At 38.5% G+C, this 72,089-nt stretch overlaps 1 protein-coding gene across 1 annotated transcript; it reads right to left on the bottom strand.

Annotated features, from left to right (window-relative positions):
- Positions 1-30,604: 30,604 nt before the first annotated feature.
- On the bottom strand, positions 30,605-58,068 carry LOC122805851 (kelch-like protein 10). Its single transcript, XM_044076106.1, has 4 exons — positions 57,658-58,068; positions 43,079-43,693; positions 32,365-32,514; positions 30,605-30,937 (listed from the first exon to the last, which is right to left on the bottom strand). Exons 1-4 carry the CDS (start codon positions 58,066-58,068, stop codon positions 30,605-30,607), a joined length of 1,509 nt encoding a protein of 502 aa, XP_043932041.1.
- Positions 58,069-72,089: the final 14,021 nt, after the last annotated feature.

The following is a 72,089-nucleotide window of genomic DNA, read 5'->3' as shown; positions in this document are numbered from 1 at the left end:
TGAGTTAAAATGTATTTATTTATTTATTTTTACATTTGTTAACTGGCAAATTCTGACTGGACCAGGTCCATTTTCAGCGGAGGCCCAGGGAGAAAAGCTCTGGTATCAAGTTATACAAATACAGTACATCCAGCATAATACACAAAACAGGTTACATCATGTATGCTGAGCATAGTAATATAACAAGAATTAATAAAACACACCAGATAAAAGAAGATATAAAACATAGATAAAAGACAATGTCAGTTACAGTACATCCTGCATAATGCACAAAGCAGGTTTTATCATATATGCTGAGAATAGTGATATAACAAGAAATTAATAAAACACTCCAAGTAACAAAAGATATAGAACATGGGTAAAAAGACAATGTCAGTTATACTTTGGTAAGAGAAGAAAATATAGCAAGTAAGATTCTACAGTTAAAAGTACCCTTTCAGATGACCAAGCCTACAGGGGATCAAAGATCCAGCATGTGATCAGAGGAGTTTGGGGAGTTAATAGTAGTATGGGTAGGGTTATGTGATACAAGGGCATAACCAGGTACTAAGAAGGTGCGATTTGAGGGAGTTTCTGAATATGGATGTGGAGGGAGCAGTGGACACGGATAGGGGAAGAGAGTTCCAATTTCTGGCAATGGTGTGGGAGTAGAGTGCTTTCCCTGCATTATTGCTAGCCTTGGTGATAGAGAGGAGAGATTTTTCGCTGGATCTTAGGTACCGGTTTGCAGTATAGACAGTAAGTAGGTTGGATAATGAGGGGTTTTTTTCAGGATATTTGAGAATATTGTAGGCTGTGCCCAGCTGGTGATAGTTAAGTAGCTGTGGTAGCTCAAGTCATTTTAGTTCTTTTAGTGCAGCACAGGGATGGGTTCTATAGGTTGAGTTAGTAGCAAACTTGGCTATTTTATTGTAGCATGATTCTAGTTTGTCTAGGTCACATTGTCTGATTTGGGTAAAGATTGGAGCTGCGTATAATATAGTTGAGAGGAGGTGGCTTTGTGCAAGAGTGACTCTTGCTTTTTGTGAGAGAAAGGACTTATGCCTGTATAGGGAGCCTAGTTTTTTATATACTAGTTTTATGGTATGTGAGATGTGAACATCAGAGTAAAGATTATTGTCTATTTCAATGCCCAGAAGTTTGGTGCGGTTAGAAGGGGAGATGGTGGTGCCGTCCTTAGATGTTATGGTAAAGGAGAGGTTTTTTTTTTTATCTATTGGGGTAAATAGTAAATGACAACTTTTTCCCATAACAGGTGCACCATAGCTTTCTATTCCATTGTTTATTCTACTCATCCATTTAACTTTTTAATACCTTTACCAACTGCTAAAGTAGATACATTGCTAACAAGCTCAAAACCAATGCCATATGAGCAGTTATATTTTCATGAATAAGAAAAGAAAAATTAAAGAAAAATAATCTGAGAAAAATAATAAGTCTCAGTGGATAGTCTACCGCTATGATATGTGGGCACTATGTAACGTCCTGAAACAAGATTATTAGAGATCTCACACAGGAACTACATCTATACGTTTTTGTTTGCTCTCATATTGCACTTCCAATCTCTTACAGCAATAATGGCACAATTAAAAAATGTTGCAATACACAAAGTGCATCTTGTCACAAATTGTCACAAACATGCAGAGTAGTAGATAGACTGGCAGGAGATGAGCAGTTTGGATTCAGATCAGGATGCAACACAACTCACACAATGTTTGCAGTGAGGCAGATAATTGAGTAGATGCTAGAGACGAGGAAACTTGGAGAATTGGAGAAAGCATATGACAGGTTCCCAAGAAAGCTGATTTGGGCAGTCCTAAGGAGGTCTGAAATCCCAGAAACATTGGTAGAATTAGTGCAATCTATGTACAAGTAATCAATGACTCAAGTACGAACTGTTTCTGGTCTCACAAACGGGTTCCCAGTGGGAGAGTGTGCATCAGGGTTCAGCTCTGAGCCCACTGCTGTTCATAACAGTGATGGACTATGTTAGCAAACAGGTTGCTGTATGAGAATGATATGGAATTACAAGGAGACTCTGAAAAAGAACTCCAGCAAAGGATAGGGGAATGGAACGCAAAACTGAACACACATGGGATATAAATGGCTGTAATGGTGGCAAATTGGGGAAATCAGAAGAAGCTAAGAACTGAGACAGAAGGGAAAATAGTGGAACAGGTTAACAACTTCAAAATATCTTGGAGGGGTGGATGAGGAAAAGGGAAGTCTCAACGAAGAGGTCAAAGCTAGAATCAGAGGGGCTGTAGCCAACTGGCATAGAGTATCAGGTGTAGTTTATGACAGAAGAATGCCAAAGAAGCTGAAAAGTAAGGTGTACAAAACAGTGGCGCAACCAGTACTACTGTATGGTACAAAAACCTGGGCAGTAAAGGCAGAGCAGTTGAGGAAGATGTGATGGAGAAGAAGTGCCTGAGATGGGTGGTAAGATGCACACTTTGTGACAGACGAAATGCAGACATAAGAGCAAGAGCTGAAGTAGCTCCAACTGCAGAGAAGGTAAGACAGTGGCATTGAATAAAGAGAGATAGTGACAATTGACATGACACCCTGACCGCATGTAGAAAAATGGGGGGAATGGGTAGATGATGATGACCTTCCCTAGATTTTTTAGTAGTAGGAGCATAGACAAGGAGTCTAAAAATCCCCACCCAGGATTGCATATCACAAATAAGAATCCATCTTGGAATAGCAATTAATTTAGCTAACAAATACATTTTGGATTTAAATGGAACAGCTATAACAGAGCATAACTCTCTTCCAAAGCTCCAAACATGTTTATGCCCCAAAATAACCTCAGTCTGTTTTTTTTTTTTTTTTTTTTTTTGTAAGTCAGTTATGTAATTTTATCAAGTAAAAAATACTAACAGTCCCTGCCTGCATACAAAAAATGTAAAATCTGTAATGTGCGATGTTCATTAATCAAGCTGTTCACATTTAAACTGCTAATAACAAGTCTATCATTTTCCTTTCTTAACAGAATGTTTTGCCCCTTGTCTCAGTTTCCTTTTATGTACCCTGTTACCAACATTGGTGTTACTTCCATCCATTTCTTCATGTCCTGACCTTTGTATATCATCGCTGCCATCACCCTCCTTTCCCTTCCTCTATGGATTCTACTGTTGTTTGTAAAGTTATTTGAGAATCACTATCAGGCACCTCTTCTAGATCCAATACTTGAAGCATATTAGAAGTAGAAAGTAAGAAGACCCTTTACTTGCACAGCCTTGATATGTGGTTATATAACCTTTTCTCCCAGGAGACTCCTTACCCCTGACATATTGTTTTTATGTTTAGCATCCTGCATAATTGCTTAGTATCCTTCACATCATTGTAACTTGAGACAGTCAAATCAAACATGCCCAACAGTTGTACAACCCCTACAAGAAGGAACACAATTAGAAGCAGAATGGCCTAGAGCACCACACTGAGTACAATGTCGCTTATCACCATTTTGAATCAGATGTGATAAGGAACAACAAAAATCAAATTTTAGGTTGCCCTTTGTAGTATACACATGCTCTATGATCATTTCAAGTTTTAGGTTGCCCTTTGTAGTATACACATGCTCTATGATCATTTCAAGTTTTAGGTTGCCCTTTGTAGTATACACATGCTCTATGATCATTTCAAGTTTTAGGTTGCCCTTTGTAGTATACACATGCTCTATGATCATTTCAAGTTTTAGGTTGCCCTTTGTAGTATACACATGCTCTATGATCATTTCAAGTTTTAGGTTGCCCTTTGTAGTATACACATGCTCTATGATCATTTCAAGTTTTAGGTTGCCCTTTGTAGTATACACATGCTCTATGATCATTTCAAGTTTTAGGTTGCCCTTTGTAGTATACACATGCTCTATGATCATTTCAAGTTTTAGGTTGCCCTTTGTAGTATACACATGCTCTATGATCATTTCAAGTTTTAGGTTGCCCTTTGTAGTATACACATGCTCTATGATCATTTCAAGTTTTAGGTTGCCCTTTGTAGTATACACATGCTCTATGATCATTTCAAGTTTTAGGTTGCCCTTTGTAGTATACACATGCTCTATGATCATTTCAAGTTTTAGGTTGCCCTTTGTAGTATACACATGCTCTATGATCATTTCAAGTTTTAGGTTGCCCTTTGTAGTATACACATGCTCTATGATCATTTCAAGTTTTAGGTTGCCCTTTGTAGTATACACATGCTCTATGATCATTTCAAGTTTTAGGTTGCCCTTTGTAGTATACACATGCTCTATGATCATTTCAAGTTTTAGGTTGCCCTTTGTAGTATACACATGCTCTATGATCATTTCAAGTTTTAGGTTGCCCTTTGTAGTATACACATGCTCTATGATCATTTCAAGTTTTAGGTTGCCCTTTGTAGTATACACATGCTCTATGATCATTTCAAGTTTTAGGTTGCCCTTTGTAGTATACACATGCTCTATGATCATTTCAAGTTTTAGGTTGCCCTTTGTAGTATACACATGCTCTATGATCATTTCAAGTTTTAGGTTGCCCTTTGTAGTATACACATGCTCTATGATCATTTCAAGTTTTAGGTTGCCCTTTGTAGTATACACATGCTCTATGATCATTTCAAGTTTTAGGTTGCCCTTTGTAGTATACACATGCTCTATGATCATTTCAAGTTTTAGGTTGCCCTTTGTAGTATACACATGCTCTATGATCATTTCAAGTTTTAGGTTGCCCTTTGTAGTATACACATGCTCTATGATCATTTCAAGTTTTAGGTTGCCCTTTGTAGTATACACATGCTCTATGATCATTTCAAGTTTTAGGTTGCCCTTTGTAGTATACACATGCTCTATGATCATTTCAAGTTTTAGGTTGCCCTTTGTAGTATACACATGCTCTATGATCATTTCAAGTTTTAGGTTGCCCTTTGTAGTATACACATGCTCTATGATCATTTCAAGTTTTAGGTTGCCCTTTGTAGTATACACATGCTCTATGATCATTTCAAGTTTTAGGTTGCCCTTTGTAGTATACACATGCTCTATGATCATTTCAAGTTTTAGGTTGCCCTTTGTAGTATACACATGCTCTATGATCATTTCAAGTTTTAGGTTGCCCTTTGTAGTATACACATGCTCTATGATCATTTCAAGTTTTAGGTTGCCCTTTGTAGTATACACATGCTCTATGATCATTTCAAGTTTTAGGTTGCCCTTTGTAGTATACACATGCTCTATGATCATTTCAAGTTTTAGGTTGCCCTTTGTAGTATACACATGCTCTATGATCATTTCAAGTTTTAGGTTGCCCTTTGTAGTATACACATGCTCTATGATCATTTCAAGTTTTAGGTTGCCCTTTGTAGTATACACATGCTCTATGATCATTAATAAAAATGACACATAGGCATATGCTTCACTTTTCCATTTCGCTTTGATAGCAAAACCCACACTTCCCATGAACCATTCCAAAAACCCCTATTATCGTACATTTTCTTAATATCAAAAACAAGTTTACAGTGCAGTGATAAATACTGCCTAATAAAAGAATCATTAATGAACGCGGTTCTAAACTGTAGAATTCATTTTCTTTTAAAGTTCATATTCAGGAATGAAAAAGTCTACTGCTCCCATGGCTGACACAAACTTTTTAAATCAACTCGTAAAGAATTGATCTGCAACCTCAAATGTCTCAAAGAGGATTTCACAAAAGGTGTCCTTCCCCAGGTGTATAAATGCATGAGTGTTTTTAATTGTAAATCCCAAAGGAGCAACAATAAAGTCTCAAACTGCATATTGATCAATCATAAAATCTTCATGGATGAAGTACGTACCACAGGTAATGGATTTGTTTTTGTATTGCTCCAAGTCCCATCTGCAACCTCTTCATAATAGTAGGATTTGTAAACCTAGGAACATCTGTTGTTGCTGTTTGCAGAGCATTGTCAGATCCCTGAACTGACTGGCAAACAGGAACAGGACTAACTTCCTTCCCTTTTATCTCCTGACATCACTTCCTTTTCCCCAGGAGTAACTGTTTCTTCAGCATTCATTTTATCCATTATCTGACTCCACAAAACCACATTTTCAATCTCCAATTCATTAATATTGATTATATTTACAAGCAATTCATCTGGTAAACCATGAGAAACCACCATAGTCATTTCTACATCATTTTCAGCAGCCACTCCACCCTCCTCCTGCTGTATTGTGCTACCACCCTCTGGTTTGTTGCAACGTTTCTTCCTATGATAAAGGTAAGGGAAGTTTCCTAGTGCCCTAGCAAAATTTCCCCTAGTCAGTATGAATACCACTTTGGATGTCCCCTGAAAAGAGGCCATTGGACTATATTGGGACTAAACTGGTCAACACACTGTAAATAAAATAAAATACAGCATATGATACACAAGGCATGTGGTGTAATAAACACGCTGTGATTACAAGTGTACCTGTTATATATATATAAACATCTGGAATGCAGTTGCTAATAAGTGAAGACTGTGTTAAATTTTGAAATACTTCCTTTAATTTACTGTGTACTGTCAGCATATATGACAAATATTTTGTGGTTTATAATTAACAGCCAACACATTAAAAGATAACATAAAAGTATTATGTATGTTAGCTGAATCCAATGTCACTAGTATCTCAGACTCTTTTCTTGTCATATGAAAAATTCATAGGTTTTGTGCCTTTACCATGTAAGAATTTAAACTTTCACTCTAAACATAAATAGTAAGCCACATTAGCACTGATTTTTCTGGAATCATATTTTTTTCCAGTGGAGTTAGTATGCATGGGCTAGCAAGGTTCTACTACAGTAAGTAGGTGCCACAAAGAATCACCTGAATACACCTTCAGGCTACTGCAATGGGGGAATACAGTAAGTATATAACAGTAGCTTGACTATATCTTGTATCATCACAGTTCTGAAATACTGCTCATTTGAATAATGGATTTTTATGGAAAGATCTAACTTTGATGCATATTTTAGTTGGGTACTGCTAGCCATTTTGCAGATATGATACATCAGTGTTTATATAGGGTCTATATTAGAACACCGAACATTTGAAATGTCGGGTGTTCTAATATTGAAGTAACAGGAAACCGAATTCTTTCCTAGGGAAAGAATTTGGTTGTCTGTTTCTGTTGCTTCGGTATTTTCAGCACTCTGGTGGAAAGTTACTGGTCGGGTTCAGGTAAGTGTGCGATTGTGTGGACGTGTGGGTTAGGGCGGGTTAGGTGAGTTAGGGTTAGGGCGCGGGTCAGGTAAGTGTGCGATTGTGTGGATGTGTGGGTTAGGGTGGGTTAGGTGAGTTAGGGTTAGGGCGCGGGTGAGGTGACTTGTGCAATAGTGACAGACCTTAGGGTTAGGGTTTGGGTTAAGGTAAGTGGATAGTTAGTGGTGTTTGTATAGTTTAGTGTAGGGTTAGGTGTTAGAGTTTAGGTGTATGTGTGTGAATTGCTGTTTGTTTGGTGTGCTTGTGTTGTGTGTATGTGTTTTGGAACAGCAATTTTTTTCCCTAGGAAAAAAATTTGCTGTTCCTAATGTTCGATGTTTTTTTTTCGATTGCTAGGGTTCGATATTAGAACACTCGACATTTTGAATGTTCGGTGTTCTAATATAGACCCGTTTATATAGCATATCACAATACTGCCCTGTGTACTGTACAGTGCTACCTGCACTTTTGGATTATTATTTTTTTTTTTTGTTTGTTGACTGAGGTAGAGTACTGATCCTGGTAGACAATTTTCAGGCTCAACCTGGGATGTATAAGCAAGAAACAAACAGAATGATACAAATCACTTCAAATAATAAAACTGACAATGTAATAAAGTTATGTAACAAGTAGGGTGCATAATTATCTGTGTGGTGATGACAGTAAGTAAGTGGATCTACACTTAACAGTTACAGTGTGTGCATGTGTCATATAGTTATAGTACATAGGTAACATAACTAGGGTCTATTACAAGTGCTTCCATATTAGTAACTTGTGGCACACTTGCTTGTTTGCTTTCACTAGCCAGTTCCTAGTTTATTACCTAGCCCTCCTGCCACCTGACTTTGTTGAAATGCATAGCACTAGTAGAACCTTAACTCTAACCTTAAAACTCCCGTCTGGTCCCTAACCATAGCAGTCTTCTTCTTAATACCAAAGTCCCCAACTGCTACCTAACCCTAAAACTCCACTAACACTTCCTAAAATAAACTGTTCTCCTATTCCCTAAACCTACATCTCCCTTCCTGCTCCCTAAACCTGAAGTCCTCAATTGCCTCCTAACCCTGAATTCCCCTCCTGCACTCTTACCCAAAAACTCCACACTCCCTAAATCTATATCCCACTTTGAAATGCAGCCTGAAGCTCCCCTCCCCTCCCATTCTCCCTCAACTGCTAACCTAACTTTGCCTGAATTCGGGTACAGTTTTTAGACAAGGTTTGGTAGCGCCGTTCACTCTATATGGCTGTTGCACGTCAACTGAATATGTAGATAAGGTTGAACATGAGCAGCTGGCCATGTGAGCTACAATATGCCCATGTACCTAGCTGAAAGAAAGTGGCCTTTAACCACTTGGGACTTGGGTGCTTGCAGCAGACCTACATGACTAACTAACTTTTCTTTTATTAATAAGGGACTGGGAAGGTACATTTGTGTAAGGTGCTTATTAATTATAACAATAGACTTTAAAGGAGTGATGACTGTCAACATAAATTAAAACATTTGGGTTTACTGCATTTCGGAGACTGTGCTTCACTTGGATTTCTCCAATAGTCTCTGTCAAATTTGAAGTCAGGGTGGCATGAAAGAGTCTGGACACCTGCTGTTAGAAGTGTTAGCTAAACTATAGCTATTTCCTACCATTTGTATTAAAGACAGAAAAGAGCTACTGTGTAGGTTCATAGGTTCATAGGATGTTACTGGGCTATTTACCTAAGGGTCTCTACAAGCCTAGCCGTTAAATCCCAATATAATGCTAGATGAGAGATATTGTCTATGCCCAAGGTTTTCTTAGCAAGGACTACTCATCTCCAGGAGAAAAGCCAGGGCAATACCTGACAGAAATTTATGGTTTCCCATCTAGTCATGCAGGTTGTGCTTAAACAGGGTCATGGAGGTGCTCTGCTTGATATGGACTGGAAGCAAATTCAAGAGGAGTGGCAACTTCTGTCTCTCCAGCAGGTCCTGTTTATTTCACAGGCTAGAATGAGGTCCCTGGAATGGGTGACTCTAGTCCCATTTGACTTACGGATGTGCAGCATTTCCTTTAGATCCGGATCAGAGATAGCCCTGTAAACCAGACATAAGTCACCTCTAAGTAGTCTATATGCTACTGAGTACAGTGACAGTGACTTCATTCTGTCTGTATAAGACACGTGCTTGAGACCCTAAATTTTCTTAGTTAGAAATCTCTGAGGTCTGTCAAGTTGATGCAGGTCACTGGTACAGTACATACCAAAGGGAGCATTATATTCAATAATAGGCCTGATGAGGGATAAGTACAGGAGAGTTATAACCTCTTTTGCTCTTGAGGCAATGCCTTTGCTAATCAGGTGTGCAGTCGAATGTCTTCCTCACCACAGTAGACACATGGTGGTCAAATCTGAGATCACAGTCAACTTACGTTCCCACGTCTGTCACTACTGAATTGTGCTTGTTTTATAATCAGCAGGGACATTGTTTTTACCAAATGGAATGATGATGCATTTTTTAGCATTTGGTTTAAGACCATGGCTTTTGCACCATTCATTGGACTGTGTAAGCCCCTTTTGAAGTATGCTGACATTGCTAGTGGTTTCAATGATAGCACCTAATTTGCAGTCATCAGCAAACTCTGAGAAGTACATGCCAAACAAGAGAGGACCCAGCAATGACCCTTGTGAGACCCCACTGGTGACAGGTCTGCTGGTAGAAGTAAAGTCTCCCACTTTGACTGAGTGTTTTCGATTTGTGAAACAGTTTGCAACCCACCTGACAACACAGGAGTTGATATTCAACTGGGTTAGTTTGTCAATGATGCCCAAATGTGGCATAGCGTTGACGGTCTTGGCCAAGTCAAAATAGGCTCTGTGCACAGCTTTGCCCTCGTCTATGGCTCTGGTCACATTCTCAAAGAAGTCCATCAGACTTAACAGGCATGACCCACCCTTGACAAAACTGAACTGGGATGGATCCAAGGTTTGGAGGTCATCTATATCTTTATTTATGAGGTCCATGATGATTCGTTCCATTGCCTTTCTGATGAGGCTGGTTAGGAGGGGGATAAAAGTCGCTGGTTTTCATTTATCAGGGACAAAGCCAGTACTCTGGCTGTAGCTGAATAGAGTGCCTAATGGAGTAGCTAGCTCTTGTTTTAGAACATTAAGAACACAGCCCAGAATGCCATCTGGTCCCATGGAGGCTGTATTCTTAGCCTTGAAGAGACCATTGATGACTTGCTCTTTGGAGATGCAGAGAAGAGGAAATGATGAAGATATGTTTTTTGGTATACTTGGGAGGGACGGGTAGTGAAATTTTCACCAAACCTGTCTGCTAGCAGGTTTCCAATTTCTACAGGGTTAGTGTGTGTGATGCCATCCGCAATTAGTTCAGCACACAGTCCTACCTTTTAGGTTGTGGATGTAGCTGAAGAAAGCCTTATGGTTATCCTTGGTTATGGCTGCTAAATTTTTCCCATAGTTGGTCTTTGAAAATTTCATGAGTTGTCTTATTTACTTGTTTAGGCAGAGGAGGGTGTTAGAACTATAGTACCTCTTATGAATAACAGCAACATATAAAAACACTTCTATAGATAATAATCATAACACTAACAGTAACTGTATATAAATCTACAGATAAGGGAAAAGAGGGAAGGAGGCTTTGCTGTTACAGTGGCCTTTCAGTGATCTACCATTATGGCAAGAACCTTATATAACATTACAGTTCTCTTCTCTGACTGTCACTGTAAAAGTAAATTGTAACATATGGGCAGAATCCCAACTGTTTTCTTTGTCCTGTCCTACTTATGGTACTGTTTATGAAATCCCCTGTAAACCATCTCTGCCAAGACTTGCTCTGCCCTTGGACTGTGCTTCCATCCTCTAGTGCACGGGTGTCCAACAAGTGCACCTAGGGCCACAATTTGGCCCACTAAAGCATCTGGCCCTCAGTATGTACTACAACGTACTGTTTTTAATGGACAGATACATGTTGGACATGGTAATGTGACCCCCACAAACCCTGCAAAGTATGACGTGGCCCCTGAGCCAAAAATGTTGGACACCCCAGCTCTAGTGTTTAGTTTAGTAAATGTGTGAACTGTAGTCTCTGTAGCAGCTTTGGATATATATTGTACAGAAATATTTGTAAACAAGCTGCTTAGTTTGCTGCTGCCTAGGATGAATGTGCTCTAAGTGTAACGTGCACAGTTCTGTGGTATTTATCATAACAAAAGACAATGCAATGGGCCACTCTGTGAAAAACTTTGTTCAGCTATAGGCTAAAGGAGACAAAAAGGTGATCCATTTTCTTGAAGGTGCGGATTTGTCTGAGTACATCCAGCTCACACAGAAGACATTTCCTTTCATGTTGGTAATCTGAAGAGAATGAAGAGAAGAAAGGAATATGAATGGTTTCGTTGTCAGATAATGCTCAGGCCTTCCTGAGCATGAAACAGGGATCATTATTATTTTTTAGTAAGTGTTAAATGGGTAACCAAATAGATTCAACTGTTCCTTTACAGGAGTGACCCATCATTACTGTTTGATCAAGTAACTTGCTAATAATCACATAGTAGTCAAATGAAGGTGGAAGGAATGGACGCTTGGATGTTGATTATAAGAAGCAACTCATTAACAGCTCAGAGTCTTAATTTTCCATGCTAATATGCTAAAGTCCATGATAGCCATTAGAAAAGTTAGCGACACTGATGGGTCAGGGATGATTTCTTGTATTTTACTATGATTTCCCTATGACTGCATCAAATTGTTATAGAGATGCATTGCTGTCATAGTTCCTATGTCTGGGCTGTATAAGAAGGCAATCATCCAGACAGGAAAAAATTATCTTATGTTTTAATTCCTGGGACTTATCTGATTAGTACTTTGGGCCAAAGACGTGCCTACTGTGGTATTGCCTTGTTGTGATACATGAGTAAGAATATTACACATCTGGTATTACCATGTATGCCCCATCCTGTATCTTAAGAACCAGTAGTTTCAGTGTCATCATCTTAAATTTTTATATCTTCCCATATGTTTTAGGTGTAAAGTCTAGTACAGCTCTTAAAGAGTACTCTCCTTTTTGGGGAATAGAACCCTTGACTTGTCTGAGTGGGAGACAGTCACTGTATTGTTATAGCAGAATCTGTGTTACCTCATGTTTTTATTTATTTAGCTTTTATTGACTGAGTTAATCCCAGTAAGCTGGTGGAATCTTTTCAGGGGAAATAAGAAGTGATATTTATACTAGTAGTGAAAATTTGGCCAGAGCATTGGGAACTCCCCCTCCTCTTTTTGATAGGTGCCATGGGATCTTTTACACCCACCTGTGCTACCACCCACAAAGTCAGATGGGACCTCAATTTAAGCAGATGACATACAATGGGGTATGTGGGATTTTGCGAGGTTGTATCTTTTGTGGAAGTTCCATCATGTACTGTAAGTCTGCGCTGCTGTTTGTAGCACCTGTTTGTCAGAGGTTATTTCTTGAGAAGAAGACAGAACAGGAAGCTGCCTCCCAAGGTGACTGTAGAAGGAGGAGAAGGGGTGGGACGCGTGCGTTCACTTACAAGATTTCTGTTGGCATTTCTACTTTCCTCCTAAATCTGATATAGCAGAGTACTGCTTCACTCTGTATTTCTCTGGCCATGTGGTTGTTACTACTGGACTGGTGTACCCTTTCTGTAGAATTTGTAGGGTAATTTCTCCAGAATTGAGAGAAGGTGTGTCTAGGTTTTTTCCTTATAATAATTGCTTCATTTTCTCTTTCTAAGGGATTTATTATGCTGTCAGCTGTCTGACTAGAAAGCATGTCTGCAGTGACTGGGACATCTAATAGTCGACATTTAATGTCCTCAGGGTATATGTCATTCATCAGCCAGGCATGCTACCTAATAATGACCATTGACATGACTGATCTATATTTTGGATCTGTATGTCTACAGCATTATGTTCACATTTCAGATCTCCCCTGCTCACCTTACTTATATGTGTGCTAACCCTACCTGTAACCCTGATCCTAACCCTAAGCCTAAACCTATGCATTATGTTACTAAAAACCCTTTCCCTCACAGTACCAAGGCAACACATCATCTGGCTTTTGTAGCTATGGTTTACTGATATAGGGCTAATTTTAGGGAAGTATTCAATGTTTTGTGATTCTCTCGTATTGAGCAACTATTTATGATTCTCTCTCTGTTGAATTTTCAACCTTTCATGATAAATTGCTACCAGGCTGTTCCTGTCTGCATGTGGCCAGTTATGGCATAGACAGGTGCTGTACAGAATGCAACTTGTATATGAATCCTGGTTATGATGGTCTTTTGAATTAGGTGGACTGTAAAATTTGCTTTTCTGCCTTTGGTAGATGCATACCAGTCAAAGTATAAATTTTTATCACCCATGTCCTTGGATGTTTAATAATGGTGTACTTTTTTATGATCTATTCATTTTTTTGTTTTTGCCAAGTTTCATAATATAGAGGATTATGACTTGGGTCTGTGATCATAACTAGATTATTATATGTTCTTGACACAGATACCAAGTCATTTGCCTAGAGAGTGAAGTTCAAGAGGTGACTCATGGCATCTATGTAAAGAGCACATAATAAGGGTTATGAATAGTGACCCTGTAATTTATTGTTGTTTGTGGAGTTTTGCCTACTCCATGCACTACCAGTTACTGAAAAAAGTGTAGAAGCACAAAGTATTTTAATAGAGTTCAAAACCTTTGAAATCTAGAAGAGTATGTATTATTTTCAAACAGACAACAAGCAGAAAAGAAGTGCCCCTCTGTAAAACTGATAGGTTTAATATAGGCATTTTGTAGTAGAGTATCCTGTTGTCATTACCTGAAAGTTTTACAGTGAATTTTGCTATGGAGGAACTAAAATATGGCCTTTTATACAGAGGTACCAAATTCAGGGTTCCACAGCATTTCACTAGTATAGTTTGATGCATTGTATTGTTCTTGGTTTCCTTTGGTGCTGCTTGTTGGCTTCTGCTCTTGGTATGTACCACTTTCCAGATTTTTTTTTACTGTGCCATCATTGCAACAGAACTAAAAATCCTATATATTTTGTCAAATAAAACAACATTTTTGTGACTAAATACTTGGTAGCTCCAAAACTCCATATGCTAATGAAAAAAATTACTGATGTCAAACTCAGCACTAAACTCCAATTAAATCCCTAAATCCAGATACTTAAAAAGATTTTGTAGCATGATTATATCACTGTCATTGCTTGAAAGCTTTGTAATGCATTCTGAAAGAGAGACTGACATATTGCCTTTTTACACAAATAGGCATGTCGCTAACAGGCTGCCATGCTGCATTATATTCAATTTCCAATTTCTGTTAAGTCTGATAGGCAGTAAGTATCTAGAATATATCTTTACTAAGTTGTAATTATACCAAAAGTAAAAATCCTGTTATCGTCCTAGACATTTTCATACTTGGAATTAGAATCATATGCAGTGAAGTACATTACTGAAGATAATATGATGTGTCTTTACACATGGAATCAACCCTAGCACCGTACAAATTAAAATTAATACAAATGAATAAATAGACAATACAACATTTATGATAAACAATGATTCAGCTAAAACAATGAAATAAACTGCATAATCAAGATCAAGTGGGTGCCAGGCAGTACCACTGTTAAACCAGAGCTCTAAGTTCATATATTTGAAGTTTAGTGCCAAAGAAAGTACTGTAAATAAATGAGATTATGAAAATGTTTATTCAGAGAAATGGGCCTTAAAGGAATGTTTCAAGCTGTTCAGAACTGGAGATGCCCTTAGCTAAGCAGGTAGTAGGTTCCAAAGGTATGGACTTCGATAAGCAAAGGAATGAATCCTACAAGTTTCTAACCAAACTGCTGGAACCATAGGCAGCTCTTGGGAGACAAAATGCAAGGGTCAAGATTGCCAATACCATCTGAAGAGGTCCCAAGCCTTGCAGGTCAAGGTAGACCAGAACGAGTACTTTACTGATCAGGCAGCATATCGTCTATAACCAGTGCACAGGACCAGCATAATATGATGGTGTTTAGGGGACCCCATAAGTAGCCAGACAAAAGAATTCTGCATAAACTGCATGTAGTCCACTTCTAAATCAGGAAGCTCTCAGGTACCAGGAACTGCAGTAGTCCAGCTAGGAGAAAACAAAGGCATTCACCACCACTAAAGGAGGGTCAACTGGTGGAATTAAGTGCTTCATGAGAGCAATATTTCTCTGGTGGAAAGAGCAAGCATTAGCAACAGCCAAAATCTGGTCATTCAGCATCTGCTTGTTGTCAGTAACTAACCCCAAATCATGTATCCTTAAAGGATGTCCCACAATAAGTAATTTGTGATAACCATTTGAAATAACATGACCCCTTCCAGCAAGTCCTGAAACACGGAGATTGAATGGCTAAAAAATGGACTTGCATATACTAGGTCCAAGATTGCCATTTCCCAGAATATTCTCTTTTCCCTGAGGTATGGCAATTTTGGAGTTGGTATATATAAGGTCAGGGGTATGGGGAGCTTACTGTTTATCATGGGGTGCAGGGGGGCTTGCCCCCTTTCAAAAAAGACGTTTAAAGGAGAAGAGTAATTTTCAAGATCCACTCTTCTCCAGGAATTTTGAGCTTTTTTTTTCAGTCTGTCTCCACTGAGCTTCAAGAAAAACAGAATACGAAAACAAATCCACTTATTGAAAAATGGCCACTAGAATCCAGAACAATACACTGAAGTTTAATATAGACTAAATCTAATATATGTTGTACCAACATTCTTTAATACAACTTAAAAACATTAACACCACCAAAGTTTAAAAACAGTTATACATTTATGACAGTTTTCCAACTGATTTAGTGCAACAATGGGATTGTGCTTCAATTGTTTTAGTGTATTTATATATTTAAATTTAGATTAACAGGAGTGGTTTTTAATTGGTGGAGAACTAACTGATGTGGATGAGTAAATTGTTTAAACTAATGAAGTTTGAATTTGTGTATGTCTGAAGAAGTCCGGGTATTGTACCATACGAAAAGCGCTTAACTTATACTACTCTTCAGTGTGTTGGTCCGGATTCCAGTGGTAATTTTTCAATAAGTGTCTACACTGAGCATTGTGCTAAAATTTCAAAAGTGATCTTAAATTTTTGTGCAATCTTTTGCTCTTATGCCTGTCAGCTCTCAAGGCTTCCCTCAATCAAGCATTTATGTGTTTATTTGTTTGTTTATTAGCAATTTTTTATCCCGGTAAGTGCAGTGGTGTATAGGCCTTTTTCATTCATAACTTGGCCAAGTTGAAAATCAATTCAAGACATTTTAACAAAATAAAGGGTCAATTTATGGCAGATGCTCCCATCTCATAAATATTGTGAATATTTAGTCAAAAATGTGTTTTAATTTCTCCACTCCTATTTATTGTAAATGTTTCTTTGTACTAGTGTTTGTTTACATGATTTAGAAATCATACCATTCTATCAAATTTTCTGTACTTTTGTACCCGAGTCATCACTGAAAACGGTCAATAGACAAGTCCAACTACCTGGTTAACAAATTGTAAATTAAATAAATAAATTTCAGTAATATAACACAAAATGAAATCATAACAATGCAATATAAGATCACAACCATATCACACAATAAATTTTAATGCAATAGGAAATCACAAAAATAAACAAACAAATATGCATAGCCACACACAGGGTTTTATCCTTTGCACCATAGAGCAGGGCAGGATTAATTAATTATTTAATTAATTTATTTTACATTTGTTTATTTTACATTTGTTTACTGGGATAGTCCGAATGGATACATGTCCATTTTCAGCAGAGGCCCAGGGAGAAAAGCTCCAAAAAGACATTCAACAAACTTTACATTTTTACAGTTTAAAACACAAAATAAAACACAAATAAAAGGATTTTCACACAGATGTAAACAAACACAAAAAAAGATACACAAGCAAATTATTACATTTTTGCTCAGATGGAAAATTCTAGACAGTGTTTTTAAGCATGATAGGGTATTGAATGCCTAGTAGGCTAACCTGCTAGTAGATCCAAGGAGATCATAGGATTTATAACTTAGGAAACAATAAAGTGTAGGCAGAAATCATCCATGTGCACACGAGTGATGGTTAGAGTTTGTCTGGATTAGGACAAGGACATAGCCATCATTATTTAAGGCTCCCTATTACATTGTCGCAGATGAAGGTTGTCGAATGCATCTTTGTCGAACTGAAAAGCTGGAAAAGGCAAAATAGCAAATTGGCTTTTCAGTGAATTCTTTCCCTGGGAAAGAATCCGCTGGGCTGCCTTCACTACTTTGCCATTTTCAGCCCTGTAGTGCGATCTCAGTTGGTATATTTAAGTAGGGGTATGTGGGGGGTGTCGGAGGATGTGGGGGGCACAGCCCCCACACTATGTAATGTTTTACAGTTTGGAAAAAAATCGCTGTTCTGAGGTTTCGATATTGTAAGCTTTCGCTTACATGGGGTCGATCATGTGTCGTTCACTCTTCTGAGCATGCAATATCATAATATATCCCCATTTTTTAACGTACTGAATCAGACTTTTCTTGAATTGAGGTAAGGAGAGTTCAGATGTAAGATTAGCAGAAAGAGAATTACAAGTTTTGCCAACAGAGTTAGCAAATAGAGATTTATCGGCTGTGTTGTTAGATTTGAGAGTTTGAACTAGTAGTCTTTCAGATGAACGAAGTGCACTAAGGTTACTGTAGGGGGTGATGAGGTTTTTAAGTTGTTGTATCTTTCGGCTTTTCCCAGTTAGGGGTTGCCACAGTGGAACGCCGGTCCGCTAATGATTGGCAGTAGATTTTTACGTACCGAGTTGCCAGCCCTGACGCACAACCTTCAACGAAGGTACACCCATTCACGCATGTCTCCACACAGAAGACGCTTTAGCTGAGAATCGAACAGGACAACATCTTACTGTGAGGTGACAACACTACCGCAGCACCACCGCAGCCTTAAGTACAGGTGTATTATCTGGTTGGTACAGGATCTTGTGTGCAACTATTAGTTGGTTAACCTGAAGTAGGTTAGGCAGTAAAAGCCATCCTAGTAGATTTAGGTTATGACAGTGATGAGTTCTGTAGGCTGCATCGGTAGCAAATCTAGCAATGTGATTGTAGCTGCTTGAAAGTTTATTAAGGTCAGTTTTGCTGAGGTTTATAAATAGAGGGGAAGCATTGAGGAGGGTGGAGAGTAGATGTGTACGAGCAATTACAGTTCTGGCTAATAGCGTTAGGAAGGGCTTGATCCTATATAGTAAGCCAAGTTTTTTATTAACTGTTTTAATAATTTTATTGATATGCAGATCAAACTTAAGGTTATTATCTATTATAACTCCTAACAGTTTGGTTGAGGTATCTGGAGAAATAATGGTGCCGTTGTTGGATTTTAATGTAAAGATTATAGGGGCAGCCCTGTGAGTGGGGGAGAAAAGCAGCAGTTTGTTTTTATTAGGATTTAACATGAGATGACAGTTAAGGAGCCAATTTTCAACTGTGTTAAAAGTATTTTGGGATAGAATCTGAAACTCGGTAGGTGACGTGTCGGAGCATACTAAAGTGGAGTCATCCGCATATTCAATGCATGTTGCATTTGGGATGACCTTATACAAATTATTGATGAAAATGGAAAATAATAGTGGACCTAGTATGGAGCCTTGGGGTACTCTGAGGGTGATGGGTAAAAGGGTGGATAGTTTGCTCTGTCATAGGACAGCCTGTTGTCTACCACTGGGATATGATTGAAACCATTGGATGGCCTGGTCCTCTAGAGAGATGGATTTCAAAGTGTTTATGAGTATTTGGTGGTTTACCATATCAAAGGCTTTTGAAAGATCGAGAAAGATAGCAGAGGAAAGTTTATTATTGTTTCGGTGTTGGTTAATGATGTTAGAGAAGGAGAGGAGGGCTGAGGATGTACCATGGAATGGTCTAAAGCCATGTTGGGTGTTGGCTAGAAGATTATTATGGATAAGATAGTTCAGAAGTTGATTGTGGATGCATTTTTTCAATAATTTTAGCCAAGGGTGACAGAATAGCTATGGGTCTATAGTTTAAAAGTTCAGAAGAGCTGTCCGCTTTATGGATTGGGATGACATGAGATATCTCTCAGACAGAGGGAGTGGATGCTTCAGTTATAGTTCTATTGATCAGGATCGTAATGGGGTATGTTATGGCATCTGCAGCTTTTTGTAGATATTCTGCAGGGAGGAGATCAGCTGACAGGGTAGTAGGCTTTAGTTTTTTAAGTAATTTTTGGACCAAAGATGTGCAGACTGGCTTGAAGTTAAAGGGGAGTTGGGAGCAGGGTGTAGTGGCCGGAGAATATGGGCATCCAGGGGATAACTGGTTAGCTAGGTTCTGGATGGTTGTTGTAAAGAAGCTGTTAAAGGTATTGCCAATTTCTGCTGGGGGGTTTTGGTTTGAATCCAAGGGGGTAGGAGTGGAGGACTGTCTTGGACTAAGGAATTTGTTTAGACCTGCCCAAAACTTTTGTGGCTTGCTTTGATGTTTTTCTTGTAGATGTCAGTAATAGATTTTCTTGTCTAATGTTGTGGATTTTTTTGTTTCATTTCTTAGCTGCCTGTATCTAAGTTGATCTATGGGTTTTTTGTGGTCCTTGAAATGTCCCAAGCCCTATTTCAAAGTAGCATTTTATGTCTGGTTTCTTTTGAGAGCCAAGGAGCAACTTTTGTTCTGGTTCTAATAGTCCATGCTGGTGCATGGGTGTCAAGGATGGATAGGAAGTTGGTATTAAAGTAATTTACTGCTTCTTCAAGTGGTAACTGTTTCAGAACTGACCAAATGCAAGATTTGAGTTCATTTTGGAAATTTGTACAGTTGAAATTCTTATTGTTCCTTATTTTTTTTTTAAATGGACTGGTTGTGGATATCAGCTTTTTGCCTGATTAAATAGGTGAGGAGGTGATCACTTACATCATCAGGCAGGGTCCCACTCTTGTATTTGAGGGGATGGGTGTTAACAAGAATCCAATCCAGAATACTTGTTTTATTGTTGGGTTTACTGATCCTAGTGGGGGAAGATATGACCTGTGAAAATCTATAAAGGATTATGTGGTGAGTAGGGGGTTCTGAGGAACAAGTACAATGGTTTCTTGGGGGTAATTGCTGGATAACCAATGTAGGATATCTTCAAGGGTATTTATGTTATTGCCTGGGGGAATATACACACAGACGAGATGTATACGTTTGTTCTGGTCTATATCATTCCGTCAAAATGGCTGACCATCGAACACCAGATGTTCGAACTGTAAAGTTCGAACACTGGTTATCGCGAAGCGGTAGAACACCAAAGGGAAAGAATTTGGTGGGCCATTTCTGTGGCTTCGAGATTATCAAGACTATGGTGGGAAGTTACAGGTCGGGTTCAGATAAGTGTGCGATTGTGTGGACCTTAGAGTTAGGGTGCGGGTTAGGTGAGCTAGGGTTAGGACACGGGTGAGGTGGGTGTGTGATAGTGACAGACTTTAGGGTTAGGGTGGGATAGGTAAGTTAGAGTTAGGGTGCAGGCCGGGTGAGTGTGCAATAGTGATGGACCTTAGGGTTAGGGTTTGGATTAAGGTAAGTGGATAGACAGTAGTGTATGTACAGTTTAGTGTAGGGTTAAATGTAGGATTGTAAGTGTTTGTATGTGGATTGCTGTTTTTTTGGTGTACTTGTGTTGTGTGTGTGTTTCTTGGAACAGCGATTTTTTTTCCCTGTGAAAAAAATCGTTGTTCTAAGACTTCGATGTTTTTGTACTTCGTGGTTAGAAGTTCAAACATATGGTGTTCGAACTTCAGCCATTTTGGTGAACTGATATAGACCCCATTTGTTCTTATTAATGTGGAGCTTAGTGATAAGAATTTCAGCATTGCCAAACAGGGATGTTTGCAGGGCATTATTGAACACTTCAAGCATGGATTTGTACAGAACAGCTACCCACCTCCCTTTCTATTGGTTCAATCAAGCCTTAGAATGTTATAGCCTGGTGGTATATCTTCTTTATCTGAAGTAGAAGGTTTTAGCCAGGTTTCAGTAAGACATAGTATGTCTGGGGAAAGAGCATCTAAGAGGACATGTAGGTGTTGAATCTTATTGTTTACACTTCTGATATTTAGGTGACTGATCAAGAGTCAGCTCAGGATCTCTGCATGACTTGCTATACTCTGGGTACCAACTACTGACCAAGGATCATATTATACTTTAAGTTTTTCCTTTTAGAAAGCTGGTGGTTTTCCTGGATTAGCACTTAACATCTGATTTTTTATCAAAGCAACCATATTAAAAACTAATCAAAAACCCGGTATGGTTACCAGGCAAAATAGTTTACGGTAGGGTATACCCAAAGTACTGTGTCAAGAACAATTCTTCTGTCTAGGCTCTTGTGTAATTAAACTCTATTTACATCTGTCAGGTCTACTATTCTATCAGCATTAGAACAATGCAATAATAGAAATGACAAGTTTTCTGTAAGTCAGATTTATAGATCCAAAATCTGTGTCTCTGTAAAAGCTATAAACCTGTTGGTATATCAGCACATTACACCGAACACTAGTAACTTAATACTTCTTCATCCTCCTCCTCCTCACTATCCTTTTTATTTATTTATTTTTGTACCAGACTTAACAAATCTTGTGAAAGTACTGTTCTCACTTTGTATGTGTTAAGTTAGAAGCATAAGGTAGCGCAATCTGCTTTCTACTATATTCTTTATGCTAAATTACCTTATTCCTATGCGTAATCATATATGACTTCTTGTTTTTGCTTTTAATAAAATCTTATGTAGTCATCTGTACATTAATCTCCAGTTTTAATCATTTTAAGCTAATGTTTCTTCTATGTTCTTTATTGAATTTTAACAATGATGCAAACATCAAAGTGACCATATCTACAGATGTTCATGATTTAAGCATAACTCTGACTTTAACCCTCCTCCGCCCCACCCTACCACCAAACACATACCCTACCTAGCCCATATTTACTTGTCACTGCATAACACCCCACCCTACTACCAACCCCATAGCTACTTGTCACTGCATCATGCTTTCATATAAACTGTACTTAGAAAGAAACACCACTGTCTGTACAGTGGGAAAGTATCTGGCAAATTTTGAGTTAAAGAAGACAAGATTATGCAATTAGTTGCAGATGAAGCAAAATTAAGCATTTCTGAAAAATGATTAGAGGTATTTATCTTTCCTCAGAATTCATATTTGATAAGTGAAAGAAGATATGTTCCAGTAATATTTGTAAAGATTGAATGGGTAGTGGCCTGCTTTGGTTGTAAATGACAGCACGACCCCTAGGCATGTTGCCAAGTTCTCAGTCCTCCTTCACATAAATGCCACCACATCTTTTAACAGAGGAAATCAAACCCACTCATGCAGGGGTCAAAAAGCATGATAACAATTTGCTAGCAGCATTATCTCATTTCTAGCAGAATGGATGGAAATTCTGTAGTGACCACATTTTTTAAATGCATCTATGTCAGGAAGGTACATTTTATATCAGAATTGTGGGCTGCACTAATAATTGTCTGTAAAAATGTAACAATCCTTTAACTTTAATACTGACCAAAGACCTTAATTTTGTTGATTGCATAAAGGTAAAGCAATTGATGAAACAGACTGTGATACAACGTATGACTTTATCAACAATGAGAAATACTTGTTTTCTTTATTTAAAGGCCATTTATACTTTGTTAGCACAATTTGGAGGTTGATAATTACTTTTAAGCCTCTTATGGCTTATTTAACACAGATGTTAAACTACTATTTGTTTCATATCATGTAAATGTTATTTTTCTGCCAGTTTTTGCTATCATTTCTGTGTATGATTATTATTATTATTATTATTATTATTATTATTATTATTAAAGAAATGGATAATGCCCAGCTGGAGCATCCTGGACAACAATCTTTAGAGCCATATATCCTTGGGTATTGGGTGGTCTCACGGATAACCGTAGGGGGAAGTATGAGATCACAAATCCATCAAAAATCCACTCTCACATGCATAAATCTAGAGGGCAGACAATAAGGCACAGTCATTAAAACATATGTTTTAACTCATTGCTTTTTGTTTTGCTAGCTGTAATGCAAAACTATTGAATGGAGCAGTATCATTTAAACACAATACTGTACCAGTATCAGTCCTCACCTCCACCTGTAAACTGCATACAGTTATGTCAAGTGTCAATAAGGCATTATAGTCCAACCATCCATCCTCAACTGCTTTTTCCAATTTTGTACATGAGGTCAGGGTGTGACTTCAACAGTGACAATCATCTAGAGCCAAGGTTTCATTAAAACATATAAATAAGGTTTGTTGTTTGTTTGTCTTTTCGGCTTTTCTCGATTAGGGGCTGCCACAGCAGAACTCCGGTCCACTAATGATTGGCAGTAGATTTTTATGGTGCCGAGTTGCCAGCCCGACGCCCAACCTTCAGCGAAGGCACTCCCATTCACGCATGTCTTTTGAAGGCCACTCAACCACGAGGAGGACATGCAGACTCCACACAGGAGGCAGTCCAGTTGAAAATCGAACAGGAGAACCACTTGCTGTGAGGCAACAACACTACCACTGCACCACCATGGATATATAAATAAGGTTTGTATTCAAGTAATACTGTATATGTTTTAAAGTCCATTATGTTGCAATGCAAAGGTATGCCATATTATTCATGCATAGGTTGAATGTAGTTTAAGGCCAATTTATATGGCATAAATGTCTCATCTTATACATACATATGTCTGGTACTTTAAAAAAATAATGACCAGCACCAAAGTTAATCATTACACTGAAAAATAGCCCTTCAGTACCCTGTGGAGACTGGGTGGCCACGGTGGTGCAGCGGCTAGCATTGCCTCCTCACAGCAAGAGGTTCTCTGGTTCAATCCTTGACTGGGGTGCCTTCTGTGTGGAGTCTGCATGTTCTCCCTGTGGTCACGTGTGTTTCCTCCGGGTGCTCCGGTTTCCTCCCACATCACAAAGAGATGCTGTAGGTGGATTGGACACTCCAAATTGGCCCTAGGTGTGAGTGTGTGTGTGCCTTCTGTGGAAGGTTGGGTGCCGGGCTGGCAACTTGACACCATAAAACTCCACTGCCATTCATGAGCAAACAGGTGATCCGCTGTGGCGACCCCTAATGGGAAAAAAGCCGAAAGAAGAAGAAGAAGTACCCTGTGGAGACTGTTGCCTTTTAGTGGAGAAGGGACGTATGAAACAGGGCTGCAGGTGATAACTCACTCACTCCGCTCCCCTGCCCTTCCCCCATATCCCACCCTCCCCAGCACCTCTACTCTTATCCTAATCAAATCACTCCTCCTCATTCCTATGATACAATTACATACACCTCTACCTTGTCCACACCCACTTTTCATGCATTCCTTACTTTCTCTTATTTAGCCACACTTATCTGCTCTCCCTTACATCCATCACCTTGAATTCTCATGCCCTCTGCTATAATTCTTTGTATCTTACTCTACTTTACCATCACAATACAATCACCACCTCAAACTATCTTACATTAACTCCAGGCTTACCACCTTCTATTCTACTATACACACAAACTAGCATTGCACCATAATTTTACTACTGACCAATCACATCTCCCCCACCCATCCTTATCACAAACTACAAGGCAAAACACCTAACCGCATTGTCAAAGCCCACTCTGAAGTCACAACATTCCAACCTTGCCTTCAGCTGCACACATATCACATGATAACATAATCTCTATTTACACCTGATATTACATTCAAACACACAAATACCACTGTTACTATGTTTAAACCCACTATCACAGCTGACATGCTCCTCCTAGCTTGTCTGGCCTCTTTACCCTTAATTCTCAGCCTCACTACAGCTATATCTTCACATACCCCCACACACCAATACACATCAACCTCCTCTAACCCTCTCCCCAATAAACAACACAGCTTCTCACGTATCTTCTCCCAGCTTTCCCCCTATACCCTCCCATTCTATTCAAGCCACAAACTGGCCTCCTCACCTCCTATGAAACCATGATTGACACCAGTACTCTCACCTAGGAATAAAAATCACTTCCCATGGTACGCATTCCTCATTACCTATCTACTCAAATGTGGAGACGTACATCCTGTCTCTGGCCCACCCTCTAATCCTAACCACAAGATTAACCCCAAAGATTTAAACATACTTACACTTAACCTTAGAAGTATATGTAATAAAATAGCCCTTACAGAAACATGGCTATACCCCGGTGTAAAAGACTCAGAAATAATACCACCAAATGCCGCAATAACCATAAAAGATAGATCTAAAAAAAAAGGGGGAGGGTTAGCACTTCTATATCCTTGTACACTCAACAGCACACCCTACACCAGTAATATACCCATCTTTTCCAATGCTGAGGTACTAGTCTCTTTTTTTGAATCTCAACATATCAAAAATAATTTTCATAGTAGTAATATATATCTCGCCAGGTAACAATATACCAGTGTTGGAAAATATTTTATCCTGGACATCCCAAACAATGAACCATGAAACAATAATCTTAGGAGATGTAAATATAGATCGGCAAACCATAGCTTCCAACTCCTCCACAAATAGTATAAATCTGTATGTTTTTTCTCAGCTTATCAATACTCCAACAAGATACAGCAATGATCTTACCTGCTAGTCCACCCTAGACTGGATCCTAGTATCCCCAGCCTGCCAATTACCCCTCTTCTGGTACACTGTCTAGCTCCCTGAGCGATGATCTACCACCTTATTCCCTTAGAACAAACTCCCAACAACTAAGAGTACACACTACAAAATCAGTTAGGAACTCAACTAATTTTTGTCAGCATAAATTCAACAATATCCTACAGGAAGTAGACTGGACTCTTGTTAAACAACTACCCCTCAGTGACGCTGTACTACACTTTAATAACACCTCCCTTCACATACGTAATACACGAGCTCCCATTAGTATGAAAAGAATCAAAATGAACTCGGCACCATGACTAAGGAATGTAAACACCTGATGAAGCAAAGGGGCCTAGCCTGGTCAACCTGGAAACAAAACAAAAATGAACACAATCATGTTAATGTCAAAACACTACGTAACAAACTGACAAAACTAATCAACAGAGATAAGAAGTCATATTATTCCCAGCTTCAACTCCAGCATAAAATCAACCCCAGTAAATTTTGGCATGCCATATCTTCTCTACTTAACCCTGGAAGAAATGGAGAGCACACCCCATCACCTGATACCCCTCCATCACAAATACCTGAAAACTTTAACAAGCACTTCATAAAATCAATATCAGACCTAATAACTAACACCCCTAATGCTGGACCCTCCCCCACCTTTCAACCTATTCAGACACCGGCCCCAGGCCATCAACTACTTCTAACCCTGTCATTATTAACCCCCTACTCAACAAAATGTCATACAAACTACATTCTCATTTCAGTCCATACCCACTGACACCATTAAGAAACTGCTAGAAAAACTAAAACCCTGTTCTAGCTCAGCTGACAATCTCCTACCATACTACCTCAAACTGGCTGCTAACTCAGTCAGCTACCCAATCAGTATCCTTATAAATATGTCTTTAGCTAAATCAGATGTACCTACCATATGGAAACAATCTCACATCAACCCCATCCACAAAGGAGGCAACTCTTGATCCATCCAATTTCCATTCTATATCCATCTTGTCACCCATATCGAAAATTCTAGAGAGATGTATCCATCAGCAGGTAATGCAATATCTATTGCAAAACAACCTTTTAACCAAAACCCAACATGGCTTCCAACCTAGACTCAGCACAACTACAGCCCTATTATCTTTTTAAGACACCATGAACAAGGCCAGAGATGCAGGATGCTATACAGCCTCAGTATTCCTTGATTTCTCCAAGGCCTTTGACACAGTGTGTCACCTCTTACTTTTGAACACAGTGTCTAACTTAGTCTTTTCACATAATGCAGCAAAATGGTTTCAGAGTTACCTCAAGGATCATAAACAAGCAGTGAAATGGTCCAGTGAACTCTCACCCTTTCTCCACAACCCTACTGGAGTCCCACAAGGCTCCATCCTAGGACCCCTACTCTTAAACATTTTCGCAAACATCCTTCACACTGCCTCTCACCCTGGGACCCTCATTCAATACGCTGATGATTCCACCATAATCTGCACTGCTCACTCACTACCAGGACTACTTTCAAAAACTCAACAGTCCTTTACTGAAGTCGAATCCTGGCTAAGAAATCCCCAACTCTTTCTTAATCCAAAGAAGATCAAACTAGTACTCTTTTATCCCAAAAACACCTCCCCTGTCACTGATCATTTCAACATCTTTGCATCTGACAACACTGTCATAGAAATAGTGCAGGAAACCAAACTTATAGGTGTTATCATTGACAATAAACTTTCATTTTACCCCCATATACAGCAAAATATAAAGAAAACTCATCAAAAACTGGGACTCATATAGAAACAAACATTTCTTTACTGCAGCAACCAAAACTACCCTTGCAAAAACATTTTTATTTCTCTCCCTTCTTTATGGTGTCCCTATCTTAACTAACTTACAAACTTCTACCCTAAACAAGATGAAACAGTGCTACAACAAAGTTGCAAACTTTGCCACAAACTCTAAATATCACACACACCACTGTAAACCACTCCTAGAATTAAACTGGCTTGAACTCCCCAACCAACTTGTCTTTATTCAGCTATCCACCTTGTGCAACCTTATTTTCAAGCCTACTGCCTGCCCTGCACTAGCCAATCTGGTCACATTGATCCCTATGATCAGAAGACAAGCATCTGTTAGCTATCTCAAAACCCACAAGAAAACCAGGTTACTCTCTGTATTCATACTCTGTCTCTATACTTTGGAATTCATTACCTCTAGCTACCAGGTCTATGTGTGGCATAACCCATTTCAAAGCCTCTTTAAAAAATTATCTCAAAAATACATGGCTCTGCTCCTGCATAAAGCCTGCCTAATGCTCAGGTTTCCTCTTCTCTCGCATTTCAATCCCTCACAGGCTGCAAGATCCTAAGGTTCTTCTAACTCTTTCTCTGCTTCTGTACCACATCCTTAAGCTGCTGCTCAGGCTTTATTGCTTCTATTCTTCTTAACTCTCTCTTGCTGTATGTCTGCATCACTAACTTTCTGGCTGCTATTTCTACATCCTGTATGCTGAGAGTGACTATTATGGTCTGTAATGTTTTAACTGTATAGAATTGTCTAGCTGTGTAGCAATATATTACAACATCTTGTAACAGTTTGTTCTTTCAACTTATTTTTTGTGTAGTATTTCTAATGTGATTTGTACTGTATTGGATTTTACTGTATTTGTATTGTACTGTATGTGGAGCTTTTCTCCCCAGGCCTCTGCTGAAAACGGGTTCTGTAGACCCAGTCAGACCACCCCGGTAAACAAATGTCAAATAAATAAACATTTTCATAGTTACTGATAGTCATATTTTCACGAAGACCACTGCATTGTTTATTTTAAATTACAGACATTACCTTTCTGGACATACACAATTAAGAAGAGTGTCAAGCCCTTGGTTATATTTTACAGTGAGCATTAATAAAATATATTATTTTATTTTACATTTGTAGGTGCTTATGAAAGAGTGAGAAATGAGTTGCATGATGCCGCTGAACATTAAGTAAGATAGCAATTCCAAAACTGTGGAGTCTGCAATTTATTACATAATAATGGTAATATGGCCTTCATCGCTCAGTAGAACACAGAAGAGTACATATTTTTACAGTCTTTTACTTCATACTGTACAACAGATACATTTCTAGTTACAAATAATAGATTATGATGTAATGTTGAAAAGAAATAAATATTTATATGCTGTCATCTCAAAAGGTATGAATTAGCCCATTCATTGCATGAGTGGTATGATTTTGGGCCCTCTTGTATAATTTTTGAAGGTTCTTGTAGTGACTGATAGTTGACAGGTTGAGGGGGTCTGGGAATTTGGTTAATAACTTTGATTCTACCTAGTAATGGGGAATTAGGCAGACAAAAAGAGCTAGCCCTTCTTTGCACCATAATTCTGTTTCATTCCTATGTAAGCACCACTGTGAATGTCTGTTTCAACTAACTACATTTATTTGAGAATATTCCTGTTGCTTGTTAAATACTGGACACATATTGCATGAAAGGAGTACTTCTTTTTATTAAGAAAATAGCATGTAGGTTGTGATCTTTTTTCTGGTGGGCATGGAAGAGCATAACACAAAGGTACAATGGCATACTTCAGTAACTGAAGAACAATAAGAGAACCTGGGAAAATAACATTTCTATATAACACAAACCTCAAAAAACAAAAAAGCAAACCAAAAAAAGTCCACGAACCACCGAACTCAAAAGAAACAAAGTACTTACAGTTCATTTAGTGTATTAAAGTTTGTTTCTTTTGAGTTCCATGGTTTGTGGATGGTTTTTTTTTTGGTAATGCTATATAACAGTCAGTTTAAGTCCACTTTTTGGTTTTCTAAATGTTGACAGCTTTCCAGCAGTGGATAGGACTATTTAAAAGACCATACAGTCCTGTCCTGAGCCACTACAATTATACTGGACTGGTTTACAGGAGACATTTACAGACCCTAAAATTGAACAAGATGAGAAGCTGTAAATAGTGATCGTACATGTGGAGTTAAGTATGTTACAGCAAAAATGTGCTTTTGTTTACACATATGAATATTTTTCAGCACAACTTACTTTGATATGTAGACAATATAATCAGCAGTGATAATACAAAGCACAGAAAGGTCTGGGATGTGATATAGTGACCTGCTGATGAGATGTACATTAGGGTAGTGAGCTTGGATAAATACCGTTTAGTCAAAGAAATGTATGATGCCCAAGACAGCACAATAAGTGGAGGGTATAATCCGCATGTCTGGTATATGTTACTGTAACACATTTGCGTTTGCTTTTTCTTGAACATCGTGAACCAAAGGCAGTACTTTATAGTCTATGATGTACCATAAATTATTTTTTAAAGAACCATTATTTTACAGTATTGTTCAAATTCCTGTTTCTTAAAGTGTTTACGATTAGACACTGTTTAAAATGAAACAATATGGTGAACGTACAAAAAAGACAGAGAAAAGAGAGAGAGAGAGAGAGAAACAATTGTAAGATAACATAGTTCAGGGCAAACACAAACATATTTTTATTAAGAAAGTTGATATATTTTTACCATAAAAGTTTGAGTCTCACATTGTATTATCTAAAACAATACAGTAGAAAGAGAGAGAGAAAAGAAAACCGCACAACACAAATACAAGAGTTTTCTTTTCTCTGTAATGAACTTAGGTTCTAATGCTCAGATATGTAATAGGTTAGTGAATACTGAAATCTTCACTTCCTCAGAGAGAAAATCCAACATCATTGTCCCTTGGTACTGCATAGTCCCTAAAGTTCGGCAAACCTGATACAACACAACAGCCAAAGGAATCACGGCCTATACCCATGTTGTGGATTGAATGCCACTCGCCGGTGTTCTCGTCATAACATTCAGCACTGGACATAGAGATAGTATTGCTATTAAGGCCACCAACAACAAAGAGTAGGTCGTCTACAACAGCAATTCCAAAGTGGCTGCGAGGGCTGCTCATGTTGCTGATGGTGGTCCAAATGTTGGTAAGGGGATTATACATCTCTGCACTGTTAACATGCTTGTCTCCATCAAAACCACCCACCTGTAATGTAGAAAGAGGAAGGCAGTTAATTAAGCAATTGGTGTCCATATCAACAGATAAAGTCAATACCAACTATGCTCACATATAGGTTCTATTCCTTTGGTATGCATCTCTGTACTTATGAATATACTGGATTGTACTCCTTGAGTATGTATCTATGTAATTATGTGTATACTGGACTGTATTCTTTGGCTGGCCATCTGGTTGTTTATATGTACATATGTATATACTAGGTTGTACTCTTTGGGTAGGTATCTATGTATACATGCACCTACCAGGGTGCACTATTTGGCTATCCATCTGTGTACAGATGTATATAGTGGGTTATACTCTCTGGGTTGATATCTATGCATGAATGTATAAACTGTATTCCACTCTTTGAGTATCTGTCTGTATATATATATATATATATATATATATATATATATATATATATATACTGGTTTGTACTCCATTGGTATGTACTCATGTATATATCGGGTTGTATTCTTTGGGTATTTAACTGTGTATGTATGTAAATGCTGAGATATACTCTTTGGGCATGTATCTGCAAATGTATATATACATATTAGGGTGTACCCTAGGTATGTGTCTGTCTATACATGTATATATTTAGATGTGCTCTTTGGGTACATATCTGTGTGTGTATGTGTGTGTGTGTGTGTGTGTGTGTGTGTGTGTGTGTGTGTGTGTGTGTGTGTGTGTGTGTGTGTGTGTGTGTGTGTGTGTGTGTGTGTGTGTGTCTATCCATGTATATACTTGGTTGTGTTTTTGGATATATATCTGTGTATACATGCAAATACTGGATTTTACTCTTTGGGTAGGTATCTATATATACATGTTTATACTAAGTTGTACTGTTTGGACAGGTATCTGTATACATGAGGATCTCATAGCTAAATGGTCGTACTTCTCTTACTTTCACTTCCACCTAAACTCTTGTATTGAGACCTCTATTCACATTCATCAGTAATATAATGCTGAGTTCAGAAACATTCCCCTTTGGTGGAGCCAAAGTAGCAGGGGGGGGCCAGCCCCCCGCGTGGTGGTTGCCCCCTGCTTAAACCCGTTAGAGCACTTTTTCTTTTCTTTTTTTTTTTTTGTTGTTTTTATAAGTTCGATGTTTGAAGACATCGACCATATGGTGTTCGACGTTTTCAACCATCAATCTTATAATATAGAACCAATAACACCTATATCCTCCAAGAGGAATAAATCCTACAGAGTCATGGTGCATGGAACACCTACTAAAACTCGATGCTAAAAATATATAATTGTAACAGTAAACAAGAACATCCATGCCACTACCCGTAAACTGATTCTGTTATTGATGACCTAGACACATTGGATTTAATAATATATATATGCCAGCAGAAAACAGAATAATGAAAAATAAGCCAAGTATTTTGCTTGCCATATTTTCTTACTGCATAAATATGTTCTCCATAAGCAGCTACTCCTAAAGCATCTCTTCTTATCCTCATCGGTGCAATAAAGGTCCACTGATTGGTTTCCGGATTGTATGTTTCAGCTGTAGATAAGTTTCCCTTCCTGTTGGCTCCACCACAGATGTATATCTGAAGTAACAAAAATGTATCAGAAATCTAATTAGGCTTTTTATCAACAGATGTTAACTGTAATTAATGCAGATAAAACTATGCACAGTTAGATGGTGATTATAGCCTTTATCTAATTTTAACAACTGACATGTATATTTATTACAGAGAAGGTAACTGATTATATATTTTCATATGCAAACAGTCTAAACATCTGACATCATAATCACATAAAATTGCTATATTCTTTCCACTGTAATGAATATTACAGTAGCTAAACAAAAGAGATACGGTTGTGTAGCTTTTGACTGAGCAAACATCAGATTTCCTTATCAAAAAGCTTGTTCTGCATATTATCTAAAATTTCTGTTAAATACGTGAATTTGTGACTTTGCTGTGAGTGAACCTTTACTATTTTTGGTGCTAACCACTTCTTTTACTTTTAGATTTATGTAATCATAATTACTAAAGTCAAGACTTGAATGTTGGTAATTTTGAACAATTATTTTTAGACTTATTTAATCTTTTCATCAGTTATTGTATGTTTATTTATATTAATTTAATCTTAACTGTTAAGGGCTACTATGCATGTCTGTTTTTCTTTTTTTTTAGAGATAATTCTTGATATGCATTAAGTGGTCTGCTGAAAATTACACACAGTGAGCAAATAAATGAAATCATAAGCCAAGCTGCAGGACACAAACACCTTAAAATATAATATTAATAATGTTTGTTTTCACATGCTGAAATTATGCTCAGATTAAAATATTTGTTTTGAGAAAGCCATACCATCTTTACTATTTACATCTTCTGCGGCATGTGCTTCTGTGCTCTGTAACTTTTAATAAAGACAGTGCTAAATATACTGTTCTAAGTTCTCCATTTGCACTAAAATATAAAGAAAATATGTATTTTGATACTTTATTACCAGGCAAGTAGAATTTTCAGAGATTTATTTAAACATTGGTAGGCAGCAGGTGGCGGATGGAATGATTTCACTGGGATATAGAAACTATTGTACAATGACTACTCATTACTATTCAAAAATGAGCAGACTGATTGGATAGCTCAACCAGTAAATCGAGCATATACCAATAGAAAAAAATCCAGCCGCTGAAGCACCATTGAGTGGCTAGACTTTCTATTGGTATATGCTGAGGGACAGAGCAAGATATAAGAAAAATCCAGTAATTTGTTTAAAACTAAAGAATCACAAATGTACCTGATTTTCCTTGAGTTTCGGCACTGTCCCTTGCAAAATCTAAGCAGTTAAAAAAATATTAAAAAACAGCAATGGAAATTCTCTCTTTTCTGTTGCTTCTCTTGTACTATACTGACATACTATGCAAGAGTGGGAACGTTAGTCCCATACGCATGCACAATACATCAGTAAACAAGGAAGAATGCTGAGGAACACTACAGTGCGGTTATATAATGACATTATTTAAGAAAGGTAAGAAATTTCATTTCTTTCTGTCTGATATTCTCACATATGAGGTCTACATCATTAAGTATGATATTATCACATAAATTTACATTATTAAGTTTGATATTATCACATTATGAGGTCTAGATCTTTAAGGTAGACACTATCACATATGAGGTCTACATTACAAAGTTTGATATTATCACTTTTTTAATTTCTCCAAGTCTTTTGGGTTTCTAATACCATGACAGGAATGGACCCCATTCCTAAGTCAAAGTATGATTAAAGTTCATGAAATTAGTATTGTTTCACTCTTTGATGTCAGCCAAAAGTGCTCTTTGCAGCACCCGCAATGTGCCCAGTAATGACTCCTTCTGCAATTCATATGGGGTTACATGGATTGGTAGCATATCTAAACATGATTGTAGATTCTTTTTTATAAGACCCGCTGCTCCTACTACTATTGGAACTGTCTGTGTATCTTCCTTCCACATTGCTGTCATTCCTGCCTGCAGATCCTGATATTTTATGATTTTGTGTCTCTCTGCACGCAAGACACTGTAGTCACTGGGTGTGGGGATTTCAATGATCAATGCTACTTTTGTCTTCTTTTCTTGGGCCACTATATCTGTTTTTCTAGCAACTATCTTTTGAACTGTTTGTAATGACTGATCCCATGTGATATAAACTTCATCATTTTCTATGATGCTTTGTGGCTCATGTTTCCAGTGTTTTTCAGCCACTTCAATACCATAATGTTTGCACAATCCCCAGTACAACAATCTTGCCACATTATTATGCCTTTCGGTATACAGTCCTTCTGCCATTAGTATATCACAACTAGCAACAAGGTGTGCAACTGTTTCCAATTTGGTTTTACAAAACCTACATTTGTCTGTTTCTCCCACATGTTTAATGGACTTTGTAAACAAGTGTGTACGTAGCCCACCATCTTGGACTGCCAATATTAACCTTTCATCTCTTGGTTTGAATTCATCTCTCCTTAACCATTCCTGTGTTCATTCCTGATCAACATGAGGTTCTTCCAGAAGTTTTCTATACTAGCAACTATATTTATGCTTTTTCCACATTTCTTGCATTCTCATCTGGTCCTTCACCTTATATTCTTTCTTTTGTTTTTTGGCACATTCAGTTGCTGCCTGATTTTTATCTAGTTCTGGTTTGATTTCCATTCCTGCTTGAGGCCGATATACTTCTGCTAAATTAAGCAGAGAAGTCATCTTAGATTTCTTCTCCCTATGTTTCAAAACTTTCACTACATTTGGGTCTTGTGAGGTCAGTAGATATGTGTGGAGTTCCACGATTGCAGATCTATACATGTAATCAATTCCAAGGAAGCCCATCCCTACTTCAAATGGGGAATATACAATCTTGGTAGACACTGATTTTTATAAATCATTTGGTAACCATCTAATCTATCGAACATGTTTTGGGGCCAGTCAGTCACTCCAAAACTGTAAGTTAGGACAGGAAGAGCAAATTGGTTTATAGCTTGGATTTTGTTCCTAGATGTCAACTCTGTTTTCAGAATTAAAGTCATCTAAAGTATTCCTTACTAAGTTTTATTCGCAAATGTTCATGTTTTATTGTTGATCCATCAGTTCCCAAATATTTATACAATCCCTCTTGCTCAGGTTCTTTTATATCACATTCTTGTCCCAAACTGATGTTTTCCTGGTGCTGCAGTTTTCCTGCTTTAAAAGTTGCTTTTGCACACTTATCAAGACTAAATGACATTCTTATATCATCTGAAAAAGTTTTGAAAACCTGCAGTGGTCCTTTCAGAGCCTCATTGGATAAACTATACAGTTTTAAATCATTGACAAAGAAAAAATGAGAAGTCTTTACAAATTGTTGATTTCTAGGAGCCAAATTGTAGCCATGGCCTAAGCTGCTAAGTAAACAGCTTAATGGATTAAGGACAGTCACCCTGGAATATGCTCCTTTGAATTTTTATCCCTGGGATAATAATCTGTCCTTTATCATGGCTTAATTGCAAAGTGGTCTGCCACTGTTTCTTGGTCAGTGTAATGTAGTCGATCAGTGTAGGGTGTATCATATACATTTTCAAGCACTCTTTTATCCATGAATGTAGGATACTATCAAATGCTTTTTTGTAGCCAATCCATGCCAAACTTAGATTCTTCGCCTTTTTACAGTTCTCCAGTATGACTTTATTTAACAACAAATGACCCTTTGTTCCATATGACTTTCTTTTATTGTTCTTTTGTTCTATTGCCATAATTGGGTTTTCTTCTAAATAACTATAAACTCTGTCAGCATCAATTCCTGTGTATAGTTTATACGTTATCGGAAGGCAACTTATTAGTCTATAATTTTTAGGGCAACTTGCAGGTTCAGTCTTAAGTAGGAGCATTGTTTTGCCTGTTGTTAGCTAGGTTGGTGTCTATTCAGGGTGCTCATATAAATAGTTCTTATCATGGCTAAATCTTCGTGCAAAGATGTTAATACTTTTAACCAAAAGTTAGGTACTGCATCTGGACCTGGGGTTTTCCAATTAAAGGCTTTTCTTAACTTTGTTTCAAGCTGTCTGGCTGTTACTTCATCCTATTTCATATCCTGCACCTTTAAACTTCTTAGTCTTTAACTTCTTCTGTCCATTTAGCATCTTTGTTATGTTCCACAGGATCTTCATAGATGCTTCTCCAAAATGTATCTATTTCCTCTTTTTTTTGTGGTCTTTTAATTCCTTTTACTTTGTTTCCCAGTTCTCTATAAAACTTTTTTGGGTCACCAATAAGTTGCTTATTTTGTACTTTTTCTTTATATTTATCTGAGTATCTTCTAAGTACTTCCGCCTGTGCTGAAATTTGTAGTTTGTTATTTGCGATAGTGGATGATAGAGCCTGGGCTGTTCTAATACTGAGCACTGCTTTTATTACATCTATCTTTTTTAGTATTTTGGTGATCTATTCCCTCTTCTATAGTCTTCTAACAGTAACACTTCTTGTCTTAATTGCTTTATAGTTTTCTCTATTCGATACTTCCATGATGGTATTCGATTTCTCCCCTTCCTTTCCCTCGCTACCCTGTGTTCTTGTGGTAGAATTTTATCAGTTATTAATTTAGCAGCACAGTAATATATTCTGTTTACTTGGTGGTGCTGCAGTAGCATTGTTGCCTCACAGTAAGACGTTGTCCTGTTCGATTCTCAGATAGAGCGTCTTCTGTGTGGAGACATGCGTGAATCGGCGTACCTTCGTTGAAGGTTATGCATCAGGGCTGGTAACTCGGCACGTAAAAATCTACTGCCAATTATTAGCGGACCGGAGTTCCACTGTGGCGACCCCTAACTGGGAAAAGCCGAAAGATACAACAACACAACTTCTGTTATATTGTATGGATCTCTATGGACAGTCCTAATTACTGCATTCATTTGTTTTATCAGACTTCTGACCTTTTGGGTTTTATTGACCTTCTGCAGTTTATTTCTCTCATTTATCTTAATGTATCTGCCCATGTCTATTAAATCAAGCAACTCTTCTCTTAACTCATTTTCTTACAAACTGAGGGTACATCCCTGGTTTTCCATTTCTCTTGGGCATTCTATAGAAAATTCTATAGCACCTTCCTGTGGCACCTTCTCTTCAATTTCATCCTGTGCCATCCATTGCTCTGTCATATGGGAACTCACTGGCCTATCACTCCTCAACATTGACTGCATCAGAGTTTCCACAGTTTCCTTTTCCTTTCCTTGCTGTCTAGCTTCAAGTGAACATTTATACTGGTTTCCTGTGGAAGGCTCCAAAATATCTTGTTATGGCAGCTGACCAATTGCTTCCTGTTCCACTGGTTTCCCCTTAATTTAGATATCCTTTGCTCTTTCCTGTTGTGGTGATTTTGGCATTCAATTTTCTACACTGAATCCTTCATTTTCCAGGTAATCCATAATCTCAGTTTCTATTTCTTTAACCTCTCCATTATTAATCTCCTTTTCTACTTTTCCTCTTTGTCTTCTTATTCTTTGTATTGTAAAGTTTTCCATTTCCAGATTAACTTTGCCTGCATTTCTCTTCAGACATCTTTGGTGCTGCTCTTTTTATATTGGTTAGTTTTGCTTTCTCCTTTGCATAAATATTACACCATATTAAATCTCTTTTTCTTTCCCATGTCCATATTTCTTCTTCAGATGTCTCCTGATCTTCCTGTTTCTCCTTACTTTGGGGACTCACTCCATCATGCTGTGATGTAACCTGTGTTAGACCTTCTACACCATATTCTTCACTTCACAGGCACTCCATAACTTCAACTTCTATTTTTTTTAACTTCTACTTTACTAATCTTCTTTTCTGCATTCCAACTTGGTGATATTATTTACTTTATTGCAAAATTTTCCATATCCGTATGCCTTTGACTGTATTTCTCCTCAAACATCTTTGGGGCTGCCTTATTTATATTGATTGATTTGTTCTCTCCTTTGCATAAATATTGCACCATATCAAATCTCTTTTTATTTCCCTTGTCCATAATTCTTTTTTATACTTTTCAAATATCTCTAGGCTTTGTTTATATTTTCGCACTTCCTCAGATGCTTCTTTTTCCAAACAGACCAAAGTTTCTTGATCTATATACTGTTTTTCACAAATCTGTTGTATTAATGAACACAATTTTTCATTTGCTTCTGACAGTTTTTCTTGTGGAAGCATTTTTCCTTCCTCTAATTTCTCTCTTAATCACTTTGTATACCTTGTGTTTGGAAATTCTGGGCTTTTTGCATAATAGTAACAATACATAATTTCTTTATTATCATCAATAGTCCACTCTGTTGTCTTCTTTGGTCTATCAATTTTTGCGATTTTTGTGGATTGCTATTTCCTTCTACAACAGGGGGGCCATCCTCTCCCTGGGCCTGGCCTGGCTCATTGTAGGAATGTTTCCATATTTTGAGTATTCTACACTGTCAATTTTTGCAGTCCTGGCACCAGTGCACATAACAGGCTTGGGCACTTTGTTATCCTAGGCCTTGTGCATCCAGCTATCTCTTTTAATTTTTGACCTACTTATGTCCATAATATATGCTATATAAGTACAGTCTATATATCAGTGTCACCTTGGTGAGATTTTGTGAAAACAGTGTCTACCTCATGAAGGTACTCACCGAGACTTGAGGATGAATTCAGCTTCAGCACTACTACTCTCCTTTGCTTGCCAACCTTTCACCTCTCCATTCTGACCTGTTATCCCTCCATTTGGACATATAAGGTCTACATTATTAAGCCTGAGATTATCACGTATGAGAGCTACATCATTAAGTCTTTTATTCTTGCATATGAGGTTTGCATCAAGTCTGATACTAACACATAGGTTTACATCATTAAGTTTGACATTATCACATTGGTCTACATCATTAAGTTAGACACTATCACATTAAGTCTGATATCACATTATGAGATCTAAGTCTGATATTATCACATATGAAATCTACACCATTAAGTCTGATATTATCAAATAAGAGATCTACATCTTTAAGTTACATAGATACAATCACACATGAGATTTTCTATAGCATCACATAAGAGATCTAAATCATCACATACAACAGCTGTATCATTAACTTGGGTATAATCACACATTAGGTTTACAACATTAAGCTAGATGCTATCACATACGAGGCCTACTACATCATCACATATGATGTCTCAATCATTAAGGTAACTATTATTGCACATGAGAACAACATCATTCTTTTAGATACTATCACATATGAGGTTTACAGTATTATGTTAGCTACTAAAACAGATGAGCTCTACACTCTTGTTAGATAATGTCACATATAAAATTTGTATCATGACGTATAAGATCTGTGTCAAGTTAGATACTAAGACATTTGAGAGCTACATCAGTGTTTAATACTGTCACATGAGATTTATATCATCACATAACAGCTCTACATAAAGTTAGACACCATGATATATGACAGCTACATCATTAATTTAGATCCAATCACATATGATGTTTATGTCTGTATGATAGATATTATCGCATATGAGGTCTAAATCTGCCTTTATTATCCTCAATAGTCCACTCTGTCGTCTTCTTTGGTCTATCAATTTTTTTTTTTTTTTTTTTTTTTTTTTTTTTTTTTTAATGATGTAGCTGTCATATATCATGGTGTCTAACTTTATGTAGAACTGCCTGCAGAATTCCTGCAGGTAGGTGCCAAAGCCTTAAGCTACCCTATTTCCATCCTAATTAACAGATCTATAAGGGAAGGAATCTTCCCCTCTCTGGAAGATATCTCATATCATCCCACTACATAAAGGAGGCAGCTGTAATGAGTTTTCCAATTTTCGACCAATAGCTCTACTCTCACCACTTGCAAAATTATGGAAAAATGTATTCACAAACAAATACTAAATCACCTTCTTAACAACAACCTACTCTCTAACTGTCAGCATGGTTTCAGACCCTCACACAGTACCACTACAGCTTTACTCTCCTTCACTGACTCCATTAACACTAACCGTAACAACAACTACTTATCATCCTCAGTCTTCATCGATCTATCCAAAGCGTTTGATATGGTGAATCACAAACTTTACTACATATTCTCAAATATTTTGGTCTTGACCAGCTAGCCTTATCCTGGTTTGAATCTTACCTAGAAAATCGTAAGCAGGCAGTACTTTGGAAAACTCACTTTCAAATCTTCTACCTATCTCCATAGGCACCCCAAGGCTCAATCCTAGGCCCGTTACTATTTTCTATTTTTATCAATGACCTTCAAGCTGCTATTCCTCATGCTACCTGTATTCAATACGCAGATGATTCTACTATAATCTGTACTGCTAACTCTCTAACAGAACTCCAGTCACTTACTCAAAAAGCTTTTAACACTGTAGAACAATGGTTCTCTGACGCTGTCTACTCCTTAACCCCAAGAAAACCAAACTGTTACTTTTTTCACCTACTCGTAAATTGACTACACCACACTTTACTCTTACATCCTCTGTTTCCCCTGACTTAACCACAAAACTATTAGGAATAACCATTGATAATAACCTCAACTTTGATTCTCACATCAACAACACCATAAAATTAGTAAATAAAAAAATAGGATCCCTTTACAGAATAAAACCTTTCCTAACACCTACAGCAAGACCCATCATTGCTAGGTCTCACCTAATTTCTACTCTTCTCTATGCTTGTCCCATTTATACTAATCTTTCCAAAAACAACATGAAGAAACTTGAAACATCCTATCATAACATAGCTCGATTTGCTGTAGGATCTCCTTTTCGAACTCATCACTGCCAGAACCTAAAAGAACTAGGCTGGCTTGAACTTCCTAACCAACTTGTTCTGCAACAAATCTTAATAGCTCATAAGATTCTATATCAGCCAACCAATACACCAATACTCTCTAGCCTTATTTTCCCACACAAAAACCTGAAACAACTTCGCTCTGCCAACAAACTCCTGATTAACATTAGTAAATCTCACAATCATGCAGGTGACTGTTTATTCTCCAACTCTGTTGGAAAAACATGGAATAATCTACCCTCTCATATCACTTCTTTAACCTCTTTCCAAATTTTTAAAAATCAACTAAAGACTCATCTCAATAAACACTGGCTTTGCTCCTGCACTAATCCAGACTAATGCTCACTCTACTCCTGCAATAATCCAGACTAATGCTCACTATATATAAAAAAAAAAAAATTTTAAATTCTAGTACCTTATTTTATCTTTTTAAATCATATGTTTAAATTGCTTTGTGTCTCATGTAATATTTCCATGCCTCTTTGTGAACTTGTACAACATATGGAGCTTTTCTCCTCGGGCCTCTACTGAAAATGGACATATATCCAGTTGGACTAGCCCGGTCAACAAATGTAAAATAAAATAAAATAAATAAATAAATAAAATAAATAAAATAAAGTTCAAATCACATGATTCTTCTATGACTTAGTAACATTGAAAAATATCTAGACCACTATAATGTAAGATAGTTGAAAACACTTCCATGCTCTTTGTAATCTTTGATAAGTAAAGGAAATACCTAACTGCAAATCTAATGGTGATTTGATACAATTAGACTATGGTCCTTTTGTGATGAAATAAGAATATGTACCCCAAATATTTCAAACCGGAAAAAAAACATTTTCCCCAACATCATAGTTTCATAGGTACTTACTAGGCTAACCCAAAACGAAATACCACTGCAGCAAGAAAAAATCACCACGGCCAGGAAAAAAAAATTTAGTGCAAAACACAGGTCAAAAACAGTTTTTGACCTGTGTTCTCTTTCGTGGTGATATTTTCTAAAATTACTAGGCTATTAACCTGTAAGAATCTTAAAAGCCTATCCTTACATTACTATGGTATTTTTTATCCCTCATATTTTGTATTCATATAACCTAGAGATAGGCTGTAAAAAGATAATTTGCACCATTTTTATGTACCTCCTATTCATAAGGATAGGATAGGGGTGCTAAATGGGGCATGACTTTGTGGCTATCTATCCATTTGAATAGAGCAGTATTTTGCTTTATATGAACTGGAAGGTGGTCCCACAGAAGCGGAACACTCATGAATCTTGAAAGATGGGCATGAACTATGGTTCAGTCAGCCTTTCTAAGAAATAACAATGCAACCTTCCTTACTACTCCTTGGTATATGCATTGTGATTCATGCTTTATTATTCTAATAGTGTTGTTGCTCTGTGCTGGTACATTACTGTTTGTCACGGGCATTGCTAGCAGACCTGCCAAGAGAGAGACTACTGTATTTTGTACATTTGCTTGGACATTGTATGACTGAGCAAGACATGTAACATGATGAAAACATTTGGATTACTCCTGAAAAAAAAACAGCTTTCTTACTGGTTTTACCCATTAAAAAAACAGTGACTTTGTAGTATCACAGGTTCATGTTAGACATGATGTTCTTGGCTTCTGAATTATTTCCTGTGGTAATACCTTCTTGCAAACTCATCTACTTCTCTCACAGAAGAGATTTGAAGTCAGTGTTGCTTAGTAAATAAAACTCGATATAAGTGCTGCACTAAAGACTTTAAAACATGTGAGTGTTCTGCAGACATGGGTGTTTATAAACTTGATAAGAATGGAACCAAATGGAAATGAATAGCTATTAGCTCAATATACTATAGTTTACCTTTCCTTGTAGAGTCGTGGCAGCTGCAGCACATCTCTGTTCCTTCATTGGAGGAATCAAAGTCCACTGGTTAGTCTTGGGGTCATACCGTTCTGCTGTTTGAACATAGTTGTAGCTGTCAAATCCCCCCATGATATAAATGAAGTCACTCAGTACAGTCACACTAGCTTGTCTGCGCCTTGAATGCATGGAGGCAACTTGTTGCCATGTCTTTTTTACAGGGTCAAAACATTTCACACTCTTCAAATTTTCCACACCATTAAATCCACCTATGATATACACATAGCCCTTTAGGTACACAGCACTATGGAATGCAAGAGGGCCTTCTTCCCTTATGCTATTCACCCATCTGTCTGCACGAGCATTATATGTTTCAATGGCATTCATTCCAGTAAAATCATAATATCCACCAGTGACAAAGAGGACTCCCTCTGGAAATCTGGGCCTAGTTAGTGGGTTACTGAAATCTTGATCAGAAGGTCCACTCATGTTGAAATCGTATAGGAATTTGAGTGCATCTACAATAACAGGCCTGCACCCAACATCGTCTTTCACATAGTCATTATTTTTGACATTGTCTATGAAATAGTTAGGATTCATTCTTGACAATCTTACCTGAAATGATAAAGAGATAAATAGTTAATAACTTTTCATAAAATGTTTTTATTCTTGAAGATATGCTGCTTCTTTGGCAGATAATTAGCTGATTTACTTGGACTTGAACATTAATTAAACCTGCCTTGAATTCTATCACTGCATACATATAAAATAGCAACATCTGCATCACTAAATGAAGTATTTATCATTCCTGTCACTGTGTTCTGGTGGTCAGACTCATAATAAATCATTGTTTTGTTGCCATCCTTACTCCATACTTCAGCAAATGGACATGCACTGGTGAGGTGCGTTTAATACGGACTGTTATGAAGAGTTTACTAGTCCCTTTTCATAGCCTTCAAATTAAAAGTGCTTGTTTAAAAAAGAGTCATGTGCCTTAATATACTCCCAAAAATTACTAATTGTTTGAAGTTCTGGAATTATTATATATTTACAGTGATTCCTTTAGCCTGTACAGAACTCATACGCAGAGCCCAGTAAAAGTACCTATAGTGGTATCTTTCTGAAGAAAGTCCTTTCATTTAATAGCAAAATATCTTTTTTTAGCCATGTATTCTTGTATGCAGTTATTAAACCTTTCATCAATGCCTTATTTGATTATGCATTTTTTTTCATTCCAGGGTCACTGGGAGCTGAAACTTATGCTGGCATTCAGCTGGTGCAAGGCAGAGAAACTAATTCTGGAAAGGATGCCAGTCTATTGCAAAATGTAAGGCATGCATGCCCACACATACACTCACTAACATACAAACATACGTAAAACCCTACACGTCATTTGAAGGATCACTAGTCTCTCTTGCAACATGTCTTATTTCTCTTCCAACATGTCTTATGGATGTGGGAGGAAACAAGAACATCTGGTGAAAACCCACCCAGACACAGGAAGGATATGCATCACAAAGAAAGTACTTCAGCTAAGAATCAAACAAGAGAAGTTCTTTGAGGTACCAATACTAACTCCTGCACATGTATGCCACTCATTATGTAATAAACCAAGAGAAAATAGATGTTCATAGGTTCATAGGCTTATACCATATCAGTTGCATGTCAGCTATTGTAGGTTCACCAACGTCATAAAAGCCAAATTGTTGAAGATGAGCTAATAGTTCAGAAGATGATATTAGGAGGTAGAGATAATTTGGGATATATAAATAAAATATTTTCAGTTTGGATAATGTCAGATTCAAGGGAAATGGGTTGAAGTTCTAGAAAAGGGAAGAAAAGAAAATCAGAAAAGGAATAGGGAGGACGGAGATGTGATAATGGTAAGCGTAGCGTAATTAGAGGCTTATAGCCAGTGTCTCCAGGAATGACGTCATGTGACATCACCCATTTATTTTATTGAAGTTTGAATCTCGATAGGATTTTACATTGGCTGTTATGTAGCAGAATCTTGTCCCATATGCAAATGAAGTGCTTGGTGATGAATTTGTTGCTGAATCAGGACTTATTTTGCCTTAGAACTGGGTCTTTATAATAGGAGTTAATTAAGATGTTTTTCTTTTTGAGGAAAATGAGATCAGAGCAGGAGTAGGTATAGCTTATAGGTCGTGTAATAGATAACTTCTCAGGAGTCTGTAGGCCACAGAAAACTGGGACAGGGTTTTCAATCTCTCCAGATATAGAATATTCTTTAAAGCCTGGTTGTTTTGGTTATAAAATGCTAAGGTCTTTCTTAATAAGAGAATTATTTAGAGGTATACATGCCAAATGGAATATTGTGTTCTATGAACAGGGCACAATGAGGTGAGTTAGGCCAAATTAAGATCTGGATGAGAACCCACAACAGGTGCAATGAGAGAGGTACAAAGATTTTATTACTATATTAAGGATATATATTTTTTAATTTATTATTTCATATTCAGGTGGGTGGGATGGCCCGTGGACCCTTTTCAGCTTCAACCCAAGCATAATGTTTGTTCAAATAAATGTAAACATACTGGAAAATATTAAGATACAACCAAACACCCTAATACTGCGTGATTTCAACTACCCTGCCATTAACTGGGAAAACTACTTGAGTACCAACCCCTTTGCCCAATGGTTCTTGGAATTCATAAATTCCAACGCTCTGGATCAACTAATCCATAGTCCCACCAGGGGCTCCAATATCCTAGACCTGGTCATTACCAACATGGGAAATCGATGCTCCACACCTATGGTCACCCCCTCATTGGTCAGGTCTGACCATAAGCTAATCACCCTTGACATCCACATCCCACCCCCACCCCCCAGTAAGGAAACCTCTGTAAAAAACTCTCCAAAGCCAACTTCATGCTACCAAAGTCAGAAGTGACAAACTTCATGACACCCATGCAAACAGGAACTGAAAGTTCAACTGCTGAATCCTACACTAAGGCACTGTACGAGCACATCCACTCATGCATGAATCATGCCATCCCCAATAGAACCAAGACACTCTCCTAAAAAAAAAAAAAGGAAGCCAATTCGGTGGTCCCTTGCAATAAACAAACTTTACAACAAAAGGAAGAAACTGTTGCAGAAAAGAGGAAATTCCCAGGATGCAAAAAGCTCCCTTACCAGCCTCAGTAAGAAGCTGAGATCCCTCATAAAATCCTCCAAAGCTAGTTATGAAAATAAAATTGCCAAAGATTCCAAAGGCAACCACAAGGCATTCTGTAGCTATGTCAAGAATCTAAATGGCAATGCTCAGATCTGCTCTGAGCTACAACAGAATGGCATTAAATATACTGATCTCAAGGATATTGCCAATATACTGGCAGATCGATTCAGTGCAAACTTCACCCCCCTCTCACCCCCTAAAGGGCCCATCTCAATACCGAAAGATTGCCAAATTCTGGTAATAATGGCCACACAGGTAAAAAATGCACTCTCCAAAGCTAAGAATACAGTATCCATGGGACCAGATGACATCCCAGGCTGTGTACTACATGAACTACAAAATTAACTGGCATCTCACCTAAGTGTCATGTTTAATCATAGCCTCACCTCAGGCTTCATGTCCACTGAGTGGCACACAGCTACAGTTACCCCACTCCACAAGGGGGGATCCACCTTGGATCCCTGGAACTACCGCCCCATCAGTCTGACGAGCCTGATCTGCAAGGCCATGGAACGTATTATCATGGAACTTATAAACAAAGACATTGGCAACCTTCAAACACTGGTACCCATGCAGTTTGGGTCTGTGAAGGGCCAATCTTATCTCCTGAACCTGATTGACTTCTTTGAATCAGTCTCCAGAGCCGTGACAAGGGTAACGTGGTTCACACAACCTATCTGGACCTCGCCAAGGCTTTCGACACCATCCCCCACTCTGGAATCATAGATAAACTTACTAAGCTGGGCATTAATCACTACCTCACTCAATGGGTTGCCAACTGGCTTACTGATAGAACCCAGACTGTAAAGGTAGCCGACTTCAAATCAAGCTCCAGACAAGTGACAAGTGGAGTACCTCACGGTTCAGTCCTGGGACCGCTCTTGTTTGGCATCTACTTCTCTGAAGTACAGGTCAACACTAAGGGACTCTGGCTAACAAAGTTCACAGATGACTGCAAACTGGGAGCCATTACTGAATCCCCAAATGATGTGGATATTCTACAAAAGGGCCTTACAGAAACAGATGCTTGGTGCCAGAGCCATGGGTTCAAGCTCAATGCCTCTTAAACCTAGTTGATTTCTTTGAAACACTTACCAAAGCCATAGATGAGGGCAGGGTAGTCCACACAGCCTACCTGGACCTCGCAAAATCCTTCGACACAATACCCCACTCGGGCATCATAAATAAGCTTACCAGCTTAAATATCAACCCCTATATCACAAGATGGGTTGCAAACTGGCTCAGAGATAGAACCCACATGGTCAGAATCACAGGTGCCATGTCCGAATCCAAACCAGTTACAAGTGGCATCCCACAGGGCTCAGTTCTGGGACCCCTCTTGTTCGGTATATATTTCTCTGAGGTTCAGGCTAACACGGAGGGATTATGGCTGACAAAGTTCACAGATGACTGCAAACTGGGGGCCATAATCGAATCTCCAGCTGACACAAGCATCCTCTAAAAGGGTTTCACAGAGATGGATGCTTGGTGCCAGAGCCACGGCCTCAAGCTAAATGCTAAAAAGTGCATAGTCATCCCCTTTGGGAAAAACAAGGTGCCCACAAATTACCACATAGGTGGTAATCCATTAAGTACGGAAAAAGTAATTAGAGATTTGGGGACCAACGTAGATAGTAATCTCTCCTTTCATAATCACATTGCCAAAGTGGTTATAAAGACCTTCTATATAGCCCACCTTATCATGAAAGGGTTTTCATCTACATCAAGAGAGGTCATTGTGCCCCTCTACTCGTCACTCATCAGGCCCATAATTGAATACAATGCCCCTTTTGGGATGTACCTTACCCGACACCTGCAGCAACTGGAGAGACCCCAAAAGTACCTCACCAAGAGGATCATGGGCTACAAACAGATGTCCTATGCAGCTCGACTAAAGAAACTCCAGCTCTACTCAGTTGCTTACCGCCTACTCAGAGGCGATCTATGCCTGATGTACAAAGCCATGTCAAACCCAGAATTAATGGACATGCTCCACCTCAAAAAATCCAAGTCCCTTAGAGCTACACGCTCCAGGGACCTAAACCTCAGCACAAAAATAAATAGGACATGCTGGAGGGACAGATTCATTTCCCAGAGGCTCCTCTCACTCTGGAATAGAATTCCAATTCATGTTAGACATAGCCCCTCACTGACCCTCTTCAAGCGAAATCTGGACGCGTGGATGGGAAATCGCAAATAGGTTCATAGGTTTATACTAGGCTAACTGCCCTAGGGCATTTATAGGCCTAGCTCAAAGTTATGTGGCTTACGCCGCCCCTTATGTTAGAAATACTGTGCCCATTAGTTTGTTGTGCATCTGTCCAGTAGTGACACAGAGATGATTCCCGGGGTAAACCTACGATCTCCCATCCACCGGTCAAGATTTCTCTTGAACAGAGCCAGCTAGGTGCTCTGCCTCACATGGACCGGGATTTTATTCCACAGCATGGGGAATCTCTGGGTGATAAATCTATCCCTCCAGCACGTCCTATTTATATCCGTGCTAAGGTTTAAGTCTCTTGCTCTAGTGGTTTTGGTGGATTTGGATTTTTTGAGGTGGAGCATGTCCATTAATTCCGGGTTGGTCATGGCCTTGTATGTCAGGCACAGGTCACCTCTGAGCAGATGGTATGCAACTGAATAGAGTTGGAGTTTCTTCAGTCTGGCAGCATATGGCAGGTTTTGGAGTCCCTTTATCCTTTTGGTGAGGAACTTTTGGGGTCTCTCCAATTGCTGCAGGTGTCGGGTGAGATACATCCCGAATGGGGCATTGTACTCGATCATTGGTCTGATAAGTGAAGAGTACAGGGGAACAATGACCTCACTTGATCTGGATGTGAATCCCTTCATGATCAGGTGGGCAATGTAGAAGGTCTTTCAACCACTTTAGCAACGTGAGCATCAAACGAGAGGCCACTGTCAACCTGGGTCCCCAGGTCCCTGATAACCTCTTCTGTGCTTAGTGGGTTGCCACCTATATGGTAGCTTGGGGTTACCTTGTTTTTCCCGAAGGGTATGACTATACACTTTTTTTGCATTTAACTTCAGGCCATGGCTCTGGCACCAGCTATCAGTTTCCGTGAGACCCCTCTGAAGGATGTCTGTGTCCGATGTACTATCCACTATGGCACCCAGTTTGCAGCCATCCGCAAACTTTGTCAGCCATAGTCCTCCTATGTTTGCCTGTACTTCTGAGAAGTAGATGCCGAACAATAGGGGCCAAGGACTGAGCCCTGTGGGACTCCACTTGTAACCGGCTTGGAGTCTGACATGGCTCCAGCAACTCTAACCCTGTGGGTTCTGTCCTTTAGCCAGTTTGCAACCCATCTTGTGACATATGGGTTTACATTTAAGCTGGTAAGTTTCTCTATAATACCGAGTGGGGTATTGTGTCGAAAGCTTTGCAAGGTCAAGGTAGGCTGTATGGACTGCCTTTCCCTCATCAATGGCCTTGGTGACTGTTTCAAGAAGTCGACCAAGTTCAAAAGGCAAGATCTGCCCTTGACAAAGCCAAACTGGGTTGGGTCCAAGGTCTGCAAGTCCCCTATGTCCTTGTTTATGAGTTCCATTATGATCCTCTCCATAGCTTTGCAGACCAGGCTTGTTAAGCTTATGGGGCGGTAATTACCAGGGTCCGTAGAGGCACCGCCTTTGTGGAGTGGGACCACAGTTGCCGTCGCCACTCCTTGGGCACATATCCTGTGGTGAGGCTAAGATTAAACAGCTGCCTTATGTGCGGGTTTAGTTCTTCATTGAGTTCATGTAGCACACAGCCGGGGACCCCATATGGTCCCATTGATGCTGTGTTTTTAGCTTTAGAGAGAGCAGCTTTCACCTGCGCATTTGAGATGTCTGGGAGGCTACTCTCAGTTGGGATAGTTATATCTCCTTTTGGGGGCGAGAGGGGGGGTGAAGTTTGCGCTGAACCTGTCTGCCAGTATGTTGGCAATGTCTGTGGGTTCAGTGATTTTTGTATCATTTTGGACTAATTCTGAGCATATCTGGGAGTTTCCACCCAGGTTTCTGACATAGCTGAAGAAGGCCTTATGATTGTCTTTTGAATCTATGGCAATTTTTCTCTCAAAGTTGGCCTTGGATGATTTTATGAGGGATCATAGTTTCTTGCTAGTGCTGATCAAATATGCCTTCCCTTTTTGGGATTTTGCTCTATCATGTAATAGCTTTCTCCTCTTATTGTAAAGTTTGTTTATGGCTGGGGTCCACCAGACTGGATGTTTGCCCTTGGTGGAAAGAGTCTTGGTTTTATTTGGGATTGCCTGCTCCATGCAGTCCTGAAAGTGTTCATAGAAGGCATTTGTAAGGGCTTCTGCAGCTTGGGTTGTGGTTTCCATTGGCTCGGGGGCCTTGAAGGATACCACACCTGTCTTGAGTAGTGTGAAGTTTGCTTTAGAGAAGTTCTTCACTGTGGTCTTTTTGTTTGGGGTGGGGGCGGGATGTGGATTTCTAGTGAGATTAGTTTATGATCTGATCTCACCAATGAGGGATATACTTCCGGTGTGGAGCATTTTGTCCCCATGTTCGTGATGATGAGATCTAGTATATTTTCTCCTCTTGTGGGGACAGTGACTAGTTGTTCCATGGCATTTGAATTTATGAACTCCAGGAACCTTTGGGCTAGAAAGTTTGGGCTTGAGTAATGTTCCCAGTCTATATTCGGGTAGTTGAAGTCACCCAATATGATGGTGTTTGGTGATACATTTATACCCTCCAGTGTCTTCAGGAAGGCTGTGTGGGTTTCCTGAGTTTGAGAGGGTGGCCTGTAGCATGCTACAAATTGTAGAGCAGTTTTGCCTATGGTTAATTGCACCTGGATGGTTTCCGATGCTTATGCGTAGCCACCAACCTGGAGGTGTGGGTATCCTTGATGAATATGGATACACCTCCTTTTGTGGTGTGGTCCGAGTTTTGGGGCGGGCATGATATGAGATGAAACCTGATAGTGCGGGGTGCTCTCAGGAGCCTTGAACCAGGTTTCAGTCACAGCACAGACATCGATGTTCTCCATACTGAGAAGGGCCTCGAGTGCATGCATTTTGAGATTTAGACTTCTAGCATTGAGCAGCATTACCCTTAGTTTCTTCACGTTTTTGTTTTCAAGGGTGGTAGGTTTAGAACTTGAGCCTTGCCTAAAAAGGCACTATGGGGTGGCAAGAGCCTTAGCCAATATCCGGAATCCCAGGGTGACAGGTGCAAGCCGTCCCTTCTGAAGCAGCGTGGCTTGTCGAAAGCATGTCATCCCAGGCAGACAGGCACTGGATCCCCTTTGAATGACACCAGAAATTAAGCCAATTGTTAAAGCTGATCATCTTGTCACTATATTGTGGCATCATTCTTGGTGAAGGAAGGATACTGCTCAGGGTCAGGGTCATACCTGCCTGGGCTACATAATCAGAGAGCTCCTCTATGTCTCTTTTCATGTAGTCCAGGGAGGTGCGTCTCAGGTCGTTCACACCAGCATGGACAATGACTGTGTCATACTTGTACTTGCCGTGGAGTGACCTGAGTGCTTGTGTTATGTGGCGGATTTTAGCCTGATAGGCAGCTTACCGTGACCTTCTCCTTGTTCAGCCTGGTGAGTGGGACGTCAGTGTGTCTGACTATGGAGTCACCTATGACAAGTATGTTTGGTGTTGTATTTGGCCTTAAGGGCAGTGACTGCTTTGCACACTGATTTTGTTGTTTATGTGTTGTTTGTGTGGTGTATTGAGTTTGCAGTTGCTTGGGTGTCTGCTTTGGAGGCCTCTGCTGTTTAGGTAAATTTTACTCAGAGCCTCCAAGTATGTCTTAGTGTGTTTATGTGTTTGATTCAGTGGTGTGGTTGAGTTATGTGAGACTGGTATTGTGGTGTGTGTAGTTGCCTTCTCCTCCTGCCTGGTCTTGCCAGTCCTGAGTTGAGAGTGCTCAGCCTCCAGTTTGGCTAAATAGCTGCATCTCTCGCAAGTGTTAGTGTTACGTGGGAGGAGGAGAGGGTTGTCCGTGTACATGAGGCAATTGTAACATTGTCTCAGAATTCCCAGATTCACCAACTGGGCAGGAGAGGATGCCAGCATCTGACCCTTCAACATGCTAGAAAGATTTATGAGTTGGTATGAGACAGAAAAGTAGTGGGCTTAGCAGGGAAGTGGGCACTCCTGGGGGGTTTTTCTAGTGAGAGATTTGTATAATATAGGTGTGCTTGACCTGCAAAGAGAATGCTTATAAGACAAGGGATATGCTTATAAGACAAGTGCTGAGCTTTTTGAGAAGAAAAAGCTATTTGGAACAAGTGCTGCACTTTTTAGTGACGGTGTAAACTGTTTAGGTTCATAACAGAGCAGTTCTAAGGGAAAAATTGAAGAACAGACTTTCTGGAGCCAGAAAGAGTTTAACCTTGTTTAACCGGCGCTGCCCGATGCTGCTCTAGTGGCAACTCCGTGCTAAATCGCGCTAAAGCACATTAAAGCATGCTTGATAGCAGGGGCTGGAATGAAGCAGGAATAGACCCAAAACGGACAATAAAACTACAGTTTCAAGTCAGTAACCACCTCTACGGGGGCAGGGAAGCTGCTCAATGTTATTCACTGCCACTGATCAACAGAGAGACTTTCCTTTAGCCCAAGCAAAAATGGCCTCACAGAAACTTTCAAATAGTTCAGGAACAGCAAGCCTGTAACTGAACTTTTTTAACTCTCAGAAAAGTGGGAATAAAGCAAGATTTTTTTTGTTTTTGTTTTTTCAGAGATAGCAGAGGTTCACAAGTAATATCAAGTTATAACAGTGCAGTAAATGACCCCACACAAGAGTGCTAGGTCAAGGACAGAAAATATGCAAGTTTTAAGAAAAAAACGATTTAAAATTAAGTGCAAACAGGAAATTCAGCAAACAGCTTTTGGTTGTGCTCTAAATACAGCTACTAATACAGAAATCAAGTTTAACAAGCCAGCAAATGCTCAAGCTAGGCAGCTATGCAGAAAAACTTAGCAAATAAACAGAGAAAAAAATACTTAAAATCTCAAAAGTGGCTCCCTTCTTCTCTCAGCATTTTTTCCTCCTGGAGGGTGCTTCACCAACAGCCAACAAGCCTGAAAAGATGCCCAAACCACGAGGCAACTAGGTTTTAAGAGAGGAAGATGAAGGAGTTTTGGAAATGACCCCTAGTGGCCAATAAAACTACAGTTTCAAGTCAGTAACCACCTCTACGGGGGCAGGTAAGCTGCTCAATGTTATTCACTGCCACTGATCAGCAGAGAGACTTTCCTTTAGCCCAAGCAAAAATGGCCTCACAGAAACTTTCAAATAGTTCAGGAACAGCAAGCCTGTAACTGAACTTTTTTAACTCTCAGAAAAGTGGGAAAAAAGCAAGATTTTTTTTTTGTTTTTGTTTTTCAGAGATAGCAGAGGTTCACAAGTAATATCAAGCTATAACAGTGCAGTAAATGACCCCACACAAGAGTGCTAGGTCAAGGACAGAAAATATGCAAGTTTTAAGAAAATAACGATTTAAAATTAAGTGCAAACAGGAAATTCAGCAAACAGCTTTTGGTTGTGCTCTAAATACAGCTACTAATACAGAAATCAAGTTTAACAAGCCAGCAAATGCTCAAGCTAGGCAGCTATGCAGAAAAACTTAGCAAATAAACAGAGAAAAAATACTTAAAATCTCAAAAGTGGCTCCCTTCTTCTCTCAGCGTTTTTTCCTCTTGGAGGGTGCTTCACCAACAGCCAACAAGCCTGAAAAGACGCCCACACCTGAGGCAACTAGGTTTTAAGAGAGGAAGATGAAGGAGTTTTGGAAATGACCCTAGTGGCCAATAAAACTACAGTTTCAAGTCAGTAACCACCTCTACGGGGGCAGGAAGCTGCTCAATGTTATTCACTGCCACTGATCAGCAGAGACTTTCCTTTAGCCCAAGCAAAATGGCCTCACAGAAACTTTCAAACAGTTCAGGAACAGCAAGCCTGTAACTGAACTTTTTTAACTCTCAGAAAAGTGGGAAAAAACAAGATTTTTTTTTTGTTTTTGTTTTTTCAGAGATAGCAGAGGTTCACAAGTAATATCAAGTTATAACAGTGCAGTAAATGACCCCACACAAGAGTGCTAGGTCAAGGACAGAAAATATGCAAGTTTTAAGAAAATAACGATTTAAAATTAAGTGCAAACAGGAAATTCAGCAAACAGCTTTTGGCTGTGCTCTAAATACAGCTACTAATACAGAAATCAAGTTTAACAAGCCAGAAAATGCTCAAGCTAGGCAGCTATGCAGAAAAACTTAGCAAATAAACAGAGAAAAAATACTTAAAATCTCAAAAGTGGCTCCCTTCTTCTCTCAGCGTTTTTTCCTCTTGGAGGGTGCTTCACCAACAGCCAACAAGCCTGAAAAGATGCCCAAACCATGAGGCACCTAGGTTTTAAGAGAGGAAGATGAAGGAGTTTTGGAAATGACCCCTAGTGGCCAATAAAACTACAGTTTCAAGTCAGTAACCACCTCTACGGGGGGCAGGGAAGCTGCTCAATGTTATTCACTGCCACTGATCAACAGAGAGACTTTCCTTTAGCCCAAGCAAAAATGGCCTCACAGAAACTTTCAAATAGTTCTGGAACAGCAAGCCTGTAACTGAACTTTTTTAACTCTCAGAAAAGTGGGAAAAAAGCAAGATTTTTTTTGTTTTTGTTTTTTTCAGAGATAGCAGAGGTTCACAAGTAATATCAAGTTATAACAGTGCAGTAAATGACCGCACACAACAGTGCTAGGTCAAGGACAGAAAATATGCAAGTTTTAAGAAAAAAACGATTTAAAATTAAGTGCAAACAGGAAATTCAGCAAACAGCGTTTGGTTGTGCTCTAAATACAGCTACTAATACAGAAATCAAGTTTAACAAGCCAGCAAATGCTCAAGCTAGGCAGCTATGCAGAAAAACTTAGCAAATAAACAGAGAAAAAATACTTAAAATCTCAAAAGTGGCTCCCTTCTTCTCTCATCATTTTTTCCTCTTGGAGGGTGCTTCACCAACAGCCAACAAGCCTGAAAAGACCAAATTCACCCCTGGGATCTCTTATGTGTCCCTGCTAGACAGAGGCACAGTAAACTAATCTTAAAAGGGTACCTTCTGTGACCTACTTTACAGAGGCACAGTAGGCTAATCTAATAGGGAGGCGGAAGCCAAATACACTCTGGCTAGGCTTATAAATGCCCTAGGGCAGATAGCCTAGTATCTACCTATGAACCTATAAGAAATGTATAATAATCCCTTTTGGGAAAAAAACATGTACCCGTGAATTTTCACATAGGTGGCAGTACACTAAATATCAAAAGTGTGATAAGAGACTTAGGGACACAGGTGGACAGTGGTCTCACCTTAGATAACCACATCACCACAAAAGTCAGGAAATCCTTCTATGTGGCAAACCTCACCACTAAGTGCTTTTCATCCAGAAAAAAGGAGGTCATTGTCCCATTGTACTCATCTCTCATTAGACCCATTATAGAATACAACGCCCCGTTTGGTATGTACCTCTCAAGACATCTGCAACAATTGGAAAGGCTGCAGAAATACCTCACTAAAAGAATCGCAGGCCTAAAGCAGATGCCCTATGCTGACCATCTAAAAAAACTCCACCTATACTCTGTCACATATCTTCTACTCAGAGGTGATCTCTGCTTAACATACAAGGCCATGTCAAACCCAGAGCTGTTGAACATGCTAAACTTAAAGAAATCCCAATCCCAATCCCTCAGAGACACACACTCCAGGGATCTATACCTTGTCATCACAATGAACAAAACATGCTGGAGGGATAGTTTCCTGACCCAGAGACTCCCCAGACTCTGGAATAGACTTTCCATACATGTCAAGCAGAGTGCCTCTTTTTCCCTTTTCAAAAGGAACCTTGATGATTGGATGGGAGATAGGAAATTCACCCCGGGGATCACATCAGTCGCCCTGCTAGACAGGGGTCCAGGGAAGTAAATACTGTGGGAAGAAATAGCCAGGGAATTGTTATGGCTAGCCTTGTATAGTCCCTAGGGCCGATAGCCTAGTACCAACCTACAAACCTATATATAATAAATATAATCATCAGAAGACGTACAGAATTTTATGTAAAACTGCAGTTTTAGCATGATGTAAAGGACATATTTAAATATAGCACAATACACTAAAATTCTGAAGAAACATTTGACATCTCGCTGCCTGTGTAAGTTACTAAATCTCATATCACAGTGTTAGTCCTAAGGTGGATTTATTAAATTAGATTTAGTAACTAACTGAACTGCTTGCCAGAACCTTTTCAGCCACAGCCTAGCCCAGAGGCAAGAAAGATAATGCAGGGAAGTATTGGCCACCAAAATGTAGTACAGTAGACATTATGTGGTACTCTGCATGAGCAGTAAGTTTTACTAAAGTTGAATACTATGGTCATTTGGCATGAAGACATGGCCACCAAAATGTAGTACAGTAGACATTATGTGGTACTCTACATGAGCGGTAAGTTTTACTAAAGTTGAATACTATGGTTATTTAGCGTGAGGACATGGCCACCAAAATGTAGTACAGTAGACATTACGTGGTACTCTGCATGAGCGGTAAGTTTTACTAAAGTTGAATACTATGGTTATTTAGCGTGAGGACATGGCCACCAAAATGTAGTACAGTAGACATTACGTGGTACTCTGCATGAGCAGTAAGTTTTACTAAAGTTGAATACTATGGTTATTTAGCGTGAGGACATGGCCACCAAAATGTAGTACAGTAGACATTATGTGGTACTCTGCATGAGCGGTAAGTTTTACTAAAGTTGAATACTATGGTTATTTAGTGTGAGGACATGATTACAGCACCAGTTACTAGTCTGATCAAGGCTTTCTTGGAGTACTAATTACTTGAAGGTGGAGTTTAAGATGATTTCTAGCTTGCAGCTGTTTGTGAATTTATGTAACTAAAGGTCCTAAAATAGAGACTTGAGGGTTCCCCTAGCTGTATTTTGCTTTTTGGAGAAGTCATTTATTCTGATTATGTGTTTTATCTGATAGCCAATTAGCAGTCCAGTGAAGTGCAGAGGTGTTGATGGCTGGATTTGTTAGTGAACTTATAATGTCAGAATAAGGAATGATATCAAAATCTTTGCCCAAGTCTAGATTAACAGTGTGAACAGTAAGCATTTGCCATTTTCTTGTTAATATAAATACAGTTACGCCATTTGTTTTTTCCTGTATAGTATTGTATACAAGAGCAAACATTTTTTTTTGGACTATTAAATGTATCAATGAACACAGTGGCTCCATACTTAATGGCCATTTACTACTGATGTCAGTCATCATTGTCAAAAAAAGAGTAGTGGGAGCTGAGTCAATTAAATAAGTGATTATAAAGATTTACCTTGGGAAGCAACAATGAGAGACATTTCTTTCTGTTGTGGGAGTCAAATGAAATCCATTGCAGAATGGCATTGAAAACAATCTCCTCTTGTTTCACATTTAACTCATCCTTTTCAATTATTTCTCCAAATTCAAAAGTTGAGAGCTGCAAAAACTCTTGAGACACTTTTACCATTTCCTTAAAGTTGCGAAGAATGAAGATGATGGCCTTGCGTTTCAGCTCAGGGCAGTAGTAGCAGTCAGCAAACTTCCAAATTCCAAGGCAGTTTTCTAAGCAGAGCTGGGACTCAAGAAAGTCACAGCAAGCCCTGAGGATGCCAAACACATAGAACTGATCTGCAGCAATTAGAAGTTCCTCCACATTGTCCTCAGTGACATCTACTATCCTGGTATAGGAATAGTTTACAATCATCTTCATTACGACTGGAGAAACACCAGGAATGATATATACTCTCTTCTCTTCTGTGTTCCAGGCAGTGTTGAACAGAGTCCTGAGTAATGCAAGAAATATGATTAATGATTGCTATTCTGCTAAACAAGTAAGGCAAAATAAAACTTCCCACAAAGCCACATGAAAACAAATAATCCAATAAGATTAGCAATTCACTCCCTTATATTTTAGTAAGGGTTTAAGTGAGACAGTGTCATTTAACCCTGGATATGTATCTGTTCTACATCTTCAAATCCATTTATATTGTTCCTCCTCAGTTAAGGTTTTAATAACACCTTCTCTTGTATTCTATTTCATTCTATATAAAACATCAAATTTAAAAAAGTTCACTGTCCACTTTCTTTATATGATTAAACAACGCACTTATTTCATTCTTCCTCCTTATGTCATTTTGGCCAAGTGTGCCTCCAGGTGTTTCTCCAGTTACCTCTTACTGATGCCTCTAGGTGTCAAATATTGCTTGTTCATATTTGCATTAATAATTCCAAAACCATGCTACATACAAGGTATCAAAACAAAATTGTATTGATTTTTTACCTCTGTCTAATACAGCTAAAATGATTTTGAATATTATTTGAATACTATTTATTTGTGTTGTAATAATTTTCATATCCAAATATCTAAACCTCCAGGTAACAGTAACAGAACTGCATAGCCTCACATGAAAGCTCACAGCTGCATGAACAAAATTTTTCTGGCAGTATGAGTCTTACTTGAATGGTTATTGTGATATCATAAGCTGTTTATACAACATTACAAAATTAATATTCACTACCTTTATTTTGGCTTATAAAATCCAGTTTAAAGCATTAAATTGAATGAATACCACTAACGTAAAGATTAATTTATTCTGAATAGCTTGTTATTTACAGTTTTCTAGTAACACTTATGGTTCCAGAGATATGAATATTTGTTTGAACTGTAAGGTGATAATTTCATTTTTTCAAAGGCTCAAGCCAACCCCACTGGGAGTTAAAGGTACACACTCAAAAGAGCTGCACTGAAGTGAATGAGTTGAATCTGATAAATGTTTACAAATATAGGTTCATAGGTTCATAGGTTCATACTAGGCTATCTGCCCGAGGGCATTTATAAGCCTAGCCCATAGTTTTGTGGCTTACGCCACCCCTTTAGTTTGGAGAAACTATGCCCATTATTTTGCTGTGCCTCTGTCGAGCAGTGACACTGAGGTAACCCCTGGGGTGTATCTGCGATCTCCCATCCATTGGTCAAGATTCCTCTTGAACAAGGCCAGCAAGGTGCTCTGCCTCACATAAATCGGGATTTTGTTCCACAGCATAGGGAGTCTTTGGGTGATGAATCTATCCCTCCAGCACGTCCTATTGATAACCGTGTCGAGGTTTAAGTCTCCCACCCTTGTGGCTCTGAGGGATCTAGATTTTTTGAGATGAAGCATGTTCATCAAATCTGGGTTTGACATGGCCTTGTATGTCAGGCATAGGTCACCTCTGAGCAATGCTCTTTCAATTTTCTGTTTTCCCTATATAATAGGCAAGACATACTTTACACAAGGCAATATGTATTATGTGTACACTATCACAGTCAACAAAGACCAACATTATAAATTCAGTCCCTAGCAAAAGCTGCATATAGCTGCCTTTTCTCCCTCCCTCCCTCTCTCTCTCTCTCTCTCTCTCTCTCTATATATATATATATATACTTACAAAAATCCACATTTATAACATGGATAGCTGCCTTTCCTTTGGCTCCACCAAATGGTATGCTGTTCTTTATTTATTTATTTATTTATTATTTAACCTTTGTTTATATGTTTATGACAAAATATCTGTTGTTTTAATGATTTAACTTTTTTATAACCAAATGAAGGTCTATGAGTGATCTTATTATGACATTTTGAACACTGGATAAACTATACCAGTGTTTTTTATTATATCTTGTATTATAATAGATGTGCTGTTATAAGTTATAACATTTCTCATTTCGTGAATTAGTGGTTTTTCTTCAGCAATATCAACATTTCTCTTTGAAAAGTGCTCTGTCTCCTTTCCCCTATGTTTTTATAATCATGTCCTTTCCATGACTTATCTCTTCTTTATTATAACCTTAATGTAAAAAACATAGTAATGTCCTGTATACCATCATCAGACTTCAATATCGTCATGTCAGGAAATTCCAAGCCATTGTTTTATAACCTAAAAAAATCACTGTATTTGTCAATCTACAAAAGTGTTGAATTCTTATATTGTCCCCTGCCATAATATAAGAATATCACCATCAGATTTTTACATTGCACACTTTTAGCTATATAAAACTCTTTTGTAGATTATTTGACAAATATTTTAAAAATTAGTAAAGATGACTACATGCCAGTAACATAAGAGTATGCAGCATGAATTTATGTTTAAAATATTATTAAAAGTTAAATGTTACTTGCTAACAGGTTTAACACAAACAATGAGGTGCTATTTGCACAGTTAGAAGACACAGAAAATGATTTCCTACACTGAGGCTACTATAAAGAAGAGATGCTTTTGATGTATTTATCAGCATATTATCCCCCTGCATCTAAATGGACAATTTCGGGCATGTCTGCAAAATAACTTGACTATCTGTAACGTGTTATCAGTTTAACCATTTTCAAGTCATCTGCACACAGACTATAGAACACAAAAATACACAAACTCTAGCCACCACCTTCTTATTGCCAACTCTCTTATAAGCTGCTTCTATCCTAACAAACTTAAAAGATACTCAAAGAAATAAACTTGCCTCCTGCTACAATAAAATAGTGAAATTTGCCACCAGTCTCCCTCATACGACCCATAATTGTTATAGCTTAAAGCAACTCAACTGGCTTGAATTACACAACTAACTAACATATTCACAACTAACCACAGCACTCATTCAGAAAAATGCCCTGCACTACATAACTTATTGCTGAACTACTGTCCAACAAGGGGCTTCAGCTCTATTAACAAATTCTTATTATAAATAAAATTACAGATCAGTCAAATAATGTTGCAGGAGACTCGCTCTACTCCCAGTACATTTCTAAACTCTGGAATGGTATCCCCACACAAATAAAACTCTCTGACAAACTTAATAGTTTTAAACCATTGCTTAAACAACATCTTAATCAGTCCTGGTCCTGCACATGCTCATCACAAGGTTGAGACTTTGTGTTGACTGTGATACCCTCCAAATACTCTCCTTAAACAGAATACTCTCAAACTCTCACTGAAATGACAGAACAAGTTTTATACATAACTGCTTCCTGTATAGTCCATTAATTTGAACGTGGGCTTTCTCTTTAGCAACATCCACCTCTGTCAAATCTTAGAATGTATAAATGCAACTAGTATTTGTTTATAAATGCAAATGGAAGTTTAACTAATCAGCATTTAACTGGAACTTAGTATAATGCAATGTAAGCAAATGGAGCTTTTCTTCCCAGGCTTCTGCTGAAAATGGGTATTACCCAGTTGGACTTTCCCGGTAAACAAAGACAAATAAATAAATACAATTTAAACAAGTAAGAGCCTGGGACAGGGCCTTCTCGGACATCTTAACTGTAATATTGAATCTCACCTGTTCAATTGTTTTATGATACTTGTCATGTCCTATCCGTAAGTCATGCAGCAATACATTTTATGAGTACATCAATATCTAGTTATTCTAATTTATTGATCAGTGTTTTGTGTATGACCCTGTCAAATGCAGGAGTTATTCCATATAGATTATATCATAGCACACTTTGTCATTTATAGCTGTTATTATATTGTTATAGAACATCATTTTACAGGTAATTTTAAGTCTATTTTCAAAATATGCATGCTGATATATGGTTTCAAGTCCCAACCTTTCCAATTCTGACAATAATTTATCCAACATAACCTTCTCTATTATCTTTCCACAACGTGAAGGTAAACTTATTAGCATGCAATTCGCTTTCTTTAAAAACAGGTTTAACAAGCGCATGCCTCTGATCTTGAGGACTCTCTCCATACTTAAATGACCTGCTGAATAATAGATATAATGGTATTGTTATGTTCATGCAGAAGTGTTCTCAGGTCATTATTACTAATTCTGCCACCTCCAGTCTGTACTTTCTTTGGGTCCAGTTTGCGCAGTTCTTTTTCAATATAAACTAATTTAATTTCGGTATCTGAAGTTACCTGAATGTTACCTGGACAATTTATCACCCCCCCTTTGTGAAGCCAAATTGCTTTGCCTAAAAATTTGTAAATATATCTATAATCTGTTGTGTTTTAGAATAAATTTTACAATCTACACACAGTTTACCAATTGGTATGTCTTCATTCCAACTACATCTTACGTATCTATAAAATGTTTTTGTATTATGCTCAATATTTTTATATAAATTTTCTTTGAATTTTTCTTGCTCTTATAGGATCATAGGATCATATGAAATTACTAGGCTATTAAACCAGAGGTAATTTTAAGCCTAGCAGTTTCAACCCAATATAATACCATAGAGGTACTAGTCAATACTCAAGATTGCATTAAGTGATGACTGCCCATGTCCAGGAGGGTTGTGAGCACTGTCTCCAGTAAGAATTTATGGTGCCCCATCTACTCAGCCATGTTCCTTTTGAACAGTGTCATAGAGGTGCTCTGTTTAATTTTTAACTAGTAGCCTGTTCCAAACACATGGCAGTCACTGGGAGATAAATTTGTCCCTCCAGCATGTCCTATTTAAATTGCAGGCCATATTTACCTGGAATGATAGCCCTAGAACTATTTGATTTACGGATATGCCGTAAGTTCATTAGGTTTGGGTCTTGTGCTGCTCTGTAGGTCAGGTGTAAGTCTCCCCTAAGAAGTCTATATGATACAGAGTATAGTGATAGGAATTTTATTTGGTCCATGTATGGAACATGCTGGAGGCCATTGATCTTATTTGCTAGAAACCTCTAAGGTCTCTCTAATTGCTGTAGATGCTTTGTAGGGTACATACCGAATGGGGCATTATACTCAATTATGGGCCTTATAAGTGTCAAGTATAAGAGGGTTATAACTTCTTTTGCTCTTAAGGTGATGCCTTTACTAATCACGTGAGCTACGTGGAAAGCTTTCCTTGCAACAGTAGACACATGATGGTTGAAGTTAAGGTCGTGGTCAACCTGTGATCCCAGGTCCCTTACCACTACAAGGGTACTTAGGGTATCATTATTGATTTGGTAGTGTGAAGGGACATTGTGCTGAAGGGAATGATGATGCATTTATTTGCATTCATTTTGAGACTGTGACTAATACACCAGTTGTTGATCTGTGTGAGACCATCCTGGAGTATACTGACATTATTTGGGGATTCAATGATTGCACCTAGTTTGTAGTTATCTGCAAACTTGGTCAGCCACAACCCTTTAGTTTTGACCTAAACTTCTGAGAAGTATATACCAAACAGTAGGGGGCCCAGCACTGACTCCTGTGGCACCCTGGTGGCAACAGGTCTGGTGATTAATATGGAGTCAGCCACTTTGATAGTGTGTCCAGTTTGTGAGCCAGTTGGCACATCTTACAATTAAGGGGTTTACATTCAGTTTGCTAAGTTTACCGGTAATCCCCGAATGTGGCATTGTGTCAAAAGACTTTACCAAGTCATCATTTTCTTTTTAATGCTGTGGGACTTGCACTTGTAGGTCCTGGATTTCAGATAAAGAGACAATATCTGCGTATGTACTGTGTGCACATGAAGGTATACAGAATGCACATGTACACACCTGTGTGTGTGTGTGTGTGTGTGTGTGTGTGTGTGTGTGTGTGTGTGTGTGTGTGTGTGTGTGTCTATGTATGTGCTTGTGTGTTTGTGCGTGCATGTGTATCTGTGTATCTGTGTGTCTGTGTGTATGTGTGTGTGTGTGTGTGTGTGTGTGTGTGTGTGTGTGTGTGTGTGTGTGTGTGTGTGTGCGTGTGTATGTGTGTGTGTGTGTGTGTGTGTGTGTGTGTGTGTGTGTGTGTGTGTGTGTGTGTGTGTGTGTGTGTGTGTGTGCATGTGTGTGTGTGCATTTGTGTGTGTGTGTGTGTGTGTGTGTGTGTGTGTGTGTGTGCGCGTGTGTATATATACTTAATATTTGCATACATACACACATTATTCAGACCTAAATCATTGTAGCAGATAATCAAGCATGATAAACTCTTACTTTGATAAAGCCTATATATAAGGAAAAAATGCAGTTGTCCATTTAAAAAATACAGAAAATTTAGTGTATCCTTTTAAAATGTGTGTGATAATATGCTAAAATATAAAATAAGACTTTAAAACAGTACGTATATGAAGAGTTAAGCTGAAAACACTGTTTGCTACTGTCTCACAATATGTTTAATTGTCTGTCCAGCTTGTTTATTTCAGTTTTCAAAGTTAAGGTTCAACCTCTTTTATATTTCTTATACTTTTGTCTCTACTGTTAATCAAGTATCTTGTTCTTATGCATATATCCTCCTAACTTTGTGTGCTTCGATACTGACGTTAAATAGTTTTTGCATTCAGACTTTCTCTTTCAAAACTTGCCACATTCCTTTTTTTAATAAACATCACATATGACATTAACAATCTTACATTTATATACATGAAAAACAAATCACATATGACATTAACAATCTTACATTTATATACATGAAAAACAAACAACAGTAACACCACTTTAGTTGCAGATATTATACATCACAGACACAATTGGAACAACTATAGTTGCAAACATTATACATCAGTCATAATCTATCCAGTCATTGTCAGTTAAGCATTACATGGCTCATCAAATCCTGCCTCTTAAACCTCGTTCCTTCTCTGCATATATTGTTCCCACAATTCCCATTTTTCCTATGTAGTTTTCTCCTTAGTACTGCAGTGGTGGTGCTGCGGTAGCGTTGTCGCCTCACAGTTAGATGTTGCCCGTTCGATTCTCAGTTAGAGCATCTTCTGTGTGGCGACATGTGTGAATGGGTGTTCCTTCGTTGAAGGGTGTGCATTAGGCCCGGCAAGCCAGCACATCAAAATCTACTGCCAAGCATTAGCGGACCGGAGTTCCGCTGTGGCAACCCCTAACCGAGAAAAGCCGAAAGAAACAAACAAAACCTATGTAGTTTTCTCCTTCCCTTTTCTAAAGATCCTAATTCCATTTGTTTTCTCTCAGTTACTATATTTACTACTACTAGTAAAGTTGGTCCTAACTTTGATTTCCATTTTCTAGTAATTGCTTTTTTTGCAGCCGCCTGAGACGCCACAATTAGACTCAGCAAGGCTTTACTATGTCTAGGCAATTCTGATTGTGTATCATAGCTCAAAACAATCATCTCACCAGTCTAATCTGCTCACCCAGCATCTCTGACAAAATGCTCTGCAGAGAATCCCTAAAGTCTGCCAGTTCATTACACTCCCAAAAAATATATTCCCAGCTACCTCTTTCATGCCCATCACATCTCAAACATTTTCTATCCACCTGAGGAAAAATTATTTGGAGTCTATTTGGAGTATAAAAATATCTTAAGTAAACACTTCCAGGCAAAGATCCTAAATCTTCTAGACTTGCTGCATATTAACTTGCTGCATTCCTTCTGCATTTTTTTTCCACACTGAATGCATCACTCCGATTGGTTTAACATAGTGACTGTTTGCTTCCATATAGTCTGGTTTTAATCTTCTTTGCATTGGTTTAGATTTCAGTTTGGCCAAATTAACCTTTAACAGTACTACACTGAGTTTGACTTTTGCTACATTTGCTGAGCAGTCATCATTTTCTTTTTAATGCAGTGGGACTTGGACTTACTTGCAGGTCCTGGATTTCAGACAAGGAGATAATATTTGTGTATGTACTGTGTGCATGTGAAGGTATACAGAATGCAGATGTACATACCTGTGTGTTTGTGTGTGTGTGTGTGTGTGTGTGTGTGTGTGTGTGTGTGTGTGTGTGTGTGTGTGTGTGTGTGTGTGTGTGTGTGTGTGTACTTAATATTTGCATACATACACACATTATTCAGAACTAAAGCATTGTAGCAAATAATCAAGCATGATAAAATATTACTTTGATAAAGCCTATATATATATATATATATATATATATATATATATATATAAATATATATGGAAAAATGCAGTTGTCCATTTAAAAAAATACAAAAAATGTAGTACTTCCAATGCACCCTTTTAAAATTTCTGTGAGAATATGCTAAAAAATATAATAAGACTAACAGTACATATATGAAGAGTTAAGCTGAAAACACCGTTTGCTACTGTTATTAGAGCTGCCTGTGCAGGTTTGATTATCAGGAAGAATTAACTTAATTAAGGAAAGTGAGGCAATACAACAGTCACGAAATAAGAAGATTAATGTCTTCCAAAAATTAAACTAAACGACAACGCTAAAGAACAGGCCAATCATTAACACGGTTTTACACATGGGTGCAAAGATCTTATAGCCATCATTATCTGAGCTTGGGTTTTGGAGGGGTGTTTGACATAATGGTTAAGGAGTTTACCTCAAATCACAAAGCACATGGTTTGATTCTCACCCTTGGTCCTTGTCTGTTTATTAGCTAGACATATAATATTCTGTAGACTGATTGCCTAATATTTACCTATGAACTTTACAAATGTCTTTGGCTGTTCTCATACAATCCTGCTCTAAACATGTTCTCACTTTCTTATGGAGAATCTTACTGACACTGTTTTTCATGCATCAGAGTACAAGTATTTGTACAATAGTCTTAACTACTGCAAACACCAACCTTAATTTATGAGACTCAAAGTGGGGCTTTGTCAGGGGATTTGTAGCCAGCTGTTGGATTAGGAACCTCTACTCTGAGTGAGTAGTATAGCTGTAGAGAAGTTTCATGTCATATTTGAAAGGGAACTAGTCACCTTTTTGTGGGCATACACACAGTTTTATATTTATGGATACGACTATTTGATTGTAAATTAATTTTTGTTGTCTGTTTGGGTCCTAAACTGGATCACTACAGTTTCCTGTCAAAACACTTGTTTGCAAATGTGACAATTTTCACATTAGTCTGCAGAAAATTATGTTAGATCATACTTTCTATGATCTGAAAGCATAAATCTTAAATATAAACCTCCCTAAACATAAGTGAACAGCAATATTACCCTCAGGTTAACTTAACATAGCCTTATACAGGGGTAACCAAGGTGGAAATATTTTTGATGGGAGTGTTCATCAGGGGAAGGGAGGCTAAATCTGCCTTAGCTGAAATAAATGCAAAGAAAATAATCCTTTCTCTAAAAATGTACACAATCAACACATGTCCTCCTACAGCTTGAACAAATGTGCAGCACCTCAGCAGTGCCTGAAACTGTTAACCTACATTAATAATCTATTTTTTTCTGAAAAGTCCTGAGAGCTATATTCTTATTTTTGAGAAGTTCTTTTTCTGTCATAGCTACTGTTGCTTGTGCTGAGTGATTTCAAGCTGTTGCCTTTATGAGTTTTATTTGATTGCTCCCATCAGACATCCCCTTTATATTACTCTGCAGTATCTGCAACCTTTATTTTCCCCATGTTTGACTATTAGCAATACATGTCAGTAGATTAAAAATGTCCTGAAGACAGTTCAAGGTGTAAAGATGCCTACTTCATTACAATTTCATTATCATGTCTGTGTCACGTAGTTAATGGGTGTAAGCACTCAGAAACTAGAGACATAGATAAATAAAATGTAATTTAGAGTTAAAGTTATTTTCATCAGTAAAGTTTCCTTTTTAACTTCAACAAGGTAAACTAAATAGTTTTGTAGTACACAATTTGCCTAAAAAACAGATTCAGAAGCATTTATATATACAGTTGGCAACCACCAAAAAAAAACAGAAGAAAAATGAAAATCTGTTGCAAGTTCACCTTTATGTATTCATGAACATGTATACCCAGTTAGAAAAAAAGATGTTTAATGTCCTGCCTAAGCATTCAATTAATTGTAATAATTTAAAAAATTTAATTTTCTTGTTGTCCATCCTGCTGAGGTTAATTTAAATTAAGGAGTCCAACTCGCAGTTTTTATTAAAATCAGTTGGGTTTACTATGTTCATATATAGTGTATTTTTAGGTTTAGTTAGAGGTAAAATATCCTGTTTTTTATTGTTTTTTTGTTAAAAAGCTTGTACAAATCAATGCTAATGCCACTGCCACGAAATAAATTAGATTGTTTCCATTTTTTTTAAATTTGGCTTTCCTAACTTTCTGTGAATTTGGTTTCATTTCTTATTTGTATTTTGTTGCAAACTGACCTGAAATAGGAACTGCAGGTACGCAGGATGTTTTTGTGAGCTTTGATTTTTATACCACTAACTTTAATAATCACATCATACGGTTTACTCTCCATTCTTGTCTTTGTGCTCAAACGGATCTTTCGAAGCCTTGATATTACTGATGGTACTTTCATATTTAAATCTTCCAGAGAAGTACATATTATGTTTTCTTTGATGGAAAAATAAGCCTATTTAATAATGTATTTATCTTGTTAAAACCAAGTCTATGATTTTCCAAATAATTCTAGAATTGGTATGCATTATTACAGCTTTATTGTATGGTTGTATATTCTAGAACACCTTCACTGGACAGAGTGTGTGATCTAGGACATTGCATACTTTGTGTTATGGCAGACAAAACATGTTTTATTTATTCACTGCTAAAGAGTAGTGGAAGCTAGGTTGAAGGGAGGTGATGATTAGTGATCAGCAGTATGGTTTCATGCCAGGAAAGAGCACTACAGATGCGATGTTTGCTCTGAGAGTGTTGATGGAGAAGTACAGAGAAGGTCAGAAGGAGTTGCATTGTGTCTTTGTGGATTTAGAGAAAGCATATGACAGGGTGCCTAGAGAGGAGTTGTGGTATTGTATGAGGAAGTCGGGAGTCTCAGAGAAGTATGTAAAAGTGGTACAGGATATGTACGAGGGTAGTGTGACAGCGGTGAAGTCTGCGGTTGGAGTGACGGATGCGTTTAAGGTGGAGGTGGGATTACATCAAGGATCACCTCTGAGCCCTTTCTTATTTGCAATGGTGATGGACAGGTTGACAGACGAGATCAGACAGGAGTCCCCGTGGACTATGATGTTTGCAGATGACATTGTGATCTGTAGTGAGAGTAGGGAACAGGTGGGGGAGACCCTGGAAAGGTGGAGATATGCTCTAGAGAGAAGAGGAATGAAGGTCAGCAGGACTAAGACAGAATATATATGTATGAATGAGAGGGAGGATAGAGGAATGGTGAGGATGCAGGGAATAGAGGTGGCAAAGGTGGATGAGTTTAAGTACTTGGGATCAACTGTTCAGAGTAATGGTGAGTGTGGAAGAGAGGTGAAGAAGAGACTACAGGCAGGATGGAGTGGGTGAAGAAGAGTGTCAGGAGTGATTTGTGACAGACGAGTACCAGTAAGAGTGAAAGGGAAGGTCTACAAGAGGGTAGTGAGACCAGCTATGTTATATGGGTTGGAGACAGTGGCATTGACAAAAAGGCAGGAGTCAGAGCTTGACGTGGCAGAGTTGAAGATGTTAAGAGTGCGACGAGGATGGACAGGATTAGGAATAAGCATATTAGAGGGTCATCCAAGGTTGGAAGGTTTGGAGACAAAGCCAGAGAGGCAAGATTACATTGGTTTGGACATGTGCTGAGGAGGGATGCTGAGTATATTGGGAAAAAGATGCTAAGGATGAAGCTGCCAGGTAACAGTAAAAGAGGAAGGCCTAAGATAAGGTTTATGGATGTGGTGAGTGAGGACATGCAAGTGGTTGGTGTGACAGAGCACGATGCAGAGGACATGAAGAAATGGAAACAGGTGATCTGCTGTGGCGACCCCTAACGGGAGCAGCCAAAAGAAGAAGAAGAAGAAGAAGATTTATTCACTGCTAAACAAACTATGCTCTAAAGCAGCATTTTAGCAGATGATTTAAATAGTATTTGTTATCTATGTAATTTGCAATAGTAATTGCAGATTACTTTAACCAGGCCAACTTAAAGACAGTATTACCCATTACCACCAACATGTGAACTTTGCCACGAGAGGGGTAAATACACTGGATAAGGTACATACCACCATTAATCAAGCATATAAAGCAGCACCTTATCCACATCTAGGTAGCTCTGACCGCCTAGTCATCATGCTGGTTCATGCATATAAATCACTACTGAAAACCAGCAAACCAACTAGAAAACAAATAAGGCTATGGCCTGAGAGAGCAGTCTCAGCTCTGCAAGACTGCTGCAAGTGCACAAACTGGTCAGTGTTCAGAGAGGCAGCCATAGACAACCACATTGACCTGGATACATACACAGAATCAATCACGGACTACATCCCAAAATGTGTGGATGATGTAACAACCACCAAGTGCATCACCATATGGGCTAACCAGTGAGGTGTACAAGCCCGTAGCATTCAGGTCAAATGACATTGATGTTCTAAGGGTTGCCAGAGACACTTCATTCTACATGCTTATGCAGATGTATAAAGACAAAATAGAGCTGTTACAGCAGCACAAGGAGTCTGATGTTGATTAGCCATGCGATCGGGCTGCAGTTGCAAGATGGGGTCAGAATAAGGAGGCAATTTGCTGGCAAAAACACAACAGATTGCATAATGACTGGGACAGTGCCATAGCAGTCATGTGACCCCACAATCTCAGCAACATGCATGTAACAGTAACAATGACGTGCATTCACATGTGCAACGATGCTATGAGCACAACTAATAGTCCAACTAATGGCTACACAGCAAACTCCCTACTATTTCCATATTATAAATGGAAAGGAAATTGATGGATAAGGCAGGAAGAAAGGGGAAAGAGGAGGAAAGGGAATACACAGAGGGCAAGGAAAAAGCAGGAAGTTCATGCAGAGTATTTACAAACATATATTTTAGTATAAAAGATGAGTCTAATGTTCTGTGCAAGCATTCAATTAATTGTAATCATTTCAAAAATGCATTCTTATTGTGGCTGCTGTTGAAGTTGATTTGTTATTAAAAGCATGAACATATTAATATCAAAAATGTTTTGCACACCCATTCTCTTAGATATCATAACTTTGATTAAATATGTGTATATTTATTAGTGTATTTATTCATTTTTAACAAGGATTTTTTACCATTGTCATATGGCATGTATCATGCGATTTGAATTATCACAGAACAAGTCTGTTATTTAAGCTGCAAGTTTCATTAATGAGATTTATTTCTGAAGACATCCACATCAGACTGTGGATGGATACACTAATCTTATTGATAAAGAAACCTATTATTTATTCTAAGTTAAAAGGTAATTACTGGACAAATCAGTCTGCAGACTATTACATGCTTAGCCAATAACCAGAAAGTAACCAAATGTAAGAAACAAACCCCATTTCTTGTTTGTGATGTCAACACCTTAATCTTTATGCCAACCCCTGGCAGGCACTGTCCAGTCCTGCCCAGACAGCATGCAGGTAAATACTAGGCTATCAGCCTGCAGACCATTACAGGTCTTGCCAATAACCACAGATCAGAATGAAACTCTGTACCTTGTATCAATAGGTGAAGACCTTAACTATTATGCCAATCTAACCTCCCAGGAAAAAAACATGTGAGTGTGTGTGTGTGTGTGTGTGTGTGTGTGTGTGTGTGTGTGTGTGTGTGTGTGTGTGTGTATGTGTATAGGTTCATAGGTTCATAGGTGTGTACTAGGCTAATGGCCCTGGAGCCTTTACAAGCCTAGTCAATAGAAGTGCCCTGGCATTGTGCTGCCCGATGTTAGTTCCCAGTGCCTCTGTCAAGTAGAGTCACTGGAGTGATCCCCGGGGTAAACTTTCTATTTCCCATCCACTCATCAAGATTTCTCTTGAAGAGGGCCAGTGAGGTGCTCTGCTTGACATGTATGGGAAGTCTATTCCAGAGCATGGGCAGTCTCTGGGTTATGAACCTATCCTTCCAGCATGTTCTGTTGATTGTGGTAATGAGGTTGAGGTCTCTGGAGTGTGTGGTGCGGAGGGATTGGGATTTCTTT

This window comes from Protopterus annectens, chromosome 7.part0 (genome assembly GCF_019279795.1).
Source record: "Protopterus annectens isolate FY-2018-M chromosome 7.part0, PAN1.0, whole genome shotgun sequence".
In the NCBI taxonomy this organism is placed as follows: Eukaryota; Metazoa; Chordata; order Ceratodontiformes; family Protopteridae; genus Protopterus; species Protopterus annectens.
Note: the sequence above shows the minus strand (reverse complement) of the source record. Positions and strands in the feature narration are given on the sequence as shown.

What these genes read in the sequence shown, in the direction of transcription:
- LOC122805851 (XM_044076106.1), bottom strand. Translation starts at nt 58,068, where the DNA reads ATGATTGTAAACTATTCCTATACCAGGATAGTAGATGTCACTGAGGAC. An exon ending in TCTCATTGTTGCTTCCCAAG is followed by an intron (nt 43,694 to 57,657) that starts GTAAATCTTTAT and finishes TTATCATTTCAG; the next exon opens with GTAAGATTGTCAAGAATGAA. An exon ending in CCACGACTCTACAAGGAAAG is followed by an intron (nt 32,515 to 43,078) that starts GTAAACTATAGT and finishes TTGTTACTTCAG; the next exon opens with ATATACATCTGTGGTGGAGC.